This window comes from Antechinus flavipes, chromosome 1 (genome assembly GCF_016432865.1).
Source record: "Antechinus flavipes isolate AdamAnt ecotype Samford, QLD, Australia chromosome 1, AdamAnt_v2, whole genome shotgun sequence".
NCBI classification, from domain to species: domain Eukaryota; kingdom Metazoa; phylum Chordata; class Mammalia; order Dasyuromorphia; family Dasyuridae; genus Antechinus; species Antechinus flavipes.
In genome coordinates, this window is record NC_067398.1 from 567,649,160 (window position 1) to 567,713,566 (window position 64,407).

At 38.5% G+C, this 64,407-nt stretch overlaps 2 protein-coding genes and 1 long non-coding RNA gene across 3 annotated transcripts; all 3 read left to right on the forward strand.

Annotated features, from left to right (window-relative positions):
• The first annotated feature begins 9,962 nt into the window (after nucleotides 1-9,962).
• Nucleotides 9,963-10,883, forward strand: LOC127547300 (SAP30-binding protein-like). The gene has a single exon (XM_051974114.1). It carries the CDS (start codon nucleotides 9,963-9,965, stop codon nucleotides 10,881-10,883), a length of 921 nt encoding a protein of 306 aa, XP_051830074.1.
• A 6,929-nt stretch (nucleotides 10,884-17,812) lies between these two features.
• On the forward strand, nucleotides 17,813-27,543 carry LOC127547309 (WW domain-binding protein 11-like). Its single transcript, XM_051974125.1, is given in 4 exon segments — nucleotides 17,813-17,893; nucleotides 17,895-18,177; nucleotides 20,906-22,272; nucleotides 27,475-27,543. Coding segments are annotated over 4 exon segments (1,800 nt in total).
• Nucleotides 27,544-39,388: 11,845 nt separating this feature from the next.
• LOC127544251 (uncharacterized) lies at nucleotides 39,389-41,910 on the forward strand. Its single transcript, XR_007949410.1, has 3 exons — nucleotides 39,389-39,612; nucleotides 39,769-39,877; nucleotides 40,537-41,910. It is a non-coding gene; the product is annotated as an uncharacterized LOC127544251 (long non-coding RNA).
• Nucleotides 41,911-64,407: the final 22,497 nt, after the last annotated feature.

Consider the following 64,407-nt stretch of genomic DNA (forward strand, 5'->3'; position numbering starts at 1 on the left):
AGACAGACAGACACAGAGACAGACACAGAGACAGAGGCAGAGACAGAGACAGACAGAGACAGACAGACAGAGAGACAGACAGAGGCAGAGGCAGAGACAGACAGAGGCAGAGACAGACAGAGGCAGAGACAGACAGAGGCAGAGACAGACAGAGGCAGAGACAGACAGAGGCAGAGACAGACAGAGGCAGAGACAGACAGAGGCAGACACAGAGACAGACAGAGACAGAGACAGACAGAGGCAGACAGAGACAGAGACAGAGAGACAGACAGAGGCAGACACAGACAGAGGCAGACACAGACAGAGGCAGACACAGACAGAGGCAGACACAGACAGAGGCAGACACAGACAGACGCAGACACAGACAGAGGCAGACACAGACAGAGGCAGACACAGACAGAGGCAGACACAGACAGAGGCAGACACAGACAGACGCAGACACAGACAGAGGCAGACACAGACAGACGCAGACACAGACAGAGGCAGACACAGACAGACGCAGACACAGACACACGCAGACAGACAGACCGACGCACACACAGACAGACAGACACACAGACACACAGACAGACAGACACACAGACAGACACACACAGACAGACACACACAGACAGACACACACAGACAGACACACACAGACAGACAGACACACAGACACACACAGACAGACACACACACAGACAGACAGACACACACACACAGACGGACACACGGACAGACGGACACACACACGGACACACGGACACACGGACACACGGACACACGGACACACGGACACACGGACACAGACACACGGACACGGACACACGGACACGGACACACGGACACACGGACACACGGAGACACGGACGCGCACACGCGCACACGGACGCGCACACGGACACACGGACGCGCACACGGACACACGGACGCGCACACGGACACACGGACGCGCACACGGACACACGGACGCGCACACGGACACACGGACGCGCACACGGACACGGACGCGCACACGGACACACAGACAGACAGACACACAGACAGACAGACACACAGACAGACAGACACACAGACAGACAGACACACAGACAGACAGACACACAGACAGACACACACACAGACAGACACACAGACACACACACAGACACACAGACAGACACACAGACAGACAGACACACAGACAGACACACAGACAGACACACAGACAGACACACAGACAGACAGACACACAGACAGACACACAGACAGACAGACACACACAGACAGACACAGACACACACAGACAGACACACACAGACAGACACAGACAGACAGACACAGACAGACAGACACAGACACAGACAGACAGACACAGACACAGACAGACAGACACATGCACAGATACACGCAGACAGGCAGAGGCAGAGGCAGAGGCAGAGACAGACAGAGGCAGAGGCAGAGACAGACAGAGGCAGAGGCAGAGACAGACACACGCACAGACACACGCAGAGAGAGCGACACACGCAGAGAGAGAGACACACGCAGGGACAGACACACGCAGGGACAGACACACGCAGGGACAGACACACGCAGGGACAGACACACGCAGGGACAGACACACGCAGGGACAGACACACGCAGGGACAGACACAGACAGATTTATCTTTTCTTCTAGGATTGGACCAAAGTTTGCTAAATGTTGGAAACTAAACAGGCTGGGTGAGATTTTCCCCAAGTTTCATCATTTGAAAAAAGGTAATTTTAACTGAAAAAGGAATCTTTATTTTGTTTTTGAGTTTACTGTTTTCCAAGTTGACAAGTTTCTTTCTCAGTAACAATAAGTTCTGTTTTTCCCCCTTTGGTTGGAGTTTAGCAACTGCTTTTTGTGAGACTAATTAGAGGGTGGAGCCAAGATGGGAGAGAAGGCATACGTGACTTTCTAAGCTCCTCTCACAACCACTTATTAAATTCAGCCTCAATAACAGTGCTTGAGTGGTAAAATTCACGAAGATTAGAAGTACAACAACTTATTAGCCAAAGATAATCTGGAAGACCACCAGGAAAGGTTTGTCCTGAGGGGTGGGACCAGACCAGCACAGGCAGGGAAATAGAAGAGGCTAGCAAATGGAGGTGGCCTCTGTGGTTAGAAAATTACAGAGACGACTCTGGCATAGGGTGATTGGCTTTAATTTCTCTGCTGATCTCGGCCTGGGGCAACAGAACTTCTGCAGTGCAACTGTACTTCCTTGGGCAGAGACATTTCCAGTCCGTGTGGGGCTAATCCCTGGTCAGCAGGTTTTTTTGGTTTGTTTTTTTGTTTTGTTTTGTTTTTGCTTATTCTGTTTCTTTAAATAAAATAAATTTGGGGAAAAAATTAGTCTCACAATTCTCTCTTATCTCAGGACCTTCTAGGCTTTTGCCAGTTAGAAGCCATAACCCTAGACCCTTCCACTTTCCTGCTGTTTTTATACCCTGGTACTAGGGGATTCCTGGGAAAGCTATTTATTCTGTTCTGGTGCAAGTCAAACTGAAAGACCCCATGTGCACTCCCACCAGCGCTAGTACAATCTTGAAGAGAGAGGCCATTGCTGGCCTAAAACCCCTTATTGATGGGTTCCTCAAACCAATGTTTAAGAAAGCCAGTGCCTTTTTACCCCCTTCCAATCACCCTGCAATACCCTGATACTTCCTGTCCTTCAATCAAGTAGGGATTGAATGGTCCAGGATTTGAGAGCAGTGAGTAGTGCAGTGGCACCTATTCACCCAACTCCTTGATGCACATTCTGTCCCAGGTCCCAGAAAAGACCTGCTGATTTACAACCTTAAATCTAAAATATGCTTTTTTCTGCATTCCACTTCATCAGGACTACCAACTCATTTTTGCTTTCGAATCGCTAGCTCTAGGAAACTCACAACCCTAACAAGTGACCCAGACAGGGCTCAGACACAGACAGACAGAGATACAGATACCTCAACCACTCAAAGGGAAATGTTGACAAAGATAAGATATTATAGTCATTACACAATCCATGCGAGCAGACCCTATTCACCCTCCCCCACCCCAAATTACAGTCTGAGCTGAGAGGTCTCAAAGTTGCTTCTGCAGCCAAGGCCTAATGCCCTTGTGGTTGTGTGGTCTTCTCTGTGCTCCATGACTGCCTGACTCTCACCCTGGTGACAAAATCTTTCCTGCCTATTTAGTTGTTTTGGATTGGACAATTGTTTCAACCAAACTTTTCTTAGTTCTGCCACACCAAAATTCAGTTTAAGTCAATGTCTTAGTGTTCTTCAAAAGAGAATTTGGGAGAGTTCAGCTGAGCTGTTTGCCATCTTGGCTCTGCCTCCTGACTATGATTAGTTGTAAGGTAGACATGGACAGAAAGGCAAAGTAAGAACAAGCACAGGCACAGACTGGAAATGACATTAAATCTACTCCTTTAGAATTGTGAAATCCCTAAGATACAATGTATTTACAACATGAATAATGGGTCAGAGCCATATGCAAAAAAGAGGCCTTTTGTAGCATTGATAAAGAGATTCCTGTCCACTCTTTCTAGTCTCTCTTTTTTGGAGATTGGGGAAGACAAATGCTTCAAGAATGGGGATAACTTCTTTTAGCATTTCACATAATAAAAAGGGCAGAAAGATCAGAACTTCTGGTGGCATTATTTCTAATATTTTACATTAGCAAATTAACCAACATTTATTGACTACATATTATATTCTTGGGCCAAGTGTTGTGCTAAGTGCCTAGGATACAAAGAAAGGAGAAGATCAAGGGTTCAAATTATAATGGAGAGACAACAGGCAAATGATCACATGCCATTAAAATATACAAGACAAATTAGATGTCATTTCACAAGGGAGTCAAGGAAAATTGTCAAAGATTTGTTAAGAGTGACTTATTTCTGATTTTTAAAAATAAGTCTTGAAAACTAGTTCCACAGCATAGAGGAGGTTCTTAGTTGAACTTTAGTAATTTTGGATTCAGAATTCCTCAGAAGATGCTAACCAGGTCAAACTGCTTCATAGGCATTTTCTTCTTCCTTTTTTACCTCTTCTAATATATACTCAAAGTATTTTGTAGGAAAAGCCTTATTTGGATTCCTTATTTTCATCCTGAGGTTCACATAGCAGTGAATAAGGAAACAGATTTGGACTTAAGCACTGCTGCTATCATAGCAGAAAAGGTTTGTGGAAAGATTTCTTTAGGGGCTCCTCATTATACCTCAGTAATTTGAACTCTTAACATTTCCTGACAAGAGGATAGAATTAGCTGGTTTAAACAAACCCATCCTGTTTTTATTATCAATCATAATTCCTCAGAAAAGTATGTCAATTTTCCCCAGACTGTCCTATTAATATATTTTAGATAATCTCAATTGTCTCTCTACACATCTTGTCACTCCTGAGATCCAACCTTCTCCTTCTAAGCCATTAAAAGCTATTCCCCCCAAAAGCATGTCACAAAATCATTTTTGGATTTCGTCCATGACCTTTTCATGTGAATAAAAGGAATCTTTTCCAAAGAACACCATTGTGAGTATGTCACATACATGGTATGAATTCTGAACTGCTCTGCTAATCATCATCATCTGATGGAAAGCCAATGGGCTTTCTCCTAGCCAGAAGAGAAGAGAATCCTCCTCACCCCCAGTTTATTAAGTCCTATTTCTCCAAGTAGTAAGCCCTTGGAGAAAATCCAGTTATTTCTTGAGGATCTGTTGTTTCAATTAGAGCATTGAGTTGCTATTGATTGGACCTCTTCAAGGAAAACTCTGACTAGAATACAGCTCTAAGCCTATTTCCAACAGGAAGTAGCTTTAGAAGACCAACTTCATTACTTGAAGAAATTTGGGTCCTATTTGCTGGAGGGGAGGGGAACTGATGGATCAGGTGAAATACTGCCAGCAAAATACTGTCCTGTCTGAGTGGGGCCCAGCAAGGAGCAAGCTCAATCTGTAGCTGTTGGGTAGCAGGATACAATAGTGATGATCATTGTTGCACTCTGGGCACTTAACAAGTATCTCTGGATTTGACTTCTAAAAATTTCACATTTGCTCTCAAGATCCCTTCCTTTACAGGGACAACTCTCACACACTTTGACAATCGAAAGAATGGGGAATGAGGTGAACTCTAAACTAGCTCACTGAGTCCCCTTGCCAGGAAATGGTAAAACAAGCCCACCTTCTTCCTATTATCAATCATAATCCCACACAAAAGCAGGCGAGTTTTCCTAAACTGCCTTGTTAGCATATTTAAGACAGCCTCAGCTTTATGCATCTTGTCACTATCTAGATCCCACCTCCTTTCTTTAGCTATTAAAAGTTATTCCCTCCTAGAGATCAGAAAATCATTTTTGAATTTTGTCTGTGACCTTTTCACATAAATAAAAGTTATCTTTTGGCAAAGAGAACACCACTGGGATTTCATCACATACATGCTGTGAACTATAAAATGTGCTCCCAATCCCATCATCAGCAGAGCACCCTATAAGGAAGACTATTTCTACCTGGTTCCAGGCTTCAACTGGGGTTCTTCCAAATTCAAGATGATGCAGACTACATCAATGCAATTTGAAAACCAACCATTAAATCTCTTGTTACCACTGACAGCTAGAAATCCCACACTGTCTCGGTCTAGAGATTTGTGTTCACCAGCACAAGTACCCTGATAAGGACTCTGAAGTTCCTAACCTACCCAATGATTGCCTGACACAAGTACCTAAGACATCCTGAGGCTTTATTTGGGTTTATTTAGGTGGTACATTTAGATCTCTAGCCAGTTGTATCTGATGATCAGGCTAGCAAAGAATGTTCTGCTAGAGACTACAGTTTGCTGTCAAGTCCTGGTAAGTGGGAGAAAAAGGATTAATTGTTCAGGAGAACTAGAGGAAGCACAGTACTCATCCAATGGACAGGCCTATGAATCCTTCAAAATGAGATACTAGACTCATAACCAGCTCCAGAGCATACCATTCATCAGGAGCAATGATCAGGAAAACAGATGTAGGCTTGATGAAAAACCTCTAAAGTATTTAAAGACAACCAAATGTGAACAAGACTGCTATAAGAGACCATGAATTTCTCCTTGTGGAAAGAACTTAGAATAGACCCTTAATATCCTCTTGCATCCTCCAATCCCCTATTTTTCTGCTTTTCCTTGACATTTTTCTTTGTGGTAGCAATTGATGCTTCTTATAGTAGAGGAGACAGGTCAGCTAGGACTGTATGAATTCTCATGAAAGCTACTGGTCTGGAGAGCACATTTAACTGTGATTTCTATATTTTTTTGTCTCTGACATGTCTTTTACTTTATGATTTGGCCAGAGTTTGCTAGATAGGAGTAAATGAAAAAGCAGAGACATTTCCTGGGGTTTTGATATTAGAAAAATGATTAGAAAATCATTAGAAAAAAAATCTTTCCAACAAAAATCACCTCTTTTTAGTCTTTTGATTGTGAGTTTAAAATTTTGGAGGCGAATGTGATAAAGAGCTCCTCAGTTAAAATGACATGGGTTTTTTTTTTCCTTTGGGTAGAGCTTTAGTAATTGTATTAAGCAATGAATTATCATTACCTACAATTGCCTAACATCAAACTTGTAATGTTCTTCTCTAAAATATAATGTTCTCTGGGAGCAGGTTTCTTGGGGGGCTTCGGGGAATAGCCTTCCTTTCAGTTCAGTGTAATAATCACCTCAAATTCAGCCAGGAAATAAAGTCCAGATCCTTTATTTTCTCCTTCAAAATAGCCCGATTAGCTTTCTTAGAGGCCTATCTCTCTCCTTGGTTCTGTGAGTTCTTGCTGCTAGTCCGTTGTCTCTTCCAGCTTCTGTCTCTAGCTCCCTCTGAATCCAAAGCCTCCAGCCAGCACAAAAGTGGAAGTTGGAATGACTCAGACTCCGCCTCTGAGAGAGTGGGCTTGTGGGCTTCTGTGGGTGCTCCTCCTTATATATGCTCTCTTAAAGGTGTGAACTCTAATAAGTACATAATCATTGCCTCTATCAATTCCAGTTACTTAGTACCTTGTTTCACCCATAACACAATCTGAGTTAAGGATACTTAATTCTGTCATGTATACACTCTCAGGCCGAGTCCTGAAGGACAAGTTTTTGATTATAATGATGTCCCTGTTTTTAACTTTCATGGCAAATTTTTATAATCAGGGCAAGTGTTCAGGAGAAACTTCTCAGTTTACACTTTAAAATTTTACATACTTGAATTGTGCTCAATCTGAAAATGTGCTCATTGTATCCTAATTAAATAAGTGAGTATTTGGTCTAGTCATCTATCTGTTACTAGGTGGTTTTTTTAGTATTTTTGTTGTTGCTGACTTTCCTAATAGGCATCTTTATTTGTGAAGTGTTATCTCTTCTAATTACTGGGGACACAAAGGATTATGGCCCCATATGGGAGTCGTGGGTACAGAACCCCAATTTGTATGCTGAACAGGCTCATTAGACTCTAGGTCATCGTCAAAACAATAACTAGCCAGAAGAGACTTAGAGTACTGCTTCACTAGTCTGGTCTGCTCTGCTCTGCTAACAAATCTAGTGCCTAACAGACTGGTATTAGGCTACTTATTGGCTGAAGAAGGTAGAATTTGTGGGACATTTAATTTATCCACTTGCTGTGTAAAAATTGATTATAATGGACAAGTAGAAAAGGAAGTTGCCAAAGATATTAGAAAAATGAGGAGGACCAGGTCTGGAATGGGATAGGGCCAATTAACACCTCTTGGTGGTCTTGGTCGAGAGACAGCTGTTTGAAACAGGTTCTTTGTTTCCTGATGATAGCTTTAAGTGGTGACATACTACACCCTGTTTTGCCTCTCCTTTGGGACACCATGCATCACAAGAGGAGTACAGACATCAGTGGGCAGTATAGTAAAGATTAAACAACCTGGAGGGGGAGATCCAGATAAACTTGGAATATTAAAAAGGGTGAGGATGGATTCCAGTAAAGAAAAAAAGGATAACCAAAGGAGACTGAGAACAAGATGGGTGAGGAAATGTATCAAGAATGGTATGAGAGGAGAGGTCTTCAAAGGTTAATAAATAAATAGGAGGGATTAAATGGGATAAACTGAGTGAAGAGCTCTCATAAGGATGGGGTCTTGATCTGTGCCCTAATTGTGACTTGGGGCTGTGCAGTAGCTAAAAGCTGCAGGTATTCAGTTATCTCAGATGAACAAACATTTCCTTCCTGTTCTGGCCCCTCACACATTTTCATTAACATTTAAGTATTTAATAGGTAAAGTATGTTCTGGGGTCAATATTTAGTTTCTGAGTAAATTGGAAATTCTGCCAGGTAATGGGAGAAAAGGTCAGAGGGGTGGCGCTGTCCTGCTGTATATACTCTTGTGTCTTGCAGTTGGCATTTTGCACTTTTCTACTAATACTTTGTCTGTTGGGAGTTGCCCTATCTAGAGAGATCATAATAAAATACTTTTTTTGTTTTTTACTTTTGAGAGTCTGATTTTAATTTTGACTAAGGGTCACTCTCCCACTTATCTTGAAGTATTTATAAGCCTGTCCATTGGATGACACACTACACTCATTATCATCAGTCTTAGAGGATACCATGTAGTTCTGGGAAGCGCATTTTCCAATCGAGCTTTTACATCTCAATTTGGATTTCTACATACGTTTTTGATCTGTGATTTCTCTTTTAGGATTGGACCAAAATTTGATAGATGAGGGTAAATGAAAAAGCAGGGTGAGATCCTGAAATGGGGTAATTTTTAGTGGAAAGAGATTTTCTTTTGATTATGACTTTACAGCTTTTGGAAATGAATCTATTAAGTTTCTCTCTCAGCAAAAAGAACAAGTTCCCTTTGGGATGGAGCTTTAGCATCTGGAGCTTTTTTAATGAGACTACCTAAAATGCAATTCCCTGAAGACTTGGGAATAAAAATATGCCTTCCAAAAATGACTCAAATGTGTTAACATCTTACCAAAATTAGGCATGACTGCCTACTTAATGGAAACAGTTTTTTACAAATTTAAAGTCCTGCTCACCTTCCTTTCTTTCCTTTTAGAATCTGGAGCTGTATTTCCCTTACAATTTTCACCCACATTACTTGTAAGACTAGATTTGACAATGGTAAAATACATTTTGAAATGAAATTAGTGAAATCCTTAAGTGATAGTATTTGAAGTTATGATAAGAAAGCCTGGACCAAATTTTCTTAAAAAAAAAAAAAATTCACATAGGTTTTGGAGCTTTAAATACATTGCCCTGGTGAGATATACTGGGGGGAAGTGAGAAGCAAAGATGATCCCCCAAGATGTAATTTAAACTTCATCTACAAACTATCTTTGGAATGCCATCTAGTATCCCCCCCAAAAAAAATAAAAATAAAATTTTCACAAGTAACATTAACTTAATTTCTTTTCTTAAAGTTATTGTAAAACTCTACCCAAAGGAGGAAAACTTTTTTAATTGAGAGAACCCTTTACTTGATTCCACCTCCAAAGGTGTCAACTCACAACCAAGAAACAGAAAACACGTCAAATTAAAATTACTTCCTTTAGAGGTGCTAACTCACCCTGGGAGACATAAATACCAAGTGCTGGGAAGTTTTCTTCAGACACATCAGGCTCCTGCAACCAGAAAGCTAGGTAGAGTCTGGAGAAAAGTCTGATGATCTAGCCTTTAGCGACCACACTTTCTCTGTGTCATTCGGAGAATAAGGAGCCATTAAAAAACTTTTTTAAAGAACAAGGCTGGGAAGAGGGACTCAAAGGAAAAAAAAAATCGGTGAGGCGGGAAGTAAGGAATCGAGGGTGGTCTAATTTCACCATAGGGCAGGGACAGGGAGCAGAAGGAAGGAGCGTCCCAGCGTCCTTTGGGAGCGCAGGCACTGGGAGGAAGGCAGAAAGTAAGAAAGCGAGGGTGACGGCTAACTCCCTGCCAGAGACTCGCACTCCTTCAGTAGTGAGCAGTGCCCCAGCGTCCTTCGGGAAAGCACGGGCTCGAGGCCGTAAAGAAGGAAGGAAGATGTCTGGCCAGAAGAACGTTCTGTTGTCGCTGGTGGATTACACGGAGGATTCAGAGTCCCAGTCAGACAGCGAGGCTGGAATGGAAGTGGCTGGAAGGGTGACCGGAGCAGAGAAAAAAGGGGGCTTGGTGTCCGAAGCCTACGCAGATGATTTTCCTCAACTTGAGGGAGATCAAGACAGTTACCAAGAAGGGGATGAAGAAAACATCGGACACTCAGAAGGTGCCGATTCGAAGACCAAAAAGCCGCAGGCTGATGCTCCAAAGGAGTTTAGAGACCTGGAAAAGAGAGATCCCCAGGAGCTGTTTGCGTCTTTCCTGGAGAGCGTCAAGAACCTGTCTCCCGATGAGATTAACATCCCCCCAGAGCCACCTGGCAAGTGCTCAAGTCACCTCCAGGACAAGATAAAAAAACTATATGAGCAGAAAATAAAGGAAAAGAAGGATATGAATGACCTCATTCAGAGGAAGAAGGAATTTCGGAATCCCTGTATCTATGAGAAGCTTATCCAGTACTGTTCTATTGATGAACTTGGCACCAATTATCCCAAGGATATTTTTGATCCCTCTGGATGGTCTGAGGATTCCTACTATGAGGCACTAGCTAAGGCACAGAAGATTGAGATGGACAAATTGGAAAAAGCCAAGAAGGAGAGAACAAAAAATGAGTTTGAGAGAGGCCCCAAGAAGGGCACCACAAGCAATGCCCCAGTCATGGCCAGCACCGGGGCTCCAGCTGCTCAGAAGAGAAAGAGCAAGTGGGATTGTGCTACCCCAGGGACCAGGACAGCCCAGCCTACCATCCTTACCCTAACAACTCCCTTACCAGCCATTGGCACAGTGACAACCAGTGCTAGTGGCTCCAAAACTACAGTCATCTCAGCTGAGGGCATCATTGTGAAGAAAGCCAAGCAATGTTAGCTACAGGGCTAGACATACTTTGCTTGGAGGGACAGCTACTCCTGGACCTTGCCACAAATACGAACCTTAAATGTGGAATGTACCACATGCACTCACTGGGCTGGAGCTTTTCATCCCTGAAAAATGTTCTCTTTCTTGTCCAAGTGAGAGAACTTAGAGAGTTCAGTCATCTAGAAGGATTTTTGGTCTCATCAGGATGGTAAAAATGCAAGATTTGGATTATAATGCTACCAAGAACAATAATAACAACATTGTGTGGTGCTTTAAGGTTTGCAAAGCACTTTACAAATAGACCATTTTGGATGCCCATCGATTGAAGAATGGTGGGGTAAATTGTGGTATATGAATATTAGGGAATATTATTGCTGTGTAAGAAATGACCAGTAGGATGAATACAGAGAGGCTTGGAGAGACTTACATGAATTGATGCTGAGTGAAATGAGCAGAACCAGGAAATCATTATACACTTCTACAACAATACTATATAAAGTGAATATCTTCAACAAAGAAGTTCTAATTCAGTTCCCATTGATCAATGATGGAAAGAAGCAGCTACACCCCAGAGAAGGAACGCTGGGAAATGAGTGTAAACTCTTTGCATTTTTGTTTTTCTTCCCGGGTTATTTATACCTTCTGAATCCAATTCTTCCTGTGCAATAAGAGAACTGTTCGGTTCTGCACACATATATTGTATCTAGGATATACTATAACATATTTAACATGTATAAGACTGCCTGCCATCTGGGAGAGGGAGCGGAGGGAAAAATCGGAACAGAAGGGAGTACAAGGGATAATGTAAAAAAAAAAAAAATTAACCATGCATATGTACTGTCAATAAAAAGTTATTTTTTTAAAAAAGGAAATAGCAAATTTTAAAAACTGCTTCTCAATTTTTAATGAAAGCAATATTTGGGGGGAAACTTTTTTTTTACATTTTAAAATACAATAAAATATCTTTATGAAACAAAAATAAATAGAACATTTTATCCTCTCAATGATGCTGGGAGGTAGGCTCTATTATTCCCATTTAATAAATCTGAGGCATGCAGAAGTTAAGTGACTTGCCCAGTTTCAAACAACTAGTAAATGTCTGAAGAGTAGAACTCCATTCTGTTTCAAAATTTCAGATATTCTTTTCCATTATTTCAAATGCCTTCTGTGTATGTTTCATGCTCTAATTCGGTTCTGCACTGTAGTTATCAAATAGTTTTGCCAGTCTATTGAATATGTCATATCTCCATGCATTCCACTCATTCTTTAATTAAAGGTTCCATGAGGTAAGGAGTTATGCCTTTATTTTTTATCCATCCCCAATGCCTATCACATAGTTTTCTATCTGGACATGAACTGGGAGATCATGACCAGTGAGGAAATGCCCTCCAACAGCACCTGCTTCTGATCTTGGATTGGGAATCCTGAAAGTTAAAGGATTTACCCAGAATCATTTAGAGCCAGGAAGACCATGTAGTGTTGGAATCCTTACAAACTGCTAACTAATTAGAGTTGATCTAATCTTAAAAGAAGATTTTGGCCAGAACCTGAAACAAGGTACTAAGTAGAACTAATTAGTACAAGGCTTGTGTTTACACCTTTGTGTTCACACCTCCCTTAAAGCTCTTTGGGCCAGAGAGCACTATGGGAGATATGAACTCATTGAACTCCAATGAGTAAAGGTGTGAACACAAGCCTTGTATTAATTAGTTCTACTTAGTACCTTGTTTCAGGTTCTGCCCAAAACATCTTCTTGTAAGATTAGATCAACTCTAAGGATTCCAACAATGTAGGACAGGCCAAAGAATGCTGGCTTTAATGTTATACTGTCAGAGTTCATCTGAGCTTTGTCACCTGTGTGACTTTAGAAAATTTACAACCCCTGAGGCCTCATTTTCCTCCTACTTACTAGACCTCTTAGGGAATCAAAACTGCTTGGTGATGAAATCACACCTGCCTGGCTTCTACATAGCTTGCTCTATTCCAAGCTGTCTTTTCCCAGGCATTCTTGCCTTCCTTTGTTTAATTTGCACTCAGGCTGCAATAATTCATGTTATTCTGACCTGGTACAAATTCTCACTTCAGTTTCCTCATTGGCTTGGTGGCTGGCCTGGAAGTTTGGGCAGCAGAAATGCTGAGACAAATGGGAAGGGATCTTCAGGAACAATAAGCCACCTGCCCAGATAGGAGGAGAGAGAGTTTGTCTGAGAATGTTAAAATTTCTCCTTGAACCCAACTTTTACATAGTCCCTTCAGACACTGACTGATATGTCTACTTTTTGCTTTCATTTGTGTTTGCTTAGCAACACTGTGGTTAGAAAGCATTCAAGGATAGATTTAATGATAACAATCTTGATCAATTTAGAAGTCCTTTTTTTACCCCTTCCCTAAATACCAGTGGTTCTTTATCACTTTTACAATTAAATATATAATTGTTTGACATTTAAAGCTTTTCCTAACCTCAAAGGATATGTACAATTTTATAGCTCTTTATGCATAATTGCTTTCCAGAATGGCTGGATCCGTTTACAACTCCACTAACAATACATGTGTGATCCAGTTTACCCACATCCCCTCCAAGATTTATCATTATTGTTTCCTGTCATCTTTGCCAATCCAATAGATGTGATGTAGCCCCTCAGACTTATTTTAATTTGCAGTTCTCTGGTGCATACCGATTTAGAGCATCTTTATATGATTATAGATGTCTTTAATTTCTTCATGTGAAAATGATCTTTTCATTTCTTTGACTACATATCAATTGGGAAATGACTTGTATTCTTATAAATATGACTTGGTTCTCTATATATTTGAAAAATAAGAGTTTTTTCAGGAACACTGGCTATAAAATTTGTTCCCTAGATTTCTGCTTTCCTAAGATTCTTGGCTGCATTGGGTTTGGTTATGTAATTTTTTAAAAAAAATTAATGTGATCAAAATTAACCATTTTGCATTTCATAATCTTTATTTCTTGTTTGATCATAAATTCCTCCCTTCTCCAAAGATCTGAAAGGTAAACTATCCTTAACTCTACTAATCTTTAATAATATCACTGTTTTGACTTTATCTTGGTATAGGGAGTGCGATGTTGGTCTATGCCTACTTTTATTATCCAGTTTCCCCAACAATTCTTGTCAAATAGTGACTTTTTATCCCAGAAGTTGGAATCTATAGGTTTATTAAATAATAACTTAATACAGTCTTTGCCTATTGTGTCTTGTGTAGCAAACCTGATTAAAGCAAATAACCTGAAAGCTAAGCTTTTATGACTGGAAAATTGAATCTTTAAACTGAACATTGATTTTGGCTTGAAGCACTAAGAGCCACCTGCATTCTAGCTGACAGATACAGAAGAAAATGTTTGTGTTTTCAATTTCACATCTTCCTTATCTAATACAGCCTGTATTTCCCTGTTATTTTTTTTCCCAATATTCTCCCTTCTGGACTATTTGGAATAAGTTGGCATTCACAGAGGTATCCTTATCTCCTCTTAATTTTCTTGGCACTCTTTAATTTCTTCTTATTCTTCATCTTCTTTATTTGTCTGAGACCTTTCAGATCCCCTTCCTTCATAAGATGCTGACTTCCAATGGCAACATGCAATAGGCAATTTTTCTCACCATTGGTTGGTGCACAGTTTCCTAGTCAATAGTCTCCTTTCCTTTTTCTGGATTCATAAGCTGCTTTGATCATCAACATGGTCCTGAGCAATCAATGAGCTGGGATACATAGAGCCAATCTACCACACCATTGATATCCAAGGGACTAATCTATGTCCTTTGATTATATAGGTTCTTTTTACTCAGGATGTCTGGATCCCAGATAAACCCCCAAAGTGGAAGAGACAATTTTCTTACAAAGAATGCTAAAGAGCCCTCTCTCCCCCATACCATGAAGCAAGGAAAGGATATTATTTTGTGTTCTTGCAGGAAAGGGTGTCAGCTATTGGATACACTTAATAAGATATGACTTTTTATACCCTGTCCCCAAAACTCAACTGGCTCCCCCGATTCTCCATTGATTGGGGAGAAACAAGTGCTCTGGCTAGGCTGTAACCTTGGTAGTACCCAAAGAGTGTGAATCTTTATCCCTGATGACATCTAACAAAGTATTTCTTTTTTCTGATTTATGACTCATATCTACAAGTTTTGTTAACTTTGAAACCTAAAGATTAGTCTGATGTGGAATAATTTCATATCTCTAAAATTAAATTTAAGAAAGGCAGAGAAATAAAATTTAAATCAAACTATGGAAACTAAGCAATCTTCCAATTTTTGAAGTCTCTGTCTAGAGTTTGTGTTCACCAACACAAGATGTGACCTCTCAGATATTCACACCTGCTTGGTGATGATGTCACATCTGCCTAGCCTGTGCATTGCTTGCTGTATTCCTATATATGTCTATAGATATGTCTACATATGTGTTATTTCCCAGGCATTCTTGCCTTAATTTGCTTAATTTGCACTCAGTCTGCAGTAATTCATGTCATTCTGTCCTGGCACAAACCCCCACTTCAGTTTGCTCACTGGCCTGGTGGGTGGCCTGGAAGTTTGGGGAGCAGAAATGCTTGAGATGAATGGGAACAGATCTGCAGGAATGATAACCCACCTGCCCAGATAGGAGGAGAGAGTTTGTCTGAGAATGTGAAAGTTGGGTTCAAGGAGAAATTTTAATATAGTCCCTTCAGACATTGACTGATTTATCTATTTTTTGTTTTCATTTGTGTTTGCTTAGCAACATTGGGGTTAGAAAGCATTTAAGGGTACAGTTAATGACAATAACGATCTTCATCTTCACTATTACTAGGCTTCGCTTTAAAAGGAACCTGAGTCTTTTTGTCTTTCTTTCTCCTGATTTTCATGATCCATGGAGAGCCAAAACAGCTGCTCTGATTTCTGGCATTTCCATGGATTATGCATTGCACAACAAGGAACCCTAATAAAGCTTCTGGAGTTTCTAAACTGTGTGGTGATGGCCTTACATAGTACCCAGGCAGGGCACTCTGAGATTTTATCAGGAGATAGTTAGGTGGTACAATTTAAAATTCTAGGCCAGAAGTACCAGAAGACCAGCCTTGCAGACTATTTTCTGTTAGGGACTGCAGTTCACTGTCAATCCTTTTTCTCCCTCTCTCCAGGACTTAATTTTTCAGGAGAATTAGAACAAGCATAGTACTCATCTTGAAGTATCTATGGGCCTGTCAATTGGATGAGACACTAGACTCATTATGATCAGCCCCAGATTAGGAGCACTGAATAGGAAAACAGATGTAGGCTTGAAGTAAAAGCTTCTAAAATATTTGAAGGTAATGATATGAACAAGACTGCTGAAGTAGCCCCTGAATGTCCTCTTGGTGAGAATGTAGAAAAAGCATTTTACAAGGGATCCTTACTATTTGAACCACTGCTACTTTGCTTCTCCAATCCCCTGTTTTTCTGGTTTCTGGGAATTTATCTTTGTGCTAGCAGTTGATGCTTCTTGTAGGTAGAGTTGAAAGGAAACAAGTCAGCTGGGAGGTTATCCACACTCATAAAAGCTCCATGTCCTGGAGAGCAGACTTTCCAACAGAGCTTTTACATCTCATCTTTGATTTCTACATACTCTTGATTTGTGATTTGTCTTTTTCTTTAGGATCAGACCAAAATTTGCTAGATGGGGGGAATTGAAAAAGAAGGGTGAGACCCCCCAGGTTTTAATATTCAAAAGGGGGTAATTATAAGTGGAAAGAGATTCTCTGTTGATTATGACTTTACAGTTTTGGAAGTGGAATCTGATAAGGGGTTTCCCTCTCAGGAAAAAGAGCAAGTTGCCTTTTGGGTGGAGCTTTAGCTACTGCTTTAGGTAAGTGATACTAATTAGAGAGTGTCTTTACTTTAAATGGAATCACTTGTAGACTTGGAAATCAAAATGTGTCCTCCAAAAATTACCTAAGTATATTAATAGTTTACAAAAGCTTGAGTGCCTACTTAACAGAAACAGTTTTCCAAATTAAAAGTTCTACTCACACTTCTATCTTTTCTTTTAGAATCTGGAGAGTTGAAAGCTTTGTTTCTCTCACAAGACTTGCTAACATTACTTATAGATTTTACAATGGTAAAATTAATTTTGAAATGAAATTACTGAAAACCTTAAGTGATACTATTTAAGGCTATGATAGGAAAGCCTGGATCAAAGTTTAAGTAAAAATTCAAAATACAAACAACAACCTCACTTTTGGAACTTTCAACACATTGCTTCTCACTTCCCCCCAGTATCTCTCACATCAGGACAAAGATGGTCCCCCAGATATAATTTAAACTTAATCTACAAACTTTCTTTGGACTACTATGGAGTAAACCACCCCCCAAAAAAAACATTTCCCTAGTGGCATTACATTGGCATTTAACTTAATTAACCTCATTTGTTTAAAGTAGTTAAAAACTCCACCCAAAGAGGGAAAAAAAAAAAAAACACCTTTTTTTGTGAGAAAACTCTTTATTTGATTCCAAGTCCAAAGGTGCAAACTCACAATCAACAGACAGAAAGAAAATCAAATTAAAATTATCTCCTTCAAACTTGCTAACTCACCATGGGAGATATAAATACCAAGTGCTGGGAAGTTTCTCCAGATCCTAGCCTGGCTTTCTGGGTGCAGGATCCCGATGTGTTTTGTGAAGTCTGCCAGGTGCCTATAAAAGGGAAAGAGGTGCATCTCCAGAGGCTGGGCAATAGCTAAGGCCCAGAGCAACAGGCTAAGGGGAAGGTCTCCTATCTCCCTCAAAGCTTTGCAGCTGCTAAGGCAGGCCTGTGGCCTTCACTGGCTCCAAAGAGCAGCAGAAAGGTGGATGTTTTTCAGTCTAATGAGCATCTAGCCTTTACTGATAATACTTTTGGAGCATTGGTTTGAATGAAAAAGTTTCTGTCCCTCCTTCTCTGACTGAGCCATAGAAGCTGTGGAAATGGAGAGATCTGCATCACGCACCAAGAGTGGGAAATTCATGAACCCCACTGACCAGGCTGGAAAGGAAGCTCGGAAGAGGGGAATTTAAAAAGAACAAGAAACAATGAATGATGGTACGAGCTACAGTGCTGAAGATGAAGGATCCCAAACAGATTATCTGGGACATGGAGAAACTGAATGAGATGGAGTTCAATCCAGTACAGCAGCCACAATTACATGAAAATGTGATCAAAAGGAAACACAAAAAACTTCAGGAAACTTTTCAGAGAATTGTCCGACTCTATGAAAAGGAAAATCCAGGTATCGCCAAAGAACTTGGAAAGTTAGAGGTACAATGTGAGCAGAAGAGGGCCCAGCTCAGTCAATACTTGCTGCTCCCTGTTTGTAGTGGCTAGAAGCTGGAAAATGAAAGGATGCCCATCAATTGGAGAATGGTTGAGTAAATTGTGGTATATGAACGTTATGGAATATTATTGTTCCATAAGAAATGACCAGCAGGATGAATACAGAGAGGACTGGTGAGACTTACATGAACTGATGCTAAGTGAAATAAGCAGAACCAGGATATTATTATATACCTCAACAATGATACTGTATGAGGATGTATTCTGATGGAAGTGGATTTCTTCGATAAAGAGAGCTAATTCAGTTTCAATAGATCAAAGATGGACAGAAGCAGCTACACCCAAAGAAAGAACACTGGGAAATGAATGTAAACTGCTTGCATTTTTGTTTTTCTTCCCAGGTTATTTTTTTACCTTCTGAATCCAATTCTTCCTGTGTAACGAGAACTCTTCGGTTCTGCACACATATATTGTATCTAGGATATACTGTAACCTATTCAACATGTAAAGGACTGCTTGCCATCTGGGGGAGGAAGTGCAGTGAGGGAGGGGAAAAATTGGAACAGAAGTGAGTGCAAAGGATAATGCTGTAAAAAATTACCCTGGCATGGGTTCTATCAATAAAAAGTTATTAAAAAGTTTAAAGAAAAAAAAGATGGAGAATCACAAGGAACTGAGAGAATAGTGTCAATGAATATATATAGAATCCTATGTCTAAAAGGTCTATAGACATATCTAACAGATTGCTTCCAAACTTGATTTTTTTAAAAAAAAAAGTTACACACATATACATATTTCATGTAACCATCTACACAAATAATTTTCTTAGTTTTTATTTTATGGAAAAATCATTTTCATTCTATCAAATTCAGATGAAAAAAGTCTCAAGGTAAGAGACTAGCCAATTATTGCTTTATATTTAATGCCTGTGTATAAAGTAATTGCTTTCTGTAGTTGAATAAAAGTATCAAAATGTAAGTTCACCCTCTGTAGGCTCACTGAAGCCATCCTTGGTACAATTCCAGTAGAAGACTGGATGATGTGATAATGTGTACCTCATCTTGTTCCTACTTAATTTTTTTCTGTACTTTGAAAGCTTTTTTTTTCCATGATTCTTGGAGATAAGAATATCTGGTGCAGTGAAATCTGTTTAAAATGTTGTTTATAAGCTCTTATGGAATGATTCATATTTAATATGCACATATATAGAAGTATATATTAACGAATGATTTGTCAGTATTAATATATTAAGCCAATATATTGATTATTAATAAATATTAAAACAATAATGTATTAGGACAGCATCATTACATACAGAATTTTTCCTCACAGTTTCTGGATATGATATTGATCCTTGAAACTTAAGAAAAAGGCTTTTAATAGAGATCATCTCTAATACTAATGAAATATAAATTGCATGCAACTTAAAATTTCTAAAATACTGAAACATAGCAGAATAAATATCATGTGCAAATCATGATATAGATATATGATTGTCCCAGAATATTTTGTATCTAAACTTAATTTCTGTCCTAATAATGGAATAGATGGATATTATTACTACTTATTTTTTTCAATCACTAATTTAGACTATTTTTATTTATAACATTTATAAAAGAAAGACCTATCTAACAAAAATAAGGTGTAGTACATAGTAGTAAAATTTGTATGAGAATTGTTTGATAAAGCAAAGAATTCCTTATTTTCTTCTAGGCTTTCCAAAATAAAATTTTTCAATTACAAATTCCTATCTAAAGGTAAAGCACAAGAAAAATCTTTTAACTATTCTTTTTTGGAGTAAGTTGAAATGCATCATAATTGTCCATATTAAAAGGATTCTTCATCCATTTACATAAAAATGTTTAAGTCTTTAAAATAAAATAAGAACAATATCTTTAGGGAAAAAAATGTGCCAAAATGTTTGTGGCAGCCTTGTTTGTAGTGGCCAGAAACTGGAAACTGAATGGATGCCCATCAATTGGAGAATGGCTGAATAAATTGTGGTATATGAATATTATTGTTCTGTAAGAAATGACCAGCAGGATGAACACAGAGAGGCTTGGAGAGACCTCCATGAACTGATGCTGAGCGAAATGAGCAGAACCAGAAGATCATTATACACTTCAACAATGATACTATATGAGGATGTATTCTGATGGAAGTGGATCTCTTCGATAAAGAGAGCTAATTCAGTTTCAATTGATTTATGATGGACAAAAGCAGCTACCCCCAGAGAAGGAACCCATGGAAATGAGTATAAATTGTTTGCATTTCTATTTTTCCTTCCAGGTTATTTTTTACCTTCTGAATCTAATTCTCCCTGTACAACAAGAGAACTGTTCGGTTCTGCACACGTATATTGTATCTAGGATATACTGTGACATATTTAACATGTATGCTCCAAAGAATAGCAGAAAGGTGGATGTTTCACAGTCTGATGAAAAAAGTCTGATGAGCATCTAGCCTTTACTGATAATACTTTTGGAGCATTGGTTTGAATGAAAAAGTTTCTGTTCCTCCTTCTCTGACTGAGCTATAGAAGCTGTGGAAATGGAGAGAAGATCTGCATCACGTACCAAGAGTGGGAAATTCATGAACCCCACTGACCAGGCTCAAAAGGAAGCTCGGAACTTAGAAAGTTCTTGGAACTTGGAACAGAAGTGAGTGCAAGAGATAATATTGTAAAAAAAAAAATTATCCAGATATATGTTCAGTCAATAAAAAGTTATAATAAAAAAATAAAAATAAATACTTTGCTTCTGTAAAGAATGCTCAGCACGTTGAAGTGGAAAGCATCCCACTGCCTGACATGTCTCATGCTCCTTCTAACATCTCACTCCAAGGAAAACCATTGCCTGGTGCACAGTCACCTACTGTTCTCAAAAATCTCTCTGCCTATGGACCTCCCACCAGGGCAATTTCTCTGCTTCCTGTGCCTGGACATGGTGTTCCTCCTTTACCTCCTGGCAGAATTCCTCCGGGCCCACCCCCTGGGCCACCTCCTTTCCAAGTGCTGCAGATGTACGGCTATAAAGTGGGCTTTGCTCTAGAAGTTTTTCCTCCTCAGCAGGAGGAGGACAGTCCAGAACTTGCTCAAGGAGGTTGTGATGACGATGCTTTCAGCACCATTGAAAAAGAAGATTGTCCTCAAGACATGGATCAAGATAAGCATGATGACAGCAATTGTAACAGGAGCATCAACAAGTCAGATGTCCCCTGGGGAAAAGAGTTCATGGCTGATGATGAAGAGAGAGAGAACAGTGAGGAAAAAAACTCAGTTCTCAATGTAAGATTTGCTGGTGTTCCTGGAGAATTGGGAAAGAAAAAGAAAAACATGAAGCAATTAACACCTCTTCAAGCTACCATGCTTAGAATAGCAGGTCAGGAAATTCCTGACAAGGGGCAAGAAGCTCAGGTATTTTCAGAGGATGATGACCAGGAGGATTCTGAGGACTTAAAGGACACAAGAGAGCAGCAGCACAAGGAAGTATCTCTTCCTGATGGGGCATTCTTCTCTCCTGCTTCTCAGAAACAGCAACTATCTCCACAGTCTGCTCTTCCTGCCCAAAGACAGTTGCCTGCCATACCAGGACTCCACCTTGCTCCACCATTACTACCAGCTCCTGGGCTCCCTGCTGGTCCACCCCCAAGAGCTACTCCCTTCTTAAAACCACTTGGAATGCCAGGGTTTAGAGCTCCTTCACCCAAGCTTTTACTTTCTGGCCCTTCTCCTCAAGGGGGACCACCAAGGCTATGTCCCCCAGCACCTCTAGCCAGCTGTCCACCTCCTCCTGGGAAGACAAACCCACCTTTTGTACCCCAAATTGGACCAGCTACACCTGGGCTTTTTCCACCAACTCCCTTGCCCAGTGCACATTTTTTAAGTTCTCCACCCAATTTGATCCAGAGACCTAAAATGCGTGATACCACTGCAGGTCCCATTGAGAAGAAAGTCACAGCTATCATCAGTGCCAAGCCACAAATCACCAATCCCAAGGCAGAAATGATCAGATTTGTGCCTACTGCACTGAGGATTCAACGAGAAAACAAAGGAGCTACTGCTACTGTTCCCCAAAGGAAATCGGAAAAGGATTTTACTATACCCCTTGCTGTAATGATCATGTATTTAAAATCAGCCGGAGTCAGGAACTCAGGTTAAGGGAAAAATCTTCAGTCTTTATTCAAATGAAGAGGTGAAAAAAGATTGTGATAGCAACATGGGCAAAAAGGATTGCGATACCAATATGGGCAGCTGCGACAGGAAGCCAGCTAGCAGAGCAAGTGAGGGCTGAGGTCTCCTCCCCTTCCTTTTTCACTCCCCTGCCTCCACCCACCAGAATCGTCATTTCCTATACAACACATCAGGACTTGCACAAAGAGTAGGCGGGGGCCATTCTTTCTCCAAGCTTATATATTAATAGAGTATGGTCCAATTACTATTTAGCCTCATGTGCTTGGGACCTCAGTGCATCAACTCAAGCCTCAGCCCATTACATCTCCCGCTTTCTTTTGTTTTTGAACACAGGTGATCATGCCATCCCTGAATCCTCAGGGAGGTCAGAGCCCCCAAGGGGAAGTGATCACATCCTCCCTGACTTCTCAGGAAAGGAGGTGAAAGCACCGAAAAAGAGGTGATCACGACCCCCCTGACTTCTCAGGAAGGGAGATGAAAGCACTAAAAAGGAGATAATCACGCCCTCCCTGACATCTCAGGAAGGGAGATGAAAAGCACCAAAGGGAAGTGGGGGTTGCTAGCAGGTTTCTGGGATCAATGGTCTTATTATGCACAAACCCATCAGCATGGGAAGTATTACACAAGCACATAGCAACAACGCAGAGGCTATTAGTGATGACTCTCCCCACAGTCAGTGCAGGCTTGATGTGGTGTAACAAACATGAATTATTCACCCAATTAACAGTATAACAAACAATATGAATCAACATTGTATTGTAAAAGATTGCCAGAAGTCCTAGAAGGAGAGTATGTAAACAGCAGTCACACATACATCTTCTTCAGCAGCCAAGAGATAGTCCAAAACCAATCTATTGTCCATTGCTTCATAGATCAGGGAATCCAATGATCCCCCCAAGTTTTTGAAGTCCAGCAAAAGTCTTTTTATGTCTTGGGGAATCCAATGATTCCAGCAGATTTTGAAGTCCTGTAACACTCATATCATTTCTCAGAGCCCAAGCGTGGGAACCAAGGACCCTACTTTCACTGAAGAAGTCTCCAGTGACCAGGAACTTAGGTGAGTATAAGACAAACAGGGAACTTATTTTCTTAAAGACTAAATTAGTAACCTTTTTTGGCTGAAATGGGACAGATCCTAGGTAAAGATTCTCCATCCCCCACCCCAACCCCCCCAACCCCAGCCCCACCCAGGAGTGGTGCTATAGAAAGCCTGCTTAAGCTGATAGAAGATCAAGGGCTACTTGTAACTTGGGAACAGGCAGATAGACTTCTGGGTACATTAAAACGCACCTCCCCTTGGTTTTTAGAGGAAGAGCAAATCTCTGTAGATAACTGGGCATTGGTTGGTCAACAGCTCTCCGCATATAACAATGAAAACGGTCCTCATTCAGTTTTCATCGAGGTACAGCTGGCCTTAAGATACCGTATAAGTTCTAGGAGAAAAGGTAAAAATTCTAGGAATAGCCAAATGGGGAAACCTGAGATAAAGGAGGAAGACAAAGAACAGATTAATGGCCATATCCCCACAGGACATGGAGACTTAAGTGAGGCTCAAGGGTGTGGTGAATCTGAGGCAGCTTCAGCCCCACCTAAGGAGCAGGTAATTGACTCTCCTCCATCAACTCCACCCTCCGGGATGGAAGGAGGAAGGGTAGTGGGGGGAGGGCAGTGACAGCACCAGCACCTCCCCCCCCAGCATCCAGCTGCTCCCATGAGTAGATTGCAAAAGGGACTAATTAAGGCCAAAGAAGAAGGGAAAAATGTATCAGAATTTCAACACCACATTTTTCCTGTAATTCAACAGTTTAATTCTTCAGGTCAAGAAAGTAGAAGATACTCACCTTTTGATATAGAAATCCTCAAAGACCTGATAAAAGCTTGCACTCTTTATGGGGCTACATCAGCTTATGTTAAGATGCTATTACAAAATTTGTCTTTTGAAATCTTGACCCCTAATGACTGGAAATCTATAGCAAGGATATGCCTAGAACCTGGACAGAACTACTTGTGGCTTTCTGAATATAGTGAGCTCTGTAGGATACAAGCCCAACAAAATAGTCAAAGTGGAATTCATACTGCAATCACCTCTGACCTATTAACAGGTGTAGGTCCTTATGCAGATATCGCAGTACAAATTAATTATTCTGTAGCAGCATATCAGCAAATTGCTGCTAATGCTATCAAAGTGTGGGCTTCTCTCCACAATAAAGATGAAAAAGGGGGGGCCTTCACAAAAATAACACAAGGGCCAAATGAACCCTCTGCTGACTTTGTGGGATGCTTGCAGACAGCTATCACAAGAACAAATAGAGAAAATGCAATAACAGACATTTTGATAAGGCAACTTGCTAAGGAAAATGCTAATGAGGTTTGCAGAAGAATTATACTAGGACTGCACAAGGATGCTCCTTTAGAGGAGATCATAAGATGCTGTGCCCACAGTGGGTACAGATGCCTTTTATAGCCAGGCTATGATGCAGACTTCCCAAAATCCAAACATGGGAAGACAGAGTCCCTCTTGGCAAGGGACTTCCAGAGAGACTCGTAGATGCTTTCAGTGTGGAAAAGTAGGACATCTGAAAGCTCAATGTTGGTATAGAGATAGAATGGGAAAACAGGGTGGGAGAACAAGATCCAATACCCCATGTCCAAAATGCAACAGAGGATTCCATTGGGCCTCAGAATGTAGACAGATTCAGGGAAATGGGATGAGGAGCCCAGCCCCAGGGCCCAAGGCAAAAAAACACTTGGGGCATGATGGCAGCCAATGGTGCACCCAGAGAGTGCCTAGAAGTCCAGTACCCAGACATGACCAATCAGCCAGAAAGCCATATGATGGGAGAAGGGGATTACACAGTCAACCAGCCAGGAAGCAACCTGATGGCAGAAAGGAATTACAATTAGGGAGAATAGAGCTGTATGCAGCTGGGACAACTGAGATACCCCCTGGAGAAGTGAAATCTGTTCCTCTCCAGCCTGTGGATCCCTTACCTCCAGTCACAGTAGGCTTGACCATTTCACCTCCTTTTTGTACGTACAAAACAGTGTCCATCCACACACTGATGTGGGAAATTGGGGAATGTGTAGATAATATCCCAGTCACTAATACAGGTAGACAATGTGTGACTTATCACCTAGGAGAAGTAGTAGCATCAGGTTTACTCATACAGAATCCTAATAAGCAACCTGGTGATAGTCACCCAGATTTTGGCTCCAGACCACAAAATCCAGGAATATACTGGGACAGCAGCTGTAACAGCTGACCGACCTATGCTCATGATCTATATAAATGGCCTACCATTGGAAGGATTGGTAGACACAGGTACGGATCGTACAGTTATTAGAGGTGCCAGTTGGCCCAGTCACTGGCCAAAGATTAAAGCAGATACCTATATGTCTGGAGTAGGAGGATCAATAGCAGCTGAAGTTAGTGCTACCCCTATGAGATGGACTTTTGAAGGCAAAACAGGAGTTTTTACTCCTTTTATAGTTGAAAAAATCCCCATCAATCTGTGGGGAAGAGACGTTTTACAACAATTGGGGTTAAAAATGAGTACTTCGGTTTTTTAAGCAGGGCTGCTGTTGAAGGCCTGCCAACACTTTCACCTGTTCCTATCCAATGGAAAACTGATACACCAGTGTGGATAGAACAGTGGCCCTTAAGTAGCGATAAAATTCAGGCTTTATTAGCTATAGTACAGGAGCAGCTTGAACAAAGGCATTTACAACCTTCTCTAAGTCCTTGGAATTCCCCAGTGTTCGTTGTAAAAAAGAAATCGGGAAAATGGAGGATGCTCACTGATTTAAGAAAAGTGAATGAACAGATGGAAACTATGGGAACTCTTCAGCCTGGACTTCCATCTCCTACTCAATTGCCTAGAGAGTGGCCTCTTTGGGTCATCGATATTAAGGATTGTTTCTATTCTATCCCTCTGGATAAGGAGGATATGAAAAGATTTGCCTTTTCAGTGCCCAGCATTAACTTAGCTGAGCCTTATAAAAGATATGAATGGACAGTTTTGCCACAGGGAATGAAAAACAGCCCCACTATGTGTCAAATGTATGTTGCTGCTGCTCTTGCTCCAATAAGAAAAGCATTTCCAAAAGTTATGCTATTACATTATATGGATGATATATTGGGATGTGCACCTGAGGAACAAATGCTAGAAGCATGTCTACAAAAGACCATAGAAACACTAAGATACTACAAATTATACATAGCTGAAGAGAAAATTCAAAGACATGCTCCTTTTCAATATTTAGGATATGAAGTATACCCTAAGGTGCTGACAGTACAAAAACTGTCCTTAAGAACAGAGAAGCTAAACACCTTAAATGATTTTCAGAAATTGATAGGAGATATCCAATGGATGCAACCAGTGTTAGGCTTGACTACCTATCAGTTACAACCATTATATGATATTTTAAGGGGAGATAGTGTTTTAAATTCACCACACCAGCTTACAAAAGAAGCTCAAGAGGCTTTGAGAGACGTTGAATTGGCTTTATCCAATGTGGTTGAAAGAGTCACTCAAAAACTCCTGGAAATATCAGTTTTTGCCACACAAGAGGCACCCACAGCAGTCCTTCATCAAGGAGACAGTGTGATAGAGTGGGTGAACCTCCCAGAACAACCAGAACAAAGCCTTACTCCTTACCCAGTGCTTGTGGCTAGAATTTTGTTAAAGGCCATTAAGCGAGCAGTACAATTATCTGGGGCAAGACCTGATAAGATATACACCTTTTACACCAACACACAAATTAATGTGTGTTGTGAGACCATACCAGAGTGGCAAATTTTATTAGCCATGGCTCCAAATTTTACACATGGGTCTCCATTAAAGATAACCAGACTTTTACATAATTGGCGATGGATTCTTGAAGAAAAAGTTTCTAAAGTTCCTTTTAAAAGACCAACTATCTTTACAGATGCGTCCAAACACAATATTTGTGCTGTATACTCTCATGACTTAACAATAGAGTAGTCAGAACTCCTTTTCAGTCCACTCAGCAGAACGACTTATATGCGATCATGTTAGCTCTCATTACCCAGGAGACATAAATATAATATCTGATTCAGCCTATTCAGTAGGTGTGGTACAAAGAATTGCCACAACCCATTACACCTTGCCAAAACTATCCCTCAATCTGGTCTCTGCTCCTGTTTTAATACAGACCAAGGATGATGTGTAACAAGCTTTCATAAAAGAGATGGAGGGGTTACTCTGAATTCATTCATTTAAAGACCACAGGTATCACAGACTGTCATAGTAGGAAACATGGTTTCTAAAAACAGGAGTTTTTATATACTCGACCTGAGTGCAGAAGAGTTTACTTGTACTGTCATAGCATTTTCTCACTTCAGTGTAATGTTACTTAATATCTTAATGTTATTTAGCTTTGGACAGAATTAACTGTACAGAAGATAAAGATGCACCATACTGAGTAGACTGGTAAAGTTCTATAAAAATCTTCCTTTATATCTACTATATTCATTTCACCATTTTCGTTTTCCTTTTGAAGCATGAGATAGACAGGATTTTCCTTAAGTGAGTAGGTCAGTTGGAGGAGAAATTTCTCAGAAAACAAATGTTCTCTCTTTTGTGGTTTTAACTTCATTTGTTATACTTTCCTCGTAATTCTTTTGTGAAAATTTTACTGATTGTAAAATATAGACAATCTTATTTTCCTTCAATGAAGCAGGATGTCTGGGAGAGGAAACTAGACATATCTGTTAACTGAGATGACTTCTCAGTGACAAAAGTTGTATTGAGTGTCTCTTATATAAGAAATAAATGTTCTACAAAGAAAGAAAGTTTGTATTCAATCTTGTCTCCAGAGAAAAACCCAAAGGCTGAAAACCCAAATTAGAAGGCACAATGGTAAAGTAATAGATACTTTCAGGTTTCCAGATATTAATCTATTAGAAGAAAAGCGGTGATGGCTTTATGAAGCAGCCACTCTTGTGCAAGAACAAAATTGTTGGTTGAATATATTATTCCCTCTAACATGGCAAAGGTTTACCAGACACTCACTGTGGGGGGAAAGGATTGGCTTGGAAAATGATGTTTGTCACCTAATTTCAGCACTGAACAAAGCTGAATCCAAATATTCCTTATTATTACTATTGGTCTTTCCCTTAGATCCATGTATCATTATTTTTGGAACAATCATGCCTTTTCTTGGTGCAAACAAAATAAAATCACAGGCTTTTGAAATTATCCATTCATTAGTTCTAGAAAGCATAGCTCGTAGAGTATAGTGTCCCAACCTTGCTCTCTCAGAACTAGATAAATCAAACCACAAAATAAATAAGAAAAGTTTAAGAGGTAAATAGAAAACTAGAAAAGTTAGGTGTGATAAATCTTTAAAGAAAATTGAATGGAGACAAAGAGGATTGCATTTTCTTCTTGGCAGTTCATGGAACCTATACAACAATTGACCATATTAGGATATAAAGACCTCAAAACCAAATGCAGAAAGGCAGAAATAATAAATACATTTTTTTTTCAGATCATGTTGCAATAAAAATTACATTCAATAAAAGAGTAGGGGAAAATATACCAAAAAGTCATTGGAAACTAAATAATCTCATCCTAAAGAATGAATGGGGGAAACAGCAAATCATAGACACAATAAGTCCTTGAGGAAAGCCTGATTAAAATGCATGGCTTTTCCTTAAAATGGTGAGATCCCAAGTCAGAGATTCTCCCATTTTGGATCAAAGTCTTGGGTTCTGCAGTGATTGGAGGTATTTTCTGAAAGAATTCAGGCTCTCTCCAAATCAAGTAAAGGCATTGATTTTATGCAATCAGCAGATTTATTTCAAATGAGGCAGCAGTGTAGCAAAGCAAGACAAGAATATTTATAGAATAAAAAATCCTGATTACATCAAAGTACATAGATTTGGAAGTTATTGGAGTGGTTTACTAACATAGGCAGGTTCTACTGACTTGGTGAAACTCTGCTTGAAATTACCCAGAATTCATGCAGAAAACTTGACTGGGGAGAGGTCAGTAATGGATGGCAATGATATTGTAACAACAAAGAAGAATAGTGGGCAGATGCCACACTGGGGAAAGGCTCTTCTGTTGTCTGTGTTAGTGGTCCAGCATTCTGCTGAGCATCCTCTTGGTGCTACATTCTTATTAATTGATTTCTGTACTATATCTAAACCAGATAGTATTATCACAGGGCATACAGATCTGCTTGTTGCTTTAGTGAGCAACATCATTAATGATTTCTGTGGGGTTTGGGCCTGAGGATAACAATCTGGCTAAGTATCAAAATTAGAATCTCATCACCATGTTCCAGTTACAACAAGATTGCCTCCATAGGAATGTCACTTAGGTCTAATGAAGCAAGTTTGTAACCTGTCCAAGTTACCCATAGAGGAAAACATTGGGTAAGCAAGTCTGCCATACAGGGAAAGATAAAGTCATCAGAGGAAGCATTATCAGTACCCTGAATAGAGGTTATCTGTCTTAAGACAAATGACTAGGGTATTGGAACTCTAATCAAGGTACCCTCATTATCCAAAGATATACTAAAACAATTATATTTGCACTAATGCTACCAACATACTTCTAGCCTTCTAAATCCTTGAAAAGGGTTCTGTATCTATAAATGAATAGGATCCTGATAAACACTTCATTTCAAGGTGAGCTTCATGAATAAGATTATGGACAATATTTCTGAGATATCCCTAAATTTGTTTTTAACTCAAAATAGAGAAATTCGGGTTACCAAGTCAAATCAGGTTCTCTGTTGGGATGACTCTTTGTCCTGGCATCTCTATTCCTGACATAACACTAATCACAAAAATCCAACTCTTGACAGTGGAGAAGGCTCTGGAGCAAAGGGTTAAGGCAGTTTGATAGGAAAGTAACACCTCCCAAATACTCTCTTCTGTAATGAGTTTTCTGTCTTATGTTAAAGTATTCCTTGTTCCCACTTGCCATTCTTTCCCCAAATCTATCCATATCGCCCAAAACTAAATCCAATCTTCACCTCTGGCCTCAAAAACAAAAGAAACAAACTTTGAAAATTGCTATGTTCTCGGTGTAATCATTTTAAAAAGCTAAGTACCTCCCTACGAACTCTGGCTGCACTAGGGAAAGAGGATGTCAATGGCCTAGGAAAAGTAGACATTTTTCATTACAAATACAGATTCCTATTAAGGGAAGGAAACTATTATAGGTAACTGAACTAGAACTTGCAAGGGAAACTCAAGCTTGAAAAAACTTTTTAAAAGTTTAACATACATGTCTCAGATTTCTAATCAAAATAACCAAAAATCTCAAAGGGAACATGAGGAACATCATTCTTAGGATAGAGATGCTCATATTGCAATTAATTTCAGTATTTTGAAAAATCTTTACCACCATAGAGAAAGAAAAAGAAAAGATACTTTTCTACTCCCGTATGTACCTTTGGGGATGTATGAGCAGCATAGGAAGGTAGTAAATGGGGGGACAGATCACTTCAATGATCATTATTTTAAAAATTCAAATATAATCTTAAAAATTAACGGCTGATATGAAAAGATGCTCCAAGTCATTGTTAATCAGAGAAATGCAAATTAAGACAACTCTGAGATACCACTACACACCTGTCAGATTGGCTGCAATGACAGGGAAAGATAATGTGGAATGTGGAGGGGATGTGGGAAAACTGGGACACTGATACATTGTTGGTGGAATTGTAAATACATTCAGCCATTCTAGAGAGCTATTTGGAACAATGCTCAAAAAGTTATCAAACTGTGCATACCCTTTGATCCAGCAGTGTTACTACTGGGCTTATATCCCAAAGAAATCTTAAAGGAGGGAAAGGGACCTGTATGTGCAAGAATGTTTGTGGCAGCCCTTTTCGTAGTGGCCAGAAACTGGAAACTGAGTGGATGTCCATCAATTGGAGAATAACTGAATACATTGTGGTTTATGAATGTCATGGAATATTATTGTTCTGTAAGAAATGACCTGTGGGATGATTTCAGAAAGGCCTGGAGAGACTTACACGAACTGATGCCGAGTGAAATGAGCAGGACCAGGAGATCATTATATACTTCAACAACTATACTGTATGATGATCGATTTTGATGGACGTGGCCATCCCCAGCAATGAGATGAACCAAATCAATTCCATTTGTTCAATAATGAATAGAACCAGCTACACCCAGAGAAAACTCTGAGAAATGAGGACGAACCACTATATAGCATTTACAATCCCTCTGTTTTTGTCTGCCTGCATTTTTTATTTCCTTCACAGGTTAATTGTACATTATTTCAAAGTCTGATTATTCTTGAGCAACAAAATAACTGTATGAATATATATATATATATATTTATATACATACACACACACATATATTATATTTAACATATACTTTAACATATTTAACATGTATTGGTCTACCTGACATCTGTGGGAGGGGGTGGGGGAAGGAGAAAAATTGAAACAAAAGATTTTGCACTTGTCAATGCTGAAAAGTTACCCATGCATATATCTTGTAAATAAAAAACTATAATAAAAATTATATATATAAATTAATAGCTGTCTCCTTACGACTCTAAAGAATCCTAGACAGAGAAGCTGCTGCCTCAGCCACACTTCTCTAGTAGATCAAACTGCTACATACAGAACTTGTCTTCTCATACACCTACAAATAGATAGATATGCATTTGTAGAACTTTTTTTTCAGTCAAAGTCCTTGGTCTTTAGGAGGAGAAGTGAAGAAGGTATGCAAGCTTCCAAGTAGCTCTTCAAAGATGGATCCTGGATCCTGGAGTCTGGAGCCTGAATTCTTCCCGGCTGAGCTCCCTGCAGCAGAGACTCTGACTCTCTTTCCTACAATTATCTCACCACAACACATTCACCAGGGCCAATACATCACTATCATGTAAGTATATGTTTATAGAACCATTATCTCACATTGAGTAGGTACTTAACCTTAAGTACTCTTCTTTTCTGGATTCAAGTACATCTTTTCAGAATTCCAGCCCTCTACACCTTTGCAGATCCCAGATCTGTCAGCCAAAAGAAGCAAAGGCAAACTCCCTAGAGGGGACATCCTCTATTATTGTCTATTTTATTTTTTCCCTTCCACCATTTGGAATGTACAAGTTTGGGGATTTAAGCTTCCTGCCCCATATATCACAACTTTTTTTCCAGAGATTCTTCTTTTGCTTGATGATGAATTGGGAAAAATTTGGAACATGGATCTTAAATGGAAGCACCTAGTTTTTCTCTGCAATATGGTCTTATATACAATATAACTTACAAGGTCAAGATGCAAGCAAAAATGCAAGCAGTTTATATTCATTTCCCAGTGTTCTTTCTTTGGGTGTAGCTGCTTCTGTCCATCCTTGATCAGTTGAAACTGAATTCGCTCTCTTTATTGAAGAGATCCACTTCTATCAGAATACATCCTCATACAGTATCATTGTTTAGGTATATAATGATCTCCTGGTTCTGCTCATTTCACTTAGCATCAGTTCATGTAAGTCTCACCAGTCCTCTCTGTATTCATCCTGCTGGTCATTTCTTATGGAACAATAATATTCCATAACGTTCATATACCACAATTTACTCAACCATTCTTCAATTGATGGGCATCCATTCATTTTCCAGCTTCTAGCCACTACAAACAGGGCTGCCACAAACATTTTGGCACATACTGGTCCCTTTCCCTTCTTTATTATCTCTTTGGGGCATAAGCCCAGTAGAAACACTGCTGGATCAAAGGGTATGCACAGTTTGATAACTTTTTGAGCATAGTTCCAAATTGCTCTCCAGAATGACTAGATGTGTTCACAATTCCACCAACAATGTATCAGTGTCCCTGTTTTCCCACATCCCCTCCAACATTCCGCATTATCTTTCCCTGTCATTCTAGTCAATCTAACAGGTGTGTAGTGGTATCTCAGAGTAATACAATACCATTTTACAACTGGACATGTTCTGTAAAAGAAAGGGGAAAGGGAAATAGTCTGAGCTTCCATATCCCAAGACCAGATCTTAGAGCTTCTTGCAAAATGCTTTTGGATACTAAATTTACTCAAAAGCCCACATTACTGTTTGTATTTGTTTTGTCATTTTGTCCACATTTGCATCTCTAGTTTGGCAAAAATGCCTGTGAACTAGATTCTGCTACTTTGAAAGACTTGAAATACAATCAAGAAGAAAAAGCTTCTAAAGAGATAACACTGGGAAATATTTATGAGCATTCCCAACCTCCACCTAAGACTTTTCAATGTCCCTGTCACTAGCCAAGTTAGGGCTACAGAAAAAAAAATAGATTATTAAAATTGTAGGATCATTAATCTCAAAACCTTCAATATCTGTTAAATATCTTAGTCATTAAGGAACTTGGCAATTTCATTTTATGCTTGTAAAAAAGAAGTCCAAAGACTTTGGGATGATAGGAATTGACTTCCTTCTGAAACATCTTAGTAGGTTTTGATATATTACTCTGTAGAATTTATTTTAAGAAAAAATAGTGACTAACTTATAAAAAGTTTAAAAGATTTTTAAAACAATTGACAAGCAATTGTTTTGCTGTGGTAGGGCAATGAAGAAAATTTAGTTGTCAAAAAGCCTTAAAATAAAGAGAATAAAGAGCAACTTTTTGCTAACTCTTCCTTGACCTCTTATTTTGTCTTATTCCCTAGTGTATCATTAAGAAAGGAAAATAGGGTCCCCTTTACATAAATGCTAAGGTAGATACTGAAAAAAAAATACCCTAGAAAGTATTGAAGGACCCTCTCCACAACCCTGATCACTCAACATGTTTCATTTCTTGGAGGCCCAAGTGTAATTTGTTGGGATTGCTAACAAGATCATTACAGTTTATACCTGTTAATCCCTTATCTCAGATTAGATTAAGAAAAGAGAATGCTGGAGAACTATGGAGAAACCTGGATTTGTGTCACCTGATAGAAATGGGAAAAATAGCGACTGAAGTGAGACACACACACACACACACACACACACACACACACACACACACACACACACACACACACACACACACTTAGTCCCAACAGCTCCCAACCCAGGTTGGGAGAGTGGGGGATCAGGCTCCAAAGTCTCAAAGGAGAAAAAGACTTTAGTCTCTTTTCCAGACTATCCTGCTGAGACCAAGGCCCATCCAGAGGTCCTCCAGAAAGCTACTCCAGATCTTACACCCTGATTTCTGATATCTGAAACTACTACCAAATGGAGGTCTTCAAAACATCCATTCCAGGCCTCAGGAGATTCTGCCCAGCAGTTTCCTGAAAAGAATCTGAGTGCCCTTGATAGTATCTAGGATGGCAGCAGGAGGTTAGAGAGCCAGCCCACCCTTCTCTATTTCAGTTTCAGAAATGTTTTTAACTTGTGGAAAATTTTGTCTCCGTTTTCTTATCTGAAAAGAGAAATAATGACTGTTGTGAATGCTATGGGGAAATTAACTTTTATTGGATATAATTAATTTATACCTGATAACTTGAGATAGATGTTTTAAATGTGAACAACATAATACCAATGTTGAAAAGTGATTTTTTTGGTGTAATTTAGAACTGTATTCAATTAAGATTACTATGCCTATATTCTTCGGGCTTACGATGAGGATAGTGCATAGAGGAAAGAGAGACTCTTTTTCCTTTCCTCCTTCCCCGATTGTATCAGAGATAAATGGATGGAAGAGAGACAGAAACACAGAAAGACACACAGAGACAGGTAAAGGGAGAGGGAATATACTCAGTTCATTGAAATTTGTTGTTTGAGATATTACAGTAAAAGCAGTTTTAAATGGGCTTTAATCAAAACCTACTAAAGAGATACATAAGTGTTAACAGAAAATTCAAGAATTTGGGGATTTTGCAGAAATATGAAGACAGTTTAGTGCCGCTTTAAAGAAAGAAAAAAAACTCTGCAAACAGCAAAACTTAGCAAATAGCTTGCATTTGCATTATTAGGAGTCAGGCTTCTGGAGGCCAAGTCAGTAAAAACTTCAAGGTAAAGTTCTTCATCTTGAAGTAAAAACTGGAAATTAACCCTTTCCTAACTCTCAAAAGGGGAAAATTTCTGTGAATTGGGAAACAAACAAGATAATTTTTTGAACTCAGGGAATCTTACCAAAATAAAATTGTCCTACTTAATTTTAACATAATGTAAAATTGCCATGTATATTAAAATTGGAAACTCTGTGGAATGTGAGATTCCTATCCATTTGTGCAATAGAGTCTGTTCCATCTGAATTTTAAGAATTGTTCCATTTTCTCCCTAAAGAAAAAGGAAAACTTGTTTAAAGTAACAAGAGGGAAAGCCCCAGTCTTCCCTGAGAATTGCCAAGGCTACAATAGCTTTAGGAAAGAAATCTTACCACTTCAGTCTATTACTGAATGATAAGACTCAGCAAACAATAACTGAGAAGTAATAGTCTTTCAGAGATTATCGATTTGTCAGTGATCTGAATGTTTTCAGAGTGTGAACTGAACAATTAAAATGATAAAAAAAAAAAAAGAACAATTAAAAAAAGTTATGCCTTTTTGTCAGCCCTAACCTAGTAAATGCGGTTTAGGGAATGAAGTATTTCCACCTCTGCTTATAGGTTAAGAGAAAATTACAACTAGGACTACTCAGCTATCACTTGGGAAAATTGTAAGGTTGTTAATTTCATTATGGTAAAACATAAAGCTGGTAATTACTAGCTGTGGGGGAGGAAGGGGGAAAAAAGGTGATTTTCCTTTAATTTATAAGCTTGACAATTTTCTTGAAATCCTTGAGTGAGCAAGGTCATCAGCTATGAGAAATGATCTTCTTTGGGTTATATAATTCCCAAACAAGGAATGGTTTTACTCAGAATTTATAAATTTATTACATAAAATTTATTTCTAATGTTTTTTTTTCCTTCTCCTTGAGTTTAAACTAATTCTGATATTCAGAAAACAAACTAGTAAAAGATGTTAAATGAAATATCATGTGTGTGAGTCCTGGTAAATTTTTATTGCTTAGTGTAACCACATAAGAGTAAAAATAGTTGTATCTAACCTTAAGTTGTGATTAGTAAAACTTGCCATTTGAGATGAAATTTCTTGGGAGTTTAACTCATATTTTTTGAGTTTTGAATTCAGATATCTGATAGATCATCAAGTCAGTAATTTACCATTCAAGAGAAATGCCACAAGCTACTCAGAAGGATATGATCCTGAATGTAATAAATGGAGATCTGTATCTGGCAAGAGCAAGACCACTCCAATTTTGCTGAAGATAATAATCTTCTGGATCAGTTTCCAAATTGTGTTCCTTTGAATAGGAACCTTTCCCACCTATTTATTCTTGAATCTTCTTATGAGGTGGAATTGTTACTACTTGTTTGGGTGTCAATTGTGACTCTTAGTTGAAGTCAAACAGTAGGACAAAAACACTATCCTGTGTGTGCTCTTCCTCTGTTCTTTCCCCCCCCTCTTCTTCCCTCCTTCCCTCTTTCTATGTATGTATATATGCACACATATCTTTTGTTTCTTTATCCTAGCATATACATATTCTAACATACACAAAAACCCAAATACAAACATCTTTATATTTCAGCCTGAAGCTTGATGCTGTTACATTAATCATATCCCTGCTTTTTTCTCTTATAGTAAATTTCTATAATCAGAGCAAGTGACCAGTTGAAATCATAACCACACTACAAGTATGTAATATGTTTTCAGTTTGAAAATGTTGACTCATCATATCTTAAACAATTAGGCAAATGAATATTTGGCTTAGTCACCTGCCTGTTATGAGATGTATATGTTTGTAGTAAATAAGATCTTTAAATGTTTCTATTGACACAACTGTCTGTGGGACCTCGCCCTTACTATATTATTGAAACTAAATCTGAACTGTCTTCAATGTGGATCAGAGAAGAGAATTTTAATGAAATCAGTTTTCTTTCAGGAAAGTAATTTATGGAATATTTTCTGTTACATCAATAAAAAAAGTCAAGTTAATTCAAGTTTACTAATGTGAAAATAATATCTGCTTGTATTGTGGGTCCTGTGGTACAAACATGTTCTTAGAAACAACTTATTTGAATTACACAGACAAACTCAAAATTGCTTTGCTGATGTTGCCACAAAACAGGCTGCTTTGCAATAGACAAAGGATTTGGCCATTTGATATGGCATGCAAATTCATAAATAACACAAAGTTGGCAGAAACAGTTAATATCAGAATGCATAAGATTTGACCAGACTAGAATATTGGATAAAACTGAATGAAATGAGATTTAACAGAGAGAAATGTAAAGTTTTAGTCGACTTTTTTAAAAAGTGATTTTGCAAGTTCAAAATGGAAGTCGTCTAGTTAAATAACAATTTTATTTTCCTGGGGAAAAATGGTGAGTTAAGAGTGTGATATGGAAGCCAAAATTTGGAACTGCATTGAAAAAATTAGCTTCCAGGAAGAAGTGGAAAGGCAACTTAGCCTGGCACTGGTCAGACCACATCAGGGAACCTGCATGCATTTCTGGGAAACAATGTAGGAAGATCTCCAGATACACTAGAGAGAATCCAGAAGAGGTGAAGGACTAGGACACAAAAGAGCTTTGTCATGTCATATGAGGATTGCCTGAAGGAACTGGAGATGTTCAGTCGGGAATAAAGATAATTCAGATAAAACATGACATTTTTGAGCACTTGAAAGGCTGTAACAAATGGAATAGGGATTAGGCTTGTTCTGTATAACTTTAAGGAAGAAAAGCAAAAAGTTCAAAGGCTATAAAGTGGCAAGAGGTAAATATATGCCTTATGTGTTGATAGGGGACAGGAGACAGAGATGGGCAAGAACATATGGTCATAACTAGAACTTCTGCAGAGTCACAGGAACCCAATATGTTCCAAGGCCCTAGGTCATATTATTGAGGGTCTTTAGGCAAAGACCATAGGAACACTAGTCAGAAGAATTATGGAGAGTTCCTTTTTTCCAGATATGGAATGGGAGAGATAAGTCATTCCAATTCTGAGATTGTGATTCAATGAACCAATGTTATTTCACAAGGTTCTGAAGTGCTTAAGGATATACACAGAAAAGTGTGCTCTCTTAAATGAACAATATCCCACTTTACCCGTTTATTCAATGCCATCCATCTGTTTGCTAGATTTGGTTTGGAGAATGGACTAAAGAATTCCATGTCAGAGAACAGCATATAAAATGCAGTATGCAGGGGAAACTGGACAGTGCCATTTAAAAACAGATGGAATCCTGAGTTCACTTTTCTGAAAACTCTAGAACAGGACTCCTCCTGCAAATATATTTTTAAAAATCAATAATTGGCATTAATAATGTAATGTTGCAAAGAATATCTGAAGACCAATGAGACGTCTACAGATAGCAAATTGGAAATGCCCCTTGGACAATTGGAATTAGGATAGTTGATATTAATGTTGGATGGTCATATATTTTTCCAAAAATGTTGCCATGTTCTAAATGATGAACTACAATTGAAATATTCAGGATTTGTATCCTGGTAGCCAACCTTATTGCACTTCTAACTTCTGGACACTTAATAAGTGTCTCTGGATGTGACTTCTAAAAAAATTTCACCTTGGCCTTCAAGACTCTTTCCTTTATAAGGAAAACTGCCACCCACTTTAACAATTGAAAGAGTGGGGAATGATGTAAACTCTAAACCAGCTAATTGTGTCCCTTTGTCAGGAAATGGTGTAAAAAAAAAAATCCATCTTCTTCCTATTGTATGAAATAGGGAGAAAGAGAGAGATAAGGTAAAGAACTTATAGGAATGTATGAATTCTTTTTCTGTATGTTACTTTCATTATTTCTGTGTTTCCCCTATGATCTGTATAATATGTGCAGGCTCATATTTACTTGAGCCTTGGCCAGCTAGAAACACATTTACTTAACCTGAGCTGATGACATTTATTGGTATTTGACATTTATTGATATTTAGTCTATTAGCTGCACCACTGTCTGCTGATTAAGCCAGAAGGCCCGATTTTCTGTTTCCTAGAAATCAGGAGATTTCAGGGAAACAAATCTTCCATTCCAATCTCTCCAAATAGCAACAACCAATTAGATGCCTCCCCCTCCCCTTCTCAATGCTCTCTTACTTGTGATGTAATTTCTTGTATAAAAGCTATGTATCTTTACTACTTCTTTAGCCCTCCTACTGCGGGCTCTTTCTTACCTCACAATGGGGCGGCTCATCCTCTGAAGTTTTCAATAAACAACTTTTCTGCCTTCTACTGAATGATCTCCATGTAGTCATTTTGGGTAAGGGCATTATACATCCCTCACAATTGGGGGCTCTTCCGGGTTGGGGTCTTTGGGGGAAGACAGCTTTGTGTACCCTGAACAGGGACAGGAACCCACGGAGTTGTTTTCTCCATGGTCTCTGGCTCTGGGTGAGCAGCCTCCCTCCCCTCGTAGACAATGACCTGAGGCAGGGATACTCAGTGGAACGCAGAATTGAAGACTGAAGGAAGTAGAGTCCTGATGGCCGGCATTTGCAGCCTGAAAAGAACCACGTGTTCTCCAGGTAAAGCTCTTGGGAAGTCTGGGGGTCTATTGACTAGGTCGAGGGAGACTGAGGGATTAGCCCTCTTAAATTTATTTTTGGTGTGGACTGCTGTAGACCCCAAAGATAAAGGACTTTTCCTAAGGAGGCTCTCAGATGGCTGCAAAGGCATGAGAGTAAAGAAGGGAGCTCTGTCCGGGGCGTGAGGGTAACGTAGGGCCTCCTCAGACACCTAGACCAGGTCCAGGGTGGTATAGAAGCAGTCCAAAAATTTGTATCGGGACATTAGCTAGGGAATTCAAGACTGGAATGAACTTCTCAGATATAAAAGGTAAGAAAACTAGGAGGATGTATATCCCAGGACTATTTGGGTATATCAGACTTAAATCTGTATGTAAAAGGTGAAAATAGAGTTTTGTGTATGTCTGTATATACGCCTGCTTTGCATTACCTTTGTTCTGTGTTAAAAGTTAGCAAGCTTGTAAGAAATAAGAATTCAGCTCTGTGTTACCAACTTAGAAAAATATCAGGCTAAATTGTGGGAATTGGAATTCATTCAGAGTAGTAATTCTTTCAGAGTGCTTCGCAGTATAATTTGGGAACTAGTTTTGGACTTCTCAAGAAAAGAAAATCTTCCCCCCTCACCCCCCTGCCCCTTTCTCTCCCTTTGTCTCTGGCAGTGGCTTTGCAGGAAGGGGGAGAGAAGGGGAAAAAAATAGATTGAAAGTTTGGAAAGTTTTGAGAAAATAGAAGAACAGTGACTATCACCCCTGTAAACAAGGAACCTATTATCAGGACTCCGGCAGAGAAGAAAATTCTCAAGGTAAAGGAAGGATCAGTGCTTAACTCTTTTCTGGCTTACTAAAGAAAAGAAGTTTGAATGGAATATCTAGGTAGATTTTAGGAAATTTCACAAACTAAAGTACTGGTTAATTTTAAAATAACTTTAAATTGGTGTGTGTGTTAAGATTGGAAACAAGAAATGATAGATATTTGAAGGGAAGAATAAAAATAGATTAAGAGAGGTAAATAGCTGAATATGGGGGCTCTCTGACCTGTTGGATCTGTGGGAAAACTAGGGATACTTCTAAAAAGAGAAAAAAAATTTCCCAGGAGAAGAAAGAAAAATCATTATTAGCAAGTTTGCTTTCATGGAATTAGAGAAGAGAAAGTTTAAAAAGGCTAAACTGGGTAATTGTCTGCAATATAGTAAATCCCCCCAAATCTTAAAGAGGTACTATAATTTTGAAATTGAAATAAAATCGAAATTGAAATAATTTTGAAATAATTTTACTGTTGCCTTGCACATGTTAGATTTATTCTGGGTAAAAATCTTACGAATTGATTGAATATTGTGGCCTTTACAACTGAAGAGAAACTTTTTTTATTATTTGATTGGACTTCAAATTGAAATATAGGTTATTAAACAAAATACCAGTAACTTACCTTGGGGGGAGGGGGGTTGTGTTTGTATCTCCCTACTTAAATTGTATGTTGCTTTTTATTTGTAATTTGTGAACTATATTATGAGTTTTATGAAATTTGGTTCAAAATTAATTGTGAATCTTGAAGTTTAAAGTTTAAAAAGGTGATTTAAAGACAAGGGAAAAGAGATTGATTTACAAAAGCAATTAATAGTTTAAATGGAGCATCTAGTCAGAAGGGTTTGGGAGTGTTTAAAGTATGTGATAAGGTTTGAGCAAATGGGCCATTGGAAAGAGAGAGAGAGGTGGCACTAGAATGAAGGTGATTTAAGAAGGATTGATTAGTAGGAGCAAATGATTTCAAGAAGAAATCAGTGGAAAAAGAAGGAACTGGTTGGAAAGGGTAGTCAGAGAAATGGCTGTGAGATGGAATGCGTTTTTGCAGGGGAAGAGCAGCAGAGCAGTAGTGGAAAGCTGCAGCCGCTTTTGACTGAAGAAAAACTGATTTAAAGGGACAAGCTGCTCTTGCAAGATGGTGATTGAATATTTGTTTCTTTAATATTCATAACCATTATGTATCTAAAGAATATGATCAGAAATGTGGTATATATAGTTTGAAAGGGTTATTTCAAAATGTTTAATTGATGTTTTCAAGAACTTTTCAGATTCTTTTTATGTGAAAATAGGAAGTTTTAATTAACTGTATTGATGCCAATTATCTGAAAGGGACTCCAAGAATAATAGTTTTTGCCTTCTTCCTTTTGAAAATGTTTTTGTTATAAACAATATGTAGTTTGGGATTTTTCTGTGTATTGGGTATTTTAAAAGCAAAATGATTTGTATAATATTCAACTTATTTAAGATTCAACATCTACTTGGGTATGTAAGAATTGTGTGAATTTTCTGGGATAAACTTCTTACTGTTACTGATATAAGATCATAGTAAATAATTGGGATTTATCTAAAACTTTGGAGATAAAATTTTTTGGACTTATAATTAATGCTATTTGGAAGTTTTAAAACTCCACTCTTTTATGGGCTGAAGGTTGAGTTTTAACTGCTTATGTTATGTTATAGTTATGTTCTTGCATTTTTTTTCTTCCTAAAACTGATTTCTATGATCAGAGCAATAGTAATAAGAACTGTTAAAGCAATACAAATATGTCATACCTTGCTGTTTCTAGTCTGGTTATATGTAATCATTATATCCTAAATGCTTAGGCAAATAGGTATTTAGCCTGGTCATCTGTTTGTTACTGGATAGTTGTATTTTGTCTTTAAAACATTTCTAAATGATAAGAGGACAATTAACAACGGTCTGTGAAATCTAACTGATGTTTTATTTATTGGGAATATAGCTGACAGCCATTTGCCTGCCTTGTGAAGCAAACTCAGCTGCTGGCTCTACACATTTGGCAGCAGTCTGGTGAATCAAGTCTTTCTATCTCAGACTGTTCTAACCTTGTTAGATTTGGTTTTTTGTTGTTCTAGATTTTGGTCAAATTACAGGTTATTGAACCTCTTCTGAGACATGGATCGGCCCATCTGAAGCTTAGATTAATATCATACCCATCCCCCTATTTGGGCTGAGAGCTAGTTCTTCACCCATTTCTCAGCCTGAAGCAGTTTTTTTGAATGAGAGACCATCGTCCATACTCCTGGTATAATTTGGACTGATATGGAGGACTTGGGAATGATTGATGAATGACTTAAATCCTGACTTGGTAATTTGGGATGTTAACACTGGGATGGGAATTGTTAACATTGGTAACTGTTGCTGATAAGGAAGTTATAGTATGTTTATGTTATCTATGTTCACTTCAGAATATATAATTGTTTGAGGGGATTTTTTAATGAAACGCCTCCTATACTAGTCTGTTATGTATAGGAACTTTAATTCACTCTTGGGATTTATATGTAGGATGGTTGACTATTTACTTTTTACTTTTTTTTTTTTTTTTTGGATGATTCCTTTCCATGAGGGGAAAAAAAAAAGGAGAGGAAAAGATAGGGAATTAGGGAAACTGGTGGATTTTTCTCAAAATACCTAAAAGAGTGGAAACCCTTAGTTTTCTGTTTACTTTGCCTTAGGTACTTCTGCTCCACCCCCTATATCACCAGTTCAGATTGAATTGGAAGTCCTTAAAGCAGTCCTTTTTTGTTTTTACTATATTTTAGCTTTGAAACCCCTTATTCTGTGGAATTGCACTGGTAGACTCAGTTTTTGGGACTATTTTGTTTTTAGGAAATCTCCAAGATATATACACCTGTCTTATGACTGGCAGTCTCCCACCCTGTAACTCCAGGTTTTTTTAATTGGTGTCTCAGCATTTTCAATAATATTGCAGTTTTGAGATCAACCCTTTAAAGTTGAGGGTTTGTCTGCCTTCATGGTCTAACTGTTCATGCTCTGATAGCTCTGGTCAGAAATCTGCATTCTAGTAGCAGCCCTGTCTATCCCTCTGGGTGGGGACAGGTGGAGCTACTCCAAGCCTCACCCTTCTCCCCTGGAGTGGGGTGCCCCTCTGAGTGGGCAGCATGACTTTCTCGAGCCCTGCTACTCCTTATGTAAGCAAAAGCTGAGTTAAGTGCACACATGACTGCAGACCACCTACCACAGTGAACTGTCCATCTCAAACTGGATTCTCTGGCTGAGATGAGGGCCTTTGTACTGCTGATAGGTCTGGGGTTGTCAGGAAGAGACTTGCTCTTGCCATAAGTCCTTGTTTTTTCTAGTTTCATTTTGATTTATTTGCTTCACATTGGGTTGGCCAAAATTATGGTGTTGAGACCTCCCCGGTATTCAGGGGGAGGTAATTCAATAATTCAAATATTCAGAAGGAGAGTGTGTAGTGTTGTGCCCCAGTTTCCCTAGAGTGGCATCTTTGTTAATTTATCTTTGTGTTTTTATGTCTGCCAAATGCCAATCTGTTCTGTGATAACTGTTTCCAAGATAGTTGGTGGAAGCAATTTTTATGGTATGAACTTATTGCAATCAGTGGTATTATCCTGTTGCCATTATGTCTACCCTGTATAATTACATTAGTAACCAGAATAGTTCAATGGTCCCTATCAAAATATTGCATATAGAAGATGCTATTAAAATGATGATGCTTCAAAGAAAAGACTGGAATGCATTAGAGAGATGATCTTGATGGTGAACTTGATAAACAACGTATAGATATACTGATTTTGAACAGTGTGTAAGTTCTTCATAGAAATATGATAAAAATCATTTACATATTACAAGGGGGGAATTGTATGGAAGAGAGAGAGAGATAAGGTAAAGAACTTACAGGAATGTGTGAATTCTTTTTCTGTATTTTATTTTCATTATTTCTGTGTTTCCCCTATGACCTGTATAATATGTGCAGGCTCATATTTACTTGAGCCTTGGCCAGCTAGAAACATATTTACTTAACCTGAGGTGATGACATTTATCGATATTTAGTCTATTAGCTGGACCACTATCTGCTTGATTAACCCTGAAGGCCTGATTTTCTGTTTCCTAGAAATCAGGAGATTTCAGGGAAACAAACCTTCCATTCCAATCTCTCCAAATAGCAACAACCAATTAGATGCCTCCCCCTCCCTTTCTCAATGCTCTCTTACTTGTGATGTAATTTCTTGTATAAAAGCTATGTATCTTTATTACTTCTTTATTCCTCCTACCGTGAGCTTTCTCTTTTTTATCTCACGATGAAACAGCTCATCCTTCGGAGGTTTTCAATAAACAACTTTTCTGCCTTCTACTGAATGATCTCTGAGTAGTCATTTTGGGTAAGCATCTTCTACATCCCTCACACTATTATCAATCATAATCCCACACAAAAGCAGGTAATTTTTCTTAGACTGTCTTGTTCATATACTTAAGACACTCAACTTTAAACATCTTGTTACTACCTAGATCCCACCCCCTGCCTCTAAGTTATTAAAAGCAGTTTCCCCAAAACATGTCACAAACCCATTTTTGAATTTTGTCTGGGACCTTTTCACATAAATAAGAGTTATCTTTTGGCAAAGAGAACACCACTGAGATTTCATCACACACATGCTATGAACCACACAAACTATTCTCCCAATCCCCGTCATCAGCAGAGGGCCCTAAAAGGAAGATTATTTCTGCCGGTTCTAGGCTTCAACTGGGGTTCTTCAAGATTCAAGATGATGCAAACTACATCAATGCAATTTGAAAACCAATCATTACATCTCCTGTTACCATTGACAGCTAGAGATCCCACTCTATATCTCTGTCTAAAGATTTGTGTTCACCAGCACAAGATAGGCTGATAAAACTTGTGGAGTTTCTAACCTATATGAGGATTGTCTTACACAAGTACTCAGCACACCATAAGGGTTTAATCAGAGTTTATTTAGGTGGTACTTTTAAATCTCTACCAATTGTATCAGATGACCAAACTTGCAAAGTATTTTCTGCTAGAGACTGCAGTTCACTGTCAAGTCCTGGTGAGTGGAAGAAAAAGGATGAATTGATCAGGACAATTAGAGGAAGCATAGTACTCAGTTTGAATTATCCATGGGCCTGTCCATTGGATAAGATACTAGACTCATAACCAACCCCACAGCACACCATTTATTAAGAGCAATGATCAGGAAAACAGATGTAAGGATTGATGTAAATGCCTCTAATGTATTTAGAAATAATCAAATGTGAACAAGACTGCTATAAGAGGCCATGAATTTCCCCTTGTGAAAAGGCTTTTGTGAAAAGGACCCTGAATGTCCTCTTTCATCCTCCAATCCTCTAGTTTTTTGCTTTTTTGGCATATGTCTTTGTGACAGCAATTGCTACTTCTTATAGGTAGAGGAAATAGATCAGCTGGGACTGCATCCATTCTCATGAAAGTTACTGGTTCTGAGGAGATCATTTTCCAAGTTAGCTTTTACATCTTAAGTGTGATTTCTATATTTTTTCTGATTTGTCTTTTACTTTAGGATTTGGCCAAAATTTGCTAGGAGGGGAGAACTGAAGAAGTAGAGTGAGACTCCCTGAGGTTTTAATGTTAGAAAGAAACTTTCCAACTAAAGTCACCCCCTTTTTCAATCTTTTGATTGAAAGTTAGCAATTTTGGAGGTGGAATCTGATAAAGGTTCTCTCAGTTAAAAGAACATTTTTTCCCTTTGGCTGGAGCTTCAACAATTGCATTAAGTAAATGAGATGAATTAGGGGGAATATCCTTGCCTTAAATGGAATTCCTTGGGGACCTCAGTAACATATGGAGGATTTTTGATTCAATGTGTATTAACAGCTTACAAAAGGTTTGACTGCCTATTTAACAGTTTTCCAAATTACAAGTCCTACTCACCCTTTTGTTTCCCAATACTCCTCGCTTTTTAGAATCTAGAGAGTTAGCACCTAATAATTCATAAATCAAGAGAACTATATTTCTCTTATACCTTTCACAGCAACACTTTACTACAATAGTAACAAACATGAAGATAAATTATCAAAATCCTAAAGTAATTGCATTTAAGGCAATGATAGAAAAATCTGGATCAAGGTGTCTTAAATTAAAAAAAAGAGAGAGAGAACTAAAATCTTGTTTTTGCAATTTTAAATACATTATCTTGATGTCAGATATCCTTGGTGGGGAGAGGAAGCAAAGAAGCAAAGAGTGTCCTAGATTTCATCTAAACTTTATCTTCAAACCAGCTTTGGGATGGAATTCACCTGACTTCACTGAACTTTGGAATGAATTAAAGATTCCGTTTCCTTTCAAAAAAAAAAAAAAAAGTGGTGATCAGAGGTATTTGGTACTGGTTAAAAAACATAGTGGTGTGTCTGTGGAATAGTTTGGTCCACAAGACAGTAAATATTTAGTATACTATCTGACAAAATTAGATGATGGTTGCCAAGATGAGTGCTCACTATTTAACAAAAACTATTAGGGAAACTGGAAAGTTTTAGGGCAAAAACTAGGTATTGACCCTATAATATCCCACACCATAAAACAAGATAAGATCAAAGTGGGTTTTATGATTTGAACATGATTTGATACTATAAATAAATTATGAGCAAGGAATAGTTTACCTGTCAGATCCATGGAAAAACAAAGCATTTGTGATTATACAAAAAAAAGTTATGAAATGCAAAAATAAATAATTTTAATTACACTTAAAAGTTTGCACCAACAAAACCAATGCAACCAAGATTAGAAAGGAAGCAGATAGCTGAAAAGCAATTTTTGCAGAAAATGTTTCTGATAAATGCCTCATTTCTCAAATATATAGAGAACTAAATGAAATGTATGAGAACATGAGTCATTCCCCTATTGCTCACTGGACAAAGGCTATGAATAGGCAGTTTTCAGATGAAGAAATTAAAGTTTTCTATATCATAAAAAATTGCTGTAAACCACTGTTATTTAGAGAAATACAAATTAAGCCACCTAAGATACCATCTTACATCTATCAGATTGCAAACACACAGCAAAAAAAAAAAAAAAAAAGAAAGAAAATGTTGAAGATGTGGAGAAATTGGGACATTAATGCATTGTTAGTAAAATTGTGAACTCAAATAACTATTCTGGAGACCAATTTAGAGCTATGCCCTTATACCACTTGATCCAGCAACACCACTTCTAGGTCTATTTCAAAGAGATTATTTAAAAAGGGGAAAAACCTTCCTGTACAAAACTGTTTAGAGAAGCTTTTTTTTTTTGAGGTGCCAATAAATGAAAATTGAGAGAAAGCCCTTAAGTTGGAAAATAGTTGAACAAGTTGTGACATATAAATGTAATGGAATACTACAGTGCTATAAGAAATGAGCAGACAGATTTCAGAGAAACCTGAAAAATCTACATGAATTCATGCTAAGTGAAGTGAACAGAACCAGGAGAACATGGTTACTGTTTACCATCACCTTGTACAGTGACAGAATTGTTTTGGATCATTGTAGTGCTGAGAGAAGCCAAGTCAACCATAATTAAAGACTCATGATAGAAAATGCTATTCACAACCAGACTGACACATACTGTTTATTTTTTTATCTTGGTGGTATTCCCCTTTTGTGTATTTTTTCACAACACGAAAATGTGGAAATGTGTTTAACATGATTGCACAGTATAACTTATATTGGACTGCTTAGCATCTCTGTGAGAAGGGGAGAGGAAAAGAAAAATTTGGATCCCAAAATTTTTAAAGAAATGAATGTTGAAATTTTTCTTTATGTATAATTGGAAGGCCAGAAAAAGTTTCTCCAGAGGAAGATGGGTCTAATCAACATAAGGTTCAAATCCATAACATGCACAAGACTAAATGAAAACTGAATGAGTAGATCCTGGTCCTTACCCTCCCTCTGCCAAATCAGGTCTCTGTGTGAGACAAGATCCACGAGCCACTGACATGCCTGCAAGCAAACAAAAACTGCAGTACAAGGAATCTTCAAAGATTCCAACCCTCTGGCATATTTACAACATGGAGGATGCTGTTGTGATACACCTAGCACTCAAGGAAAGAGTCAGGAGAAACAAACAGTTGACCAGTTAGCTCCCTTTTTTCTTCCCTTTCTTTGTCCTTTCTCTTCCAATCTAGATCATCAGACTGGCTTTCTTTGGAAATGAGGATTCTAAGGTTTTCCTGCTAAGATGCTGGCATAACATTTTCTGGGGCTGAGAAGGGACAAGGTTTTGCTTTCTCATCAGAAAGATGTTTAGGTTATGTATTTTTCCTCCCAGACTCAAGTTAGAAAAGAAGGTCCAGATTACATTATTCGATTATCTGGGCAGTTCCAGCTCCATATTGTTGTCATGGTTATATGGACCTTGCTACTAGTTGTCCAATAACTTTCTTGCAACCTCTTATGAAGTGGTTATCGCTACACTGTTCTTCAGGTACCCATTCCCTTCCTCTTGGTTCTCAATTGTCTGCTGTGGGATAAGAGTAGGTAGTAATCATTTATGTTCTTCTGTTATAAAAGTTACTTGCTAACTACTGATAGTATAAAATATTTAGGAATCTATATGCCAAAATATCAGAAATTTTATGAGCAAAATTACAAAACACTTTTCACACAAATTAAGTCTGATCTAAACAACTGGAAAAATATTAAATGCTCTTGGATTGGGTGAGCAAATATAATAAAGATGACAATACTATCAAAACTAATTTATTTAATGCTATACTGATCAGACTCCCAAAAAAACCTGTTTTAATGACCTAGAAAAAGTAACAACAAAGTTCATGTGGAAAAAGAAAAAGGTCAAGAATTTCAAGGGAATTAATGGGAAAAAAAAAAATCAAATGAAGATGGCCTAGCTGTACCAGATCTAAAATTATATTATAAGCAGCGGTTACCAAAACCTAAGAAATAGATTAGTTGATCAATGGAATAGGTCAGGTTCAAAGGACAAAACCACCAATAATTTTAATAATCTAGTGTTTGACAAACCCAAAGACATCCAGTTTTGGGGATAAGAACTCACTGTTTGACAAAAATTGCTGGGAAAATTGGAAATTAGTATGGCAGAAACTAGGCATTGACTCACACTTAACACATGCAGCGAAGAAATGAGGAGTTAGAAGGAGAGACTGAAACTATTTGAAAACTACTTTATTTTCAATTTGGTAAACATCTTTAAAGGAAAGAGGCCTTTCTTGTTGCCTTTTCTCTAGCTTGTAGAATTCCCTTGTGGGGATTCCTATGGTGTCTCTCTCTACTATTCTATAGCTAGTCCATGACAAATTCTCCATTCCTCAAGGAGCATTTTGCTGCTCTCCTTCTCTAGAGGAGGACGAGGGGTATAGAATGTGGATACTGTCTAGAGTCAGACAAGGAACTATTAAATGGAGGACACTAGAGCTTTTTTTTTTCCTGGAAGTTAAAGATTTCAGTCTTTCCAATGATGGCCGATTTCCCATTTGGTGACCATTCATGAGGTCCCCCCCCTCCCCAGTAAGCCACCATACCACCCTTCTATGAAGGGAAGACAGCTTGAATTCCCTAGGGGCACACAGGTGGAGCTGTCTGGAGCCTTGCCCTCATCCAGATTTGTGTGTCCAAGGACTCTTGGATGGACAAATTCCTGGGGGTTAACAAATAGCCTTCTTACTGAGGAGAGCTTTTGTCACATCTTTCTGTCTCTCTAGGGACGCCCAGAAAAGACTAGAGGTATAGAATTGGGGAAAACTTGGGACCCATTTCCCTATCCCTAAAGACTCACCTTTAAGCTGTCTCTTAATGCAGACACACTCTGCTTGAAAAAAAAAAATACCTCAACCTCAAAACTTTAACTCTGATTATATTGGCTGAATTCCAATATCTCTCCACACACCAACTCTCTGGAGCTCTTGAAAAGTTTAAAAGTGTGCTCTTAAAGTGCCTTCTTTTCCTTTCAAATCCTGGGACTGAAACTGACACTTCTGCCCTCAGGCAAAAGCAGCTAGTGAAACTTGCCCAGCAAAAGTGAAGAAAAAACTCCCAGCCTAATAAGAAACCTGGGACCCACCCCCCCAAACTTTTTCAGGGGTCCAAGGCTAATATACTAAGGCTAAAACTTGAGGAGCCCATTCTGAGCCTTCGATGTTTCTCCCACTCTGCTGTTACAAACAGCTGTTTATTTTGTTTTGTTTTGTTTTGTTTTCTCTCTCACCTGAACAAAAACCTGAGGCTCTCAGGTCTTTTTACTCCCTCTGGCCCCTTCCACCTTTCCCCCATAAAGAATGGTGATAGTAGAGGGGGAAATGATCAGGATCTTTGCCTAAACCATCCTGGTGATTTTATGGTGAGATTGAGGAATCAACTCTCTTTAAAACTTAACCCTGGCAGCCCTTTTTGTAGTGGCCAGAACTTGGAAAATGAATGGATGCCCATCAATTGGAGAATGGCTGGGTAAATTGTGGTATATGAATGTTATGGAATATTATTGTTCTGTAAGAAATGACCAGCAGGATGAATACAGAGAGGCTTGGAGAGACTTACATGAACTGATGCCGAGTGAAATGAGCAGAACCAGGAGATCATTATATACTTCAACAATAATATTGTACGAGGATGTATTCTGATGGAAGTGGATTTCTTCGACAAAGAAAAGATCTAATTCAATTCCAACTGATCAATAATGGACAGAATCAGCTACACTCAAAGAAGGAACACTGAGAAATGAATATAAACTGCATTTTTGTTTTTCTTCCCAGGTTATTTTTACCATCTGAATCCAATTCTTCCCTTGCAATAAGAGAACTGTATGGTTCTGCACACATATATTGTATCTAGGATATACTATAACTTATTTAATATGTATAGACTGCCTGCCATTTAGGGGAGGGGATGGAGGAAGGGAAGGGAAAAATCAGAACAGAAGTGAGTGCAAGGGATAATGTTGTAAAAAATTACCTATGCATAGGTACTGTTAATAAAAGTTATTAAAATTTAAAAAAAAAAAACTTAACTCTGGGATAGCCATTAACCCCAGGGATTCGGAGCATTTTTTTTTTTTTTAACTTTTTGCTCCTAGCATTTTCTCCTACTTTTCTTTGATAGTTAGATGGGCCATGAGTATTCTTAATGCAGCCCACAAAATGGATCTGATGCTTTTCCTGCAAAATGGCGCCATTCCTAATGTCCTCATTCCACCCTGGAGGACACCCCACTTTTAATCTGTTCCCAAGATCTGTTTTCTCTAGGCTTCAAGCTGTGAATTTTCAACTGTCTTCCAGCCTGCACACAGGGATTGATTTGGACACACAATACACAACCAGATGCCCTGCTGCCATTTTCAGACCCCACACCTCATGCCTCACCTCCTGGCATAAACCCCCCAAAATTTCTATGACCCTTGTCAGCTTGAAGCAGCAAATGAAGTTGCTCTTTTTCCCTTAAATGAATTCAAGTTTTAACTACTTGTGGGGGGAATGAATCTGTCTGTGATCCCTTTAAGAAACTATTTCCTATTGATCTGTGATTCCTTTCAGATTCCCAGCCCCTCCTGGCTGAGGCATATCCTACCCAGACAAGCTGTCCTTCCGGGATGCCAGAGCCTTTGATTCAATTACAAATCCTGGCCAAAAACCATCCCTTTGAATTCCAATAGGAGATCCAGGCTTGTCCCAGTCCCCATTCTGACTTGCTTGGGCCTCCCAGCCCCCACTAGTTCTGATCTGCTCGGGGGATTCCCAACCCCAGGCAAGACACCCAATATAATAAGCTTCTATCAACTAAAGTCTTTGCAGATCAATCTTGGCAGCTCCCTTTGCTGTTGGGACTTTCTGTCCACTGAGAACTGCATTCTCAGTGCAAAATCCATTTTCCATAGATCTGCTAGTATAGAAGTCAATCTCTGGGTAAACTGATTTTTATCTAACAATAAACTTTCATTTTGCAACTAATATTCAGGAATGAGTGAATTCTTTCACTCCAAAAACCTGCAGCCAATTTAAAGGCTATTCTTAATAACTCTTACAGCCACTAATCTTTAGACCACTAGGAATCTAGACCACTCTAAACCTTATCAATGTCATGGTTCTTTGAGAATGAAGGACAAACAGCTATTTTTGAGAAAATTGAAAAACATATGATGACTTCTATGCATAGAGAATTTCCCCCTATTGATATACTTACACCATGCCATGGGATTAGTTCCACGTACCCAAATGGATCACATCTGATTATACTTAGGGAACTTTTCTGCATGGTCTCTCTCACTCCCAGAGGGTAGTTGCTGGTTAAACTGATTGGTGCCACTTCATTCACAAAAAACCCCTACTATGTAAAAATCAAAATGCCTGAGCAGGCTATATGCTTGTTTGACCCTAAGAACACAAGACTATGTTTTAGGAGATCCCAACACAGAATTGGAGCCTTGCTGTGCTCCAAAGCTTAACAGGTAATGAGAGAGGAATAAAAAACTTTTAGAGGGCTTGAGAAATGCTCTGTCACTAGTTTCTATGGCCTTGTAAGAGATGTAGAAGACTCTTAACCAAAATGACTACTCAGAGATCATTCAGTAGAAGTCAGAAAAGTTGTTTATTAATAAATTCTCATGAGAACAAGCAATTCCACTGTGAGGAGGGAAAGAGAGAAAGCTCAAAGTAGAAGGGTTAAAGAAGTAGTAAAGATACATAGCTTTTATACAAGAGACTACATCACAAATAAGAGAGCATTGAGAAGGAGAGGGGGAGGCATCTAATTGGTTGTTGCTATTTGGAGAGATGGGAATGGAAGGTTTCTGTTACAAAGGATTACATCATAAATTGGGGAGCATTGAGAAACAGGTGCCCTCTCCCCTAATTGAATGTTAAACATTGGTGCCAAAAGCAGATTAGAACGGAATGCTTTTTTCCTCCCAATTCCGAGAGGAATCATCACTCAGAACTTCAAACTTCAGATTACTGAACTGACAGCATTTAACAATCTAAATATCGATAACATTGAACGAAGATAAATGTCATCATTTCTGGTAAAGTAAATATGTCTAAAGTTTTAAGTAAATATTGGTTTGCACACACCGTACTCATTGCAAGTCACAGAGACCTAGAAATAATAAAAAATACAGAAAAAGAATTTAAACATTCCTATAAGTTCTTTACTTTCTCTCCATTCCACACAACTCCCCTCTTCTAATATGTAAATAATTTTTTTTATCATATTTCTATGAAGAACTCGCACATTGCTCAAAATCAGTTAGTATATCTATATATTCATTGCTTATCAAGTTCACCATCAAAATCATCCCTCTCTAATATATTCCAGCCTTTTTTCTGGAGAATCAACATTTTAATAGCATCTTCTGTATGCAATATTTTGATAGGGACCATTGAACTATTCTGGTTACTAAATCCAGAATATATTTAATTATTTAATTTAATATTTAATTTAAATAATTAAATATAATTATACAGGTGATTGCAATAAGTTCATGCCATAAAAATTGCTTCCACCAACTATCTTGGAAACAGTTATCACAGAACAGATTGGCATTTGGCAGACATAAAAACACAAAGATAAATTAACAAAGATGCAAGTCTAGGGAAACTGAGGCACAACATTACACACTCTCTTTCTGAATATTTGAATTATTGAATTACCTCCCCCTGAATACCAGGGAGGTCTCAACACCATAATTTTGGCCAACCCAATGTGAAGCAAATAAATCAAAATGAAACTAGAAAATGCAAGGATTTATGGCAAGAGCAAGTCTCTCCCTGACAACCCCAGAGCTATCAGCAATACAAAGGCCCTCATCTCAGCCAGTGAATCCAGTTTGAGATGGACAGTTCACTGTGTTAGAGGGTCTGCAGTCATTTGTGCACTTAACTCAGCTTCTGCTTATATAGGGAGTAGCAGGGCTCGAGAAAGTCATGCTGCCCATTCAGAGGGGCAACCCCACTCCAGGGGAGAAGGGTGAGGCTTGGAGTAGCTCCACCTGTCCCCACCCAGAGGGATAGACAGGGCTGCTACTAGAATACAGATTTCTGAGCAGAGCTATCAGAGCATGCACAGTTAGACCATAAAGGCAGGCAAACCCTCAACTTTAAAGGGTTGATCTCAAAATAGCAATGTCCTTTGAAAATGCTGAGATACCAACTAGGAAACTGGGGTTACAGGGCTGGAGACTGCCAGTCCTAAGACAGGTGTGTATATGCTGGATATTTCCTGATTCCAGGAATCACACCTGGAATTCTTACATACCCAAGAAGCAGATGTTGAATCTTGTATCAATCATTTTGCTTTAAAAATGCCCAATACACAGAAAAATCCCAAACTACATATTGTTCACAACAAAAACATCTTCAAAAGGACAAAGGCAAAAACTATTATTCTTGGAGTCCCTTTCAGATAATTGGCATCAATACATTATTTTATAATAGGAAGTTCTAATTAATCTGAAAAGTTCTTGAAAACATCAATTAAACTTTTTAAAATAACTTTTTCAAATTATAGATCACATTTCTGATCATATTCCTTAATATTCATAACCATTATGTATCTAAAGAAACAAATATTCAATCTATTAACATCTTGCAAGAGCAGCCTGTCCCTTTAAATTATCGTTTGTTTTCTTCAGCCAAAGGAACCAAGTGGCTGCAGCTTTCCACTGCAGCTCTGCTACTCTCTCTCCGCAAAAACACATCCCGTCTCACAGCCATCTTTCTGCGACTACCCCTTCCGATTTCTTCTTGAAATCATTTGCTCCTACTAATCAATTCTTCCTAAATCACCTTCATTCTCCTGTCCTATCTCTCTGTAACCCTTCTGACAAGTTGCTTCACTTAAACTATTAATTGCTTTTATAAATATATATTTTCCCTTGTTTTACAATCACCTTAAAAAAAAAAATTTAAACTTCTAGATTCACAATTAATTTTGAACTAATTTCATAAAACTTATTATATAGTTTACAAATTACCCAATACTTCTAGCAAGCAACATACCATTTAAGAAGGGAGATACAAACACCCCTCCCCACTAAAGAAAGCTACTGGCATTTTGTTTAATAACATTTCAATTTGAAGTCCAACCACATAATAAAAAAGAAAAGTTTTTCACCACAATATTAAAACAATTCTTAAGATTTTTATCCTCTTAATAAATCTAACATGTGCAAGGTAACAGCAAAATTATTTCCCTCTCAATTTTATTTCAATTTCAAAATTATAGTACCTCTTTAAAATATAGTAAGTTCCCCAAACTCTTAATCAAATCTTGCAATTACCCAGTTTAGCCTTCTTAAACTTTCTGTTCTCTAACTCCATGAAAGCAAACTTGCTAATAACAATTTTTCTTTCTTCTCCTGGCACATTTTTAGAAACATGACTAGCTTTCCCACAGGTCCAACAGGTTAGAGAGCCCCTATATTCAGCTATTTAGCTCTCAGTCTATTTTTATTCCTCTCTTCCAATATCTGCAGTTTCTTATTTCCCATCTTAACACACATACCAATTTAAAGTTATTTAAAAATTAACTAGTACTTTAGTTTGTGAAATTTCCTAAAATCCACCTAGATATTCCATTCAAACTTCGTTTTTCTAGTAAGCTAGGAAAGAGTTAAGCACCAATCCTTGTTTTACCTTGAATTTTTTTTTCCTTGCTGAGTTCTGATAACGGGCTCCTTGTTTACAGTAGAGATAGCCACTGTTCTTCAATTTTCTGAAAATCTTCCAAACTTTCAATCTATTTTTTTTCTCTCTCTCCCCCTTCTTGCAAAGCCATTGCCAGAGACAGAGGGAGAGAAAGAGGAGAAAAAAAAAGATTTTCTTTTCTTGAAAAGCCCCAAACTAGTTCCCAAATTACATTGCAAAGCACTCTGAACAAATTACTACTCTGAACGAATTCCAATTCCCACAATTCAGCCTGATATTTTTAACACAGAGGCCAAATTCTTATCTCTTACAAGCTTGGTAACTTTTAACACAGAACAAGAGCAATGCAAAGCAGACATACAGACATACCCAAAACTATTTTCACCTTTTATATACAGATTTAAGTCCCATATACCCAAATAGTCCTGGGATATACATCCTCCCAGTTTTCTTCCCTTTTACATCTGGGAAGTCCATCCCAGTCTAGAATTCCCTAGCTAACGTCCTGATACAAATTTTTAGACTGCTTCTATCCCATTTTACCACCTTGGACCTAGTTCAGGTGTTTGTAGTGAGGCCCTTCCTTCCCCCACACCCTCCCCCACACACACACTCACAGTGGCCTTTCCTTCCCCTCACACCCTCCCCCTCCTCCCCCCCCCCCCCCACACACACAGCGGCTCTTCCTTCCCCTCACACCCTCCCCTTCCCCCCCACACACACACAGCGGCTCTTCCTTCCCCTCACACCCTCCCCCCCACACACACAGCGGCTCTTCCTTCCCCTCACACCCTCCCCCCCCCCCCCCATACACACACAGCGGCTCTTCCTTCCCCTCACACCTCCCCCCCCCCCCACACACACACAGCGGCTCTTCCTTCCCCTCACACCCTCCCCCACACACACACACACAAACACAGCGGCTCTTCCTTCCCCTCACACCCTCCCCCCCCCCCCACACACACACAGCGGCTCTTCCTTCCCCTCACACCCTCCCCCCCCCCCCACACACACAGCGGCTCTTCCTTCCCCTCACACCCTCCCCCCCCACACACACACACAGCGGCTCTTCCTTCCCCTCACACCCTCCCCCCCCCCCCCCACACACAGCGCTCTTCCTTCCCCTCACACCCTCCCCCCCCCCCCCCACACACACACACACAGCGGCTCTTCCTTCCCCTCACACCCCCCCCCCCCACACACACACAGCGGCTCTTCCTTCCCCTCACACCCTCCCCCCCACACACACACAGCGGCTCTTCCTTCCCCTCACACCCTCCCCCTCATACCCTGCCCCCCATACACAGCTGCCCTTTATCATTGGGGTCGACAGCAGTCCACACCAAAAATAAATTTAGGAGGGCTAATCCCTCAGGGTCTCTCTGGACCCAGCCAATAGACCCCCAGACTTCCCAAGAGTGTTACCTAGAGAACACATGTTTCTTTTCAGATGGCTGCTGGCCATCAGGACTCTACTTCCTTCATTCTTCAAATCTGTGTTCCACTGAGTATCCCTACCTCGGGTCGTCGTCTACGAGGGGAGGGAGGCTGCTCAACCAGAGCCAGAGACCATGGAGAAAACTACTCCGTGGGTTCCTGTCCCTGTCTGGAGTACACACAGCCATCGCCCCCAACTGTGAGGGATATAAAAGACCCTTAACCAAAATGACTACTCAGAGATCATTCAGTAGAAAGCAGAAAAGTTGTTTATTAATAAATTCTCATGAGAAAGAGCAATTCCACTGCGAGGAGGGAAAGATCAAGCTCGCAGTAGAAGGGTTAAAGAAGTAGTAAAGATACATAGCTTTTATACAAGAGATTACATCATAAGAGAGCATTGAGAAGGGGGGGCATCTAATTGATTGTTTCTATTTGGAGAGATTGGAATGGAAGGTTTCTGTTACAAAGGATTACATCATAAATTGGGGAGCATTGAGAAATAGGTGCTCTCTCCCCTAATTGAATGTTAAACATTGGTGCCAAAGGCAGATTAGAATGGAATGCTTTGTTTCCCTGATTCCAAGAGGAATCAGTCAGACCTTCAAACTTCAGATTACTGAGTTGACGGCATTTAATAATCCAAATATTGATAACATTGAACAAGGATAAATGTCATTGTTTCTGGTTAAGTGAATATATCTAAAGTTTTAAATAAATATCAGCTTGCACATACTATACTTATGTAGGTCACAGAGACCTAGAAATAAAAATTAAAAAAAAAAAAAAACAGAAAAAGAATTTAAACATTCCTGTAAGTTCTTCATTTTATCTCTCCATTCCATACAGCCTGATGGTTGCTACAAGAGCCAGCATCCTTACGACCCTCTACCATCATTGGCAGTAGTTACTAAAGCATTCTCTTTTCATCCTGTCTATCATTCAAGTTTCAGAAGTATATGAAGGCAAATCTATATTCGACAAGTGCTTTTTCCATAAAGGCTGTATGAGATACCCCATACTAGTTTATCCTATTTCATGAAGAGAATTAAGTAAAGCCAAAATGAAGCAAAGAAAGATCTTAAGTTCAATATATTTCAAATTGTGAACACCTAAGTCCTAATCCAATTTCTGGTGCTTACTAGCTCTTAAATGAAGAGTCATTTGGCCCCTAAACCTCAACTTCCATTCCTATAAGGTAGTGATAAGTAGCACCTGCAGTTAGTTGCCTAGAATTGTGAGAATCAATTGAGAAGGAATTGTGAAAAGAGTTAGGATGAATTTTATTTATATAGGGATACTCAAGCCCCATAGAGATCTCCACTCTACATAACAAACCCTATTGATGGACAAAACATTTCATATCAGTTACTACCAAAGCTACTTCCTACACAGGCCCGGTTTATATGGAGTTTTTCTTATAGGATTCTTTCCTCAATTATCCCCCAAGATGCTCCAGAAATCCAGTTTCACAGATAAAGAAAAGAAGGCTAGAGAGAAACATAAAAGTCTAGCAGTTAGCAAGCTCTACTAGGCACTTAAAATAAACATTTGAAAAGTGTCTTTAGAAGTTTCTAGTTCAATACTTATTTTATGACTAAGAAACAATGAGATCTGGAAAGGAATTGTGACTTACTCTACCAGATTAACTTCATTCAAAATATTTCCTAAATACTTGTATGCCCAAGAGTGTGTTATATTTCAGTAGACCAGATAATTCAATCTCAATTCTGTTCCCAAATTAAGATCCTTCTAGCATTCCCACATATCATATTGGAGAAGGGTTTTTTTTTTTTTTGTATTATTATTGTTGAGAAGATAAGAAATCTTTTAGGAGAAAAAGGAAGATGAACATCCCTTATTAAAGCAGGCAATATTTAAATTGCTTTTAAAAAGAAAAGAAGTTTAAAAAAAACTTTCCTAGTAATACAAAAAGCAGAAACTATTTTCTTTAAGAGAAAGAAAGAGAGAGCAGAAGACCTTCAGACAAAAGAACGGTATCTTAACAAAGCAGAGAGCTCAGTTCTTCTTCCCTCCTAGCAGCTGCTTTTGAAGGCTGCTGACAGACTGAGCATGCTCATTAACAACTCATCCTAACTGCCTTTGCTTCTTTTTCTCTTAATTTCTCCTTAACTCTATACACCTGTAGTAGCATTTGTTATCACTTTCAAGGACTGATAGTGCAGCAATTGCTTCCAGGAGAAATTGAGCTTCAGGAAATAAAATAATTCTGCTGGAGTGAAGAGGTTTCAGGTGACTGCTCAAACATATAGCTAAAAGTAGACAGATAAATGTTTAACAGCAACCTCACTAGGATGAGGGAAGACATATTTTCAATATTAACCTGCATTACTGCCTACTTCTCCATTACTTTTTTAAGTCTAAGCAATCAATGAAATTATAAAATAAATCCTGATTTGTACCTTGCTATTTTCCAAGATGTAGATGCTCATACTGAAAATGACGGGTTTAGCTGGTTACAGGACACCCCTACTCATAGCTCTTACTTTCTGAAATCCTAGCCAGCATTTAATCCCACAAAAGTTTAAGAATACAATGGAAGAGCCGTCAAAAGCCTTACAACAAAAAATGTCAAAATATGAAAACAGAAAAAAGAATTAGAGCAGAAAGGGATAGAGGAACATAAAGTGTTCATTCATAGGATGGTAGCCTTCAGCTTCTAAGAGACCTGAGGTGTACTCTAGTTTAATTTTCCAGATGAGATAGTCATAACAAAAATGAAATATCAGAGATGTGATCTAGAATGCTGAATAGGCTGTAACATTTACGGGCTGAATTAGAAGAGAATTTAGCAATTGAATAATGCAATCTCCTAATTTTGTGTTAAAAAAATTTTTTTTGGATAAGACTGATGACTTGGTCACTATTCTTCTCCAAAGATTTCATCCTTCCCCTCCCCACATTCCCAACTTTTTCTTTCCTTCTCTTTTTTTCTCCCCTTCACTCTTCCCTTTAAGAAGTGTAAGTCTCTGTTCAAGGAAGTTGCCCAGAAAGAAGCTCTAGTTTATCCTACCCTCACTCCATTTTCTGCCTGTGAATTAGTATTCTCAGTTGACTTTATTTTTTATTTAACAAAAAGAGATCACTTTTTTCTTTCTTTGAATGAAAGCATCATATAGGAGAGTCAAAGACTTCTCCTTTAAAGGATAAAGCTCCAAGTGTGTGTCATTCAATGGTACAGTGTTTAGGTTTATTTATTGAGGATGTGACATTGATTTGACCATTGATTACAGATGACTACTAGTATGGCTCTTGCAATGCATTCTCTAAGAAGAAAGCAAGGGTTTACAATTGCACAGATAATTCCATGGAAAAAGTTATAACCAAAGAAAAGATGTCTTATGAGCTAATTTGTGAATCTTTACTCCTGGAATCAGGAGAACCTGAGTTCAAATCTTGCCTAAAACAACTTACTAGCTTTTTTATCTTTGACAAGTCACTTAACCTCAACTGTCTCTAATTTGAAAACCATGCTATGAGAAATCTCAACATGCCTAGAAAATCTGGGTATGACTGGGGCAGAAGGAAGAGAGATCATTCTGAGGTGATACGCTGAGCATATATTCTAAGCATTATGGCAAAAAAAAACACACATAGATGTAATTTGGGAAGAATGAAATCTTCACAATGTTATAGCAGAACATCTTTTGTTGTCCAAAATTATTCAATAACAGTTTTAATTGGTCTGGGAGCAGAAACATAGATGTATAAGTCCTTCAACCACTTTATTTACAATTCTGTAGACAGTAGATAAAATGGAATATCACTTTCCCCAAATTATCTGGTTTGAGCCATGTCAGCCACCCAGACCAAAAAGAAAATAGACATGAGGGATTTCTGGGGTGAGATATTGTTTCTATCCTACCTTACGGACCCAATATTCTAGAATCAGAGGTTAAAATAGAAATGAAAAGAATCCACCAATCACCTTCTGAAAGAGATCCTAAAATGTAAACTCCAAGGGTATAATATACACAAACTCCAGAGATCTCAAGTCAAGGAGAAAATAATGCAAGTAGACAGAAAGAAACAATTCAAATATCATGGAGCTGCAGTCAGTATAACAAGATTCAGCAGATTCTACATTAAAGGATATGAGGGCTTGGAAATTCTCAAAGCCAAAGGAGCTAGGATTATAAGCAAGAATCACCTATCCAGTAAAACTGAGAATAGTTCTTCAGGGGAAGAGATGAATATTCAATAAAATAAAAAAATTCAAAAAAAAATTTCAAACATTCTTGATGAAAAAAACAAAACTGAATAGAAAATTTGACTCAGATACCTGACTCAAGAAAAGCGTAAGAAGATAAACAAGAAAGGGCAATCATAAAGGATTTTATGAGACTGTACTTGTTGCACTGGTTGCATTGCTACATAGAAATGTGGTTTGTGAAAGTAATTTTGAAATAAAAATTGAAGCAAGTTTCTCTGATAAAGACCTTATTTCTCTGATATATAAAGAAGTCAGATTTACAAAGATAAGATCTATTTCTGGAACAGGTTTTGCAAGGGTCAATGCTGAAAAATTACCCATTATTATATCTTGTAAATAAAAAACTATAATAAAAAAGAAAAAGATAAATCCATTTTCCAACTGATAAAGGATCAAAAGATATAAACAATTTTCAGAGGAAATAATCATACTTATCTGCAGCTTAATGAAAAAAATGTTCTAACTCTACAATTGATTGGAAAAATGCAAATTAAAGCAATTCTGAGTTGCTACTACATATCTATGAGATTGAATAATAGGGCCTACATACTACTGAGACTGTGGAGACTATGGAGCTATTCCTGGTTAACCAGGAGTCCACCTGGAAAAGGCAGCTTGGGGATGTGGGGGGGATGTGCAGGGATCCATAGGTCACAAACTGGGGTTCAGGTGGTTGCTTCAAAGGTTGTGGTGGATACTGCAGTACATTAGCAGAGTCATAGTCTAGTGCTACAGTAGCTCCTACAGGGGTTTATAAAGGGATTCTGAGAGAGGTAGTCTAAATTTATGTCCATTTGAACATAATAACTGAACAACTTTTACTATAGACAACTTTTCATTAAATCTGTTCTCTGTATACAATTTGAACTTATAATATTTCTACATCCTGTCTTAAGTCTTTGTTGTTTATTATTAAGCCTCTTTAAAGCAAAATCATTTCAGTTCTTTCTCAGGTGATAGCATTTTTTCATCACAAATCCTTCAGAGTTGTCTTGACTCATTGAGCTGAGAACAGCTAAATTGTCCACAACCGATCATCTTACAATATTGCTGTTACTTTGTATACATTACATTTCACTTTGCATTGGATCATGAAAGTCCTTTCTGGAAGTAACCTGGTCATTGTTTCTTATAGCATAATAGTATTTCATCATAACATACCATATTTAGTTCAGCCAGTCCCTAAATTATGGACACTCCCCTCCCCAATTTCCAATTCTTTGCCCTGAGAAAAAAAGATGATATAAATATTTTTCTATATGTAGTCTTTTTAATTTTTGATTTTTTTAATCTCTTTTGGGATGCAGACCTAGTAGTGGTATTGCTAGATCAAAGGGTATACATGGTTTTGGGCATAGTTTCAAATTGCTCTAAAAATGATTGAATCAGTTCACAACTCCACCAAGAATGCACTAATGTCTCATTTCCCCTCATCTCCTCTACCATCCATCATTTTCCTTTTCTATCTCATTAGCCAGCCTAATAGATGAGGTAATTAATTCAGATTTGTTTTCATTTCTATTTCTCCAATCAACAGTGTTTTAGAGTACCTTCTCATATGGTTATAGATAGCTTTGAACACTTCATCTGAAAATTTCATATCTTTTAATCATTTATCAGTTGGGGAAATAGCTTAGTTTTATAAATTTGACTCAGTTCACTCTCTGTTTGACCAATGAAGCCTTTATCAGAAAAACCTACCTTCAAAAAATTTTTCATGTTTACTTTTGCTGTCTTTCCCCTCTATCCCATTCCCTGCTCCCTGTTTACTCTATTGTCTCTTTCACTCTGTCCTTTTCTCTGTTCTTTCTCTCTGTTCTTCCTCAAAAAATATATTGCTTCTAATTAATTATCCCCTTCCTCTCCTACTTTTCTGTAGGGGGAAGGCAGATTCTATACGCAAGTGAGTGTATTCGTATCATTCCCTCTTTGAGCCTATTTTGAAGAAAGTAAAGTTCCCTCATTCCCCCTTATCTCTCCTCTCTTCCCCTCCAGAATAAAAGCTCTCTTTTTTCTTCTATCTGAGATAATTTACTAATTCCATGCCCCCCTTTCCCTTTCTCCCAGTACATTCCTCTCTCTCCCCTTAGTTTTATTTTTTTTAGATATCATCTCTTCACATTCAATTAATACCTGTGTCCACATCTATATATACTCCTAAGTGATCTAATAATGAGAAAGTTCTTATGAGTTGCAAGTATCATCTTCCATGTAGGAATGTAAACATTTTAACATTATTAAATTCTTTATGATTTTCTTTTCCAGATTACCTTTTTATGCTTTTCTTGAGTTAGGTATTTGAAAGTCAAAGAAAGGGGGAAGGAAAAATAGCAGTAGGAAAAGAGAGGGAGAGGGTATTTCCACTTCTTCCCACCAAAAAAAAAAAAAGAATTCTTACTTGAGAATTCCAAACATAG

Bases quoted from the DNA above. Each gene is read 5' to 3' on its own strand.
- LOC127547300 (XM_051974114.1), top strand. From the start codon at position 9,963: ATGTCTGGCCAGAAGAACGTTCTGTTGTCGCTGGTGGATTACACGGAG.